Source organism: Anas acuta, chromosome 4 (assembly GCF_963932015.1).
Source record: "Anas acuta chromosome 4, bAnaAcu1.1, whole genome shotgun sequence".
NCBI classification, from domain to species: Eukaryota; Metazoa; Chordata; class Aves; order Anseriformes; family Anatidae; genus Anas; species Anas acuta.
The window spans coordinates 9,876,766-9,948,854 of NC_088982.1; the positions used below are offsets into that span (position 1 = coordinate 9,876,766).

Consider the following 72,089-nt stretch of genomic DNA (forward strand, 5'->3'; position numbering starts at 1 on the left):
CCAAAATTCTTCAAGAACTCTTCAGAAAGCATATTCGATTTCAGGTACACCCAAAGGTGAAACCCAGCTTTGTGCTATATGTTCTCGTGCAAAGTATACAGCTTCTCTGCCCTCCTTCAGTGCAGGCTGAGAGACTGATCATTGCTTTTCCCCTCATGCAACAGGTTTCCACCAGCAGGAGCCTCTGAACCCACTTCAGTAAAAGCTTTTTTTCCATTCACATACAACCCAGCTAGCATTTTATCACTTGATTCAAACACAAGCAGGTATTAACTCTGAATGTAGAACTTTTCAGATTTCGGTGCTTGCTTAGTTCCTTTCCTCTGTGGATGTACATAGTGCATATGTTCAAATTATACTATTATTAAGAACTAACTGACTCACTGCTACTATTAATACTAAGCCTGTGTTTCTAGTGATGGGCTATAGTTCTCTGGAACATAAGTAACATCTTACATTAAAACAAAAATGGTAAAGAAAAAAATTGCTTACTGATGCAACATAAGACATTCAGGATCTCAAAGTAGGACTGCTACCACTGTTTCAGTTCAGGTCACTTGCACATTATAGAATAATCTTTACATGCACAATCATCCTACATTTAACCCACCATGGACGCAGGACTTATCTAAGTAACACACACAGTGGCTGATTCTGGCTGACCCTCTTTTTGCTATTTCTCACAGAATAGGTATAGCAAGCAAGTCTTGAAGACAGTCTCCTCGTGTCATGCTACAGCTCCGCAATATGTGAGTGAATGAGCTTCTCAACCAAGTAGCTGTAATGATTTACCTACACAGGACCTTTGCCTTAGCCTTGTTGCTGGTGCAGCTACACGTGAAACATTCCTTAGAACAAAAGGGTCAGCATTAGTACTGCAGAAAATTTCAACCCAGGTGGCTAATCTTTACCAACAGAATTAAAGGCAAAGTGATAATAACCTTTACTGGAGATTTTACTGGAGTACGTACTCAAGAGACAAGCTGCTTTAGAAAGCCGTCCACCTATTCAGAATACAGAAACACATTCTTGTGGCGCAAAACTACTCTTCCTGTCTTAAAAACTAATATATGAGTGAACTTTAGTTCCAAGCAATACACATAGTTCTCAGAAAAAAGTCTGAATACTTGTCATTGAAGAGGAGGGAATTAAAAAACCACACCTCACAGGTATCCTGTTTTGATTTTTAATGACTAAATGTAACAAAACCAAGCAACAATGAATGACAATTGTACATAGACATTCAGTAACTTCTGATGTGTTAGTCTGTAAGTTGTGAACTAACCTCAGTACTTTTTTCCTCCTTATCCCTCCTCCCCATCTCACATGGAAGATTTATATACAGTGCAGCTCTGAACTACTGCTCAACTCAGTAGAAATATTTTAGTTACCTTCAGTAGGAAAGGCATTAAGTCAAACATGGAAATAAAAAACTTCTCTGACCTCTGTTTTAATGTCCCGTACCTCAGTGCTTGCTTTTATTTATCAGAATACCTTAACTAATTATAAGATTTGTGTTTTTTTCTACTACCCAGGAATGTTCTGGAAGTTCACACGTGTTTCCTTTTGAAATGGCTACTTATTTCAAAGGCTGTTACTTGATTCACGCGTATGATTTACGTGATCCAAGATGTGCAACTTAAATTTCTAATGCAATCATTTAATTTAATAGTGCAAATACAAAACTAAGTGGACCAAAAAAATAAGTTTTCTTACAGGACAACCTTCTTCAACCCTTAGTATTTCAGAAAGACAGCTTTGTGGATCCTGTTCAGAAAGAAAAACCACCGTTATTTGTTTTGTGTTCATAGATGGATCCCATGAAGGAGAACAGATGTTTATAATTCATTGTGTTGAAGACCTTGAGAGATTCTGCTGGATAAGTCTTGCAAGTGCTTCTTTACCTAGCAGGAAAACAAAACAAATAAATTTTAATAAGACAATGAATTATGATGAAAAAGTAAATAAATTAATATCATATATTCAGAGTTTGCTATCAGTACTTGTGACAAAAATCCTCAGCTTTTAGGAAGGGCTGAGACTAGGGAGTTTTCAGGCATTTTAGAATTAGGTTTATAAAAACAATTGTGTATCCTGTAATAAACATGGAGCACAGGTGTGCCTTAACCTCCCACTCTTAAAGTCATTCACATTGCATGAAAAATCAGCACTGGATAATTGGCATTCCCTCTGCTACTGAGTTAAATTTTCAACATGTATGCATGTTGGATTTATACATACCTTATATCCAAGCTCTTTTGTTTTTTCTTCCAGCATGGCATATTTCTCTCTATTTCTGTTCAGATGTTCCTTATCTCCAGTTCCCTCTACGTGTTTCAGTTTCTCGTGTGAAATCTCTAGTTGTTTCTGGTAGTGATGGTGTTTCTCAATTTTTGCTTCAAAGTGTTTCAGCTCCTCCTAAGACAATAAATACAAACAGCTTCAAAGTATTTTCTTTCCAAGGCTTCCTCTTTCCTCTCTTTTATTGCAAGACATCCCTAAAAACTGTTTTATTGAATTTGGCACTGTAAGTTTTTCAGTTCTTTGCTTCTAAAGAATGTCTGTACAATACATTATCACCACCACCCGGACACCCAGTTTTGAAGGAAGATGTTGAAAACAACTTGCTGCAGAGACCTCAGTTTGAGACTGCTGATGTCTCTGAGGTGCTAGGAGATGACAGCAGTGAATATCAAATAAAAGTTTATGTATTCTTACTGTTGGAATAGAGTTTTTCTTTTTGCCGGGGCAGGTATGAAGGCAAAATTTACCTCTTATGCTACTGTAAAATTCTGACAAAAACATCTTACTAAGGTTAGTAGAAGCCTTGCTGGAGACTTCAGCAGGCTTTCCTCTGACACTTGTAAAAGCAGGGCCACTGAATGTAGTGTAATTAAAACACAGTTGCTTCTTTTGTAGTGCAATGCCCAATGTAGGGCATTGGGCTACATGTGAGTAAGTAAGATGACACTTCCATTTTGCTGATTATAATGGAACCATACATATGACTAGTTTCGTATATTTCAAACATTCTGATCAAAGATTTTTATTTGGCATCTGAAGAGCAAGATAGAAGTGACTGCATTAAGAGTAACACAGAACATTTAAGTGGGAAAATAGCTTTCCATACGAGATTCTACTTACCCGAAAAGATTCAAGTTCTTTCTCAGTGAAATTGGCTGATTTCGCCATGTCCCACAAATCGATCACCCTTGGTTCTTCAAATTCTAAAGAAACACATATCACCGAATGAATCACCAGACATAATGCCTTTATGCCCACCTCCTATGCATGATGAGTGTCCCTTTGCACACACATACAAAAGGATACACTAAACACTGCATTACTAATATGTCTATATGGAGGAAAAGAGAGAAAAAATCCAAGTACTTAACTTAGAACTATAGCATTGTAGGAAGTATTTTTTAAAAAGCAAAAAAACCCCAAACCCTAGAAACTGAATAATGGTGTTGTTTGCCCTGCATGTTGTCTCATATATCTGTCTTCCTGTTACAGAAGGCATAATATCCCTTCCCATGTGGGCATGGAATACAGAACTGTGCTCTTTACAGGTTGTTGCTCTCCTTACATTAGGCTTTTAGTGTCAGCTTGTAAATAGAACAACCTGGCTCTATCTTTTCAGCTCTTAGTAGCAACACCATGTACTGTGACACTAAATAATCATTACTTTCCCATTGATTTTGTAAAAAATGAAATTGATACCAAATAAACATAAAAAATGCTGTATCGTACCACTGGTGGCATCATATCCCTGGTGACTGACTTTTCGCAAACGCTCAAATCCCTGATTGATGCTTCTTAGCTTGTCTTTGAGCTCTCTGTGTTTGTTGTGCAAGATTTCCTCTTTCACCAGGTTCTCTTCAGATGGGTTGATGACATTTTTGTGGATATCTGTTGAAATATAAAAGTGTTATTGATTCTGGGTCAAATCCTGATAGGTCTAAAGCCCCAGAAATCCCTCAAATCTGGAGAAAATAAAATATGATCAGTTCTCAGCATCTGAGCTGAGTATAATAAAGCATTGACACTAGACTCTGAGAAGCAATAACTCCATTTGTGGGTTAATACTATGATCAGTGCTCCTCGGTGCTCTGGAGGGTGCTATTACTGAAATGCCTTTTACCTCTTATGACCACCAGTCACAGTTTTAGTAAGGGAATGTTCTTATTTTCCTAGGCTAGCAATATCCCAAGAAAATGGGATAGATATGGCTGATACATCCCATGCCCTTCCCCCAGGCATTTCTTGAGCCAGTCAGGACATCCAATGAGAATGTCACGCTGCCTGTGAGCTTTAGAAAACTTTGGCTCTAACAAAATTTTTGCTAGGATTAGTACAGCAAACTGGATTCAGCTCCTCAGTGCTTTAACATGAAGCTCAGTGCCAAAGATACATATCCTCTTGGGCTCCCATTACTGAGATAAAACATGCATATTCTGTAGATTTAGGATCACATTTTGCAGCAGTGCTTACTGCTTAATTTCTAGTAAACTAGAACAGCCATCATTGGTAATCTGATGACGTCTTCCCTGCTTGTAACATAGGCAAGAATCAGAAAACTGAAATGGCAACGCTTTCATTAGCTTGCAAGACTTTTGGCAGCAAATGCAGAACTAAACCCGGCAAGTATCTGGGAATGTCAGCATCTGCAAAGCAGTTCTGGCAGAAATGTCAGACTTAAGGAGTTTCAAAGAAACTTGGAAACAATGGAGGCAGTGGACAGAGAAACAGTTGTACTGATCTCAAAGCATCAGACAAATGTTCAGACACCTTCTGTTCTGCTCACGGTCTCTAGCAGAATATTGTATTCACGAATCTTTTCTTTGTGGTGCTTAAACTCTCGCCAAAGCTTATCCAATTCCTCATCAGAGAACTTCCCAGAGGTCTTGGCCTGAAAGAAATATGAACTCATTATATTTCCCAGGCCAAATGCTCTAACATGCACTCATCTATCAAAACATCCCACTTCCCACGACATTTAGAAAACTATTAAGCCCATCTTTTCTTTAAGCTCTTTTGTTTTGAACCCCTTTGTATTAGTATGATGGCAGGATTTAGACGTGTGGGACATAGTGGCTTTAATCATATCCCAAAGAAGTTTGCTTCAGACCTTCAAAGCCAGACTTGCTATGGACTACCCAGTGAAAAGCCTCTGTCATTTCTATTCTGTGGAAAACAATTTGATCAATAAGTAAGGGCCGTGGAGACACATATGCAATCAACTGAATGAGGGCTGCAGTATGATATTAAGCACAGTCTTTACTCAAGAAATCTTGTTCTACTGGCAAGTGAAGATTTTATCACTACCATACTCTGCAGTGATTTGTTTCTCTCAGGACTACTTTTTAGCAACGAGGGAAGCACTAGTCAGACACCCGGCGCACCACACACAATTCTGTTGACATACTTCCTGCAATGTGTGACAAAAAGTGAACATTTTTGATACTTATGCAATCCCAACTCTTTTTTTTTGCTTAGGGAATATTTCTAAGTGATGCACTTTACTGTTCCCCAGAGCGCATGACATCATGTTCCTTGCCAGAGCTGCATGTAGTTACAGTAACATTTTAAAACCCAGCAAATCTCTTTCTCTGCTTTGCTACCATATTACCCAAGTCTAAGAATTCTTTGCTTTATCTACTTGTTTCTAAAAACTGCATTATCTCATTTTTGTAAATTAGTTTGCCAGTCTTAATTGCCCAAATAGACCACACACTTTCTATTTTTTATGCATGAATGCAAATCCTGGAAGGTTTCATTTGAGTACCGCGTTGGTTAAATCCTTATTTAACACCCCCCAAACACCTTTCTAAAAATTCCATCAATAAGTTAGACTTTAAATGTATAATTTTTAAAAAAGCCCAGAAAGGACAAGAAGAAAAACAGGAAAAAAAAAAACACAAACAAAACAAACAAAACAAAACAAAAAAGAGAAATCATGAATTTAGTGAAATTTGAGGAAGAATTGTGTTCATCTTTAATGGAGCCAGGGATGCAGAGGGACAGATGCAGATCTCTGCTCTCTGGGGACAGTGACAGGACCCAAGGGAACAGCATGGAGGTGAGACAGGAGAGGGTCAGGCTGGGTGTTAGGGAAAGGTTCTGCACTGAGAGGGTGGTCGGGCACTGGGACAGGCTCCTCAGGGCAGCGGTCATAACACTGAGCTGCTGGAGTTCAAGAAGTGTTTGGACAATGCTCTCAGACATGGTTGAATTTTTAGGTAGCCCTGTGTGGAGCCAGGAGTTGGACACGAGGATCCTAGTGGGTGCCTTTCAGCTCAGGATGATTCTATGATCTTATCCTCCATGACTGCTGTGGGTGTTTTTTTTGGCAAAGAGCACCTGCCACACCTAGTGACCTGGATGCAGGTGGGATGGCCTTAATGCACAATGATCTGAGCTACAGAGCACAGCAGCTTGGCCAGTACTTAAAAAACAAAGCAGTAAAGCTATTCAGTTCCAAATATGAGAGCACTCAGAAGAGAAGAAAACACAGATTTCCAACATGGCAATTCCTGGAAATTTTACCCACCTTGCTCCATAATTTTTCCAGTCTTGGGTCATCCAGTGTATCGCTTTCTGTACCATCTTTAATATAGTTGGTATCGACTAGTTGAGAGTCCTTCTTTCCATTCATTCCATACTTTGTCATAATGACTGCACGGGGAATAGAAGATACATTAAAACCAGCTATGGATGTATGGAAGATGATAGGCTGCATCCTTAACTTCCAGAGCTGGATTTTGCAGCTTACAGCAGCGAGGCTAACAGTTTAAGACGCAAAGGCCCCAGGTATAATGACTTCTGAAAACACCAGGAACAAAGGAAGCTCTTATCCACTTGCAGTTCCCTACTCACCTCCAAAGAACTGCTGCACACTCAGCATCTTGAAAGACAACCTAGTATTTAATGGTTCAAACACTTACACAGGTGTCTAACCATATATATATATTTGATGCAAAGCTTAAACCTCTTCTGCAAAGATGCACCTTACCATTCAAATTGCGTCTAAGCTTGGCTTCTTTTTCTCCGTCTTCATCTAGCCCTTCAGCCTTCAGTTTTTTCCAGCTTAGCTCATCCTTTTCTTGTATTTTTAGATCACTGTGCAGCTCTGCCAGTTTCACAGCAGAGAGATGAAGCTAAGGAGAACAGAGAATGGTTTGTTTTCAGTTACATGGTGTCATCTCTTGCTGCAAAGTTACCTTAGAAGCCAGTATAGCACAGCATTTGTTTCTTTTTACCCCTACATGGGTCTGAAGGTATGAGCCACAGCATTCATACATCTCGTCTGTGAACATGGCTATGCCCTCTGCATATTAATGTTAACAGACTGTGATAATGTAGCCTTCTCTCTCAGCTCTTTAGCTATGTTGACAACAGTGAAATTGTGGAGGGGTTAAAAAGTTGTATCTTTCTTGCAAGTTCCTTCAAGTAATATTTACACGGGATTTCCCCCCTCTTTTAATGGGACTGTCTTCTGAAAACAACCCATTCTAAACCCATCTAAAAATGCCCAGTACCAATGACAAGGGATATGAAAGAAAAAATAATTAACCTGTTGTTCCCCTTTCTTAGCTTTGTTTAGATTTAAATTTAAGTCAGAGAATTAAATCCATTCCTTTTCAATAATTCACAAAATGCAGTTATGACCAAACATCTCAAATAATGTGCCATTGCCCCTACACAACCTTTCTCGTGGACCACTTTCTAACCTCACAGTTCGATTGAGTTGGTGAATTTTTTCGGTACTGTTTTGCAGACTAGCAGGACATTGATGATGGCCTTACAGGTCACAGAACCACTTTATCTCATTTTTTACTAGAAACAAAGCACACAGTTTACCCAGATCACTTCTCAACATGGCTTATGCACATTATGCACATAGAAAACCTGGATATATTCCCTTCCAACATAACAGAAGAAAAAGGGAAGATACTGAAGGAAAAAAAAAGAAGATTTAAATGCATGATAGGTCAGCTTGAAATTTTGTGAAATACACAGAGAAAACAGGAACAAAGACTATGACTAACATGCAGTTGGCTAAGCGGTATTGCTGTAAGATGAGCCAAAATGTTCAAATTTGGCACTTCAGTTATTCACTTTAAAACAGAGAAATGACACAAATCACATTAAAGCTAAAGAACTTCTTGCACATGTGTTTATAACATGAAGGTGGGGTGAAGAAAAGCCTGGAGAAGAGCGGTAATCAAAAATGTGCTAGCAGCATGACTTCCAATGGCGTTCTGCCTGAGCTCTCCCAGTTGATCCACCTCAGGTCCCCAAGCAGCCAGTTCCTGGGAGGTTGGATCCAGCTCTGAACCAGCCAGGCTCATCTGTCCTAACATAAATGTATTTTCAGGATTTTTTTTCCCATTAAAATCAAATTAAAGAATACAAAAATTCTCATTTCCTCTGAGAATCCAGGATTTTTACTAAACACAGATTCAGAACTCGGTATTATTTTTCAACACCAGAAATGGATGTTTAAACTGATGCTACTGAAAAGACAGCCATTCATTTGGCTGTTAGCAGGTTATTTGAAAATAACTCGGAAAAATGTCATAAGTGTGTTACTGCACTACATTCCTTTTGACAGGAATTTAGGAACCTATGCACGTTACTGTTTGTTACTGTTTCTGGTTTCAGTTTAGTCTGTTCTGATTCATTCAGTGCCACAAGATTACTTAATTATTGCAATTTTTAAACCAAGTTTCTCTCTGTATCTTGCACTTAGCTTACTGAAATAACTTACCAAGATTTAGAATGGTTAGAATCACAGATAAATATAAAATTTATAGCACATATTAAAACTTCTGAACCCTTTACTACTAAATGTAAAGGATCTCTGTACTGTTATTTACTACTACTTTTGGAGAACTGTTTGATAAAAGTGAAGCACTTAGCAGAAACCAGTTTAGTTATTATTTTTATGTGCTGAAAACAAACAAGCAAACAACCCTAAACTTTAGTCAGGTACTCATTTGTTTTTCCGGAGCAGGCTGACCTGGACAGCCAGAGTGTCTGCTGCGGTGGTCACAAGTAACACTGCTTTGCTCAGCAGAATTGTGTCCTAATGTTCTGGGAGGAAAAGTGAGTAAAAAGTTTGCTATTAATTGTAAAGGAAATGACTAATCATCTCACTAGTTCTGTACTCTAGTGTCAGTAGTCAAATAGTGTGGACTTAATGTGTTCTGTTTTTTGACTAACCCTTATGAGACGCCAAACACAACCCAACGAGGAATACCCTGCCTCAAATCCAGTCACTTAGGCTAGGGAATGCCCATCCAGGCTTAATTCCTTTGCTTGAAAGAACTGAGCTCTTACCAGCCACTACCCTTTTCTGCATGGTCCAAAATACTCAGGGTAAGAATACGGGTATAACTAAATACTTTTTTTTCACCTTAGAGTGAAAGAAACTCTAGTACTAAACTGTCACAGTTAAGGCTCTCACCTGAGAACAATGACATCCATTTGCTGGCCCACCTGCATGTGATTTGGTGTAAACGAAATACAGGTGATATAACCACCTAGGTGAAAGGTTTCTACCCTGCAGTGAGCTTCTGTTGGGTATGAAGCAAGGACAAAAGCCACTGCCTTCCAACAGGGCAGGATGAACACAACGTGGCCATTAAAAGAGTTAATGCATTCAGGGTGCAGGTATAGGGGACAGTCTGAGATACTCCCTGGTACCTGACGGACTTCACTGTCTTCCACTTGTTGGCAAGACACTGGACATAATGACGGGCAGGCATACTTCTATAACACAGGTACACGCGACAGAAAAGAGAAACGAGCCACTGCGAGAAAACCGCAAGGTCCCCAGGGGACGGGGCGCTGCGGCTGCTGCTCCCAGGAGCCCACCAGAGGCAGCCAGGCCTAAAACCCGGGGACAAACCACAGCACCCCAAGGCCTGACCCCACGCCGAGGATCTAGCGAAGCACGGCCGGGATTTTATCCGGGAGTCCCCGGGTTTTCTCCTCCGGCCGCACCGCCCTGCTCCAGCCGCCGCGGCCGGCCCCGACCCCCGCTTCCCCCCCTCGTACCGCCGCGGACCCCACTCACCCGCTGCGCCTTCTCCCAAATCTGGTTCAGCCTCACCACACGGAACTCCCCGGTCTCCCGCCGCTTGGCCCCGGCGGCGGCCAGCCCCTCGTTGGCCTCCCGGGAGTATTTGCTGGCCCGGGAGCTAGCAGCGAGGAGGAAAGTGGCGACCAAAACTACCAGCGCCCGCGGAGCCGCCATGTCGCGCAGCGCGGAGAACTACAAGTCCCGAAATGCCGGGCGGCCTCCGCCGCTAGGGGAGGGGGCGGTTGCATCGGAAAAGGGGCTGGAAATTCTTTTTATTTATTTATTTCCCATGTAGTAGTTTCACAGAGCACTTTCTTTCGCCCAGTTCCTGACAGGGGCCACGTGTGTCTTTCCTTCAGCGAGGTGTCGTTATCAGCAGTGTGAGGCAAAGGGGACATTGGCAGGTCTATGCACTGCACATTTGCTTGAACAAAACTTTCTGCTATTAGCACAGTATTAGAGTGTGCAGAAAAAAGAATAGGCTGCTCAGGAAGGGTGGAAAGCAAGAACAGCGATAGCTCCTGAATATCCCAGTGAGGGGGAAAGACTTGGTCCTCCTCTGGAGGTGATAGCAGGGGACAGCCCTTTGGCTTTGTTGGTGTGGGGAGAAGGAGGATGGTACGTACATTGGGTTTTTAGCAAAGGGGATGAACTATGAGAACAGCCCCCTGGTCGCTGGTGCTTGCTGAGGGCAGCTCTGGGGCAGGAGTGCCCCTTGCTGCATGGCACTCGCTTTCCATCACAGCGCTTCTTATGCACAGCAAGCAAACAATAGGTATAGAAGGCCATTGAACATTTCAGGAGGGGATTAAGTCTGGTATAATATGTAATGCTGGGAAGATGTCCAATAATTAATCCAGGATGGGTATAAATCTTACCCTGGTTATTGAGAAATCCACTGAAATTGAAAATTGCTATGATGGAAGCCCAGGGGATGTGCACTGAGACACAGGGACATTTCATGTGGGTGTTTTTGAGGGGAAGGTGGTGAAGAAAGCTTTTCTTTCTCGTCTTTTTAATATATAAATCCTCTGTGCACTGCAAAGCTTCTGTATTATGGGGTCTTTGGTATAGCTGGACATTTCTGTATTGAGTTTTGTTTAGGATGGTGCCAGAGCCTGGCTGGTTTTGGAAGCAAAGGTTCACTTCATTAAGTGGACCTCGTTTGTGACCTTGAGCAAAGGAAAGCATAGTGCTGTAGTACTGTCAACACCAAGCCTTCATGCATTATAAATCAGTACTGTGAAAACAAATAGATTGTGTGAACTATAATGAGATTTCTGAGAACGATGCCCTGAGGAGGATTTTTACTGGACTTATTTTTGCCTCATAAGCAATATAAAGCATCTTTCTTCTCTTCCACATTTTCCTAAGTTAACACTGAGATTCTCAGTTATATGGGCTGAGAAGCTGTTGCTGTAAAACTGAATTGCAGAAGCAGGCAAAAGTATCACAGGCTTGCCTCATTTCTAAAATAAAGGGAGATATTGATGTTTTTTGAACATTGTAGTATGCTAGTGAAATGATGGTGGGAAAACATGCCCTTCAGATTTATGCAAATCTTCTGGACTGCTCCACATCAGTTTTAGGTTCTAGAGCTTGTTTTAGTCTCATTATTACAGTATATATGTGTATTGTTGAGTCATTTTGGAACAGATGGTTTCATATTGTCTGTCATTTGAAGTATTGATTGAATTTGCAGTCTCTCTGCAAATAAAGTAGACCTCAATACTATATAAACTATTACAGATTCCCACTCTTTTTCTTGTACTAAGCTTAGTTATGGGTAGCTTTGCGCATTTGTTTGCTTGAAGTTTTGAACTACAATGGGAAAAAATTCAGAAAGAAAGAGTAGAAATAAGGAATAAGGAGTGCAGGACTGTTATTTTGCTTATGATGGATTGTTGTAAGGGCACTGTACAATCAGATACATCTGTAAAGTGAGTATTCAGTACCACCACTTTGTTTTGTTGTGCATGTTTTGGACCAAGTGCTTCACTCCCACAAGTAAAAAGCCAAAATGATTCTACTGACTTCTGTTTAGAGACTTCAGATTTATGTTGGTATAGATGAGGCCAAACTCATCACAGAATGCACCTTAGGGTAAATAAAAAACACAGTGGGAGGTAATGGAAAATCAACTCTATAACAGTTTTCCTTTCTTGTGCACTTTGGGTTGAATTCTCCCTTAATTTTTCCCTTGCATAATAGACAAGCAGCTCAGCTGAATCCCTGGGACTGTGCCAAAACTGATAGAAGCAGTGGAAGTGTTAAGCCTATTGTCTAGGCGTCTATTGATTGCATTGTCCCAAAGGACCGTTTCTGAGTTGACAGACCATAGCTTTTTTTTTTTTTATTATTATTATTTGTTCTTTATTATCCTTAAAAACAAAACAAAACAAAAACCAACAACAACAAAAAAACAACCAATAACAAAACATGATGTAGACCACACTCAGAAGTCCTTCTTCTGCCCTCTGCTCACTTGAAAAACAAAATTAGAGAAATTTGGAATGAGGATGACATTGCAAAGCTGTAGAAAGATCAGAGAAAGTCTAGGTTAAAAGAAAGTCTTATGGCATTTATGGAACAGTGCAGAGCTCCTGGTAAAATAACAGAGAGGAGGGCTTTAAGTCATTCAGAGGCTTGAAGGTGATCTAAATTGCATAGTTCTGAGTACAGTGTTGGGAGATCTTTACCTTTAAGATTCAGTTTAAGAGCTGGATCTGTTGGTCCTGGTTTCAGTTTTACCAAAATCTGTTCACCATTGAATTTTCTCATTGACATGTTCTGTATACATCTGAAAATAGAAATAAATAAAAACTTCCTGCCATTTCAAATACTCTGCTGCTGAGCTCTGGGGGGAGAGGTGGGGGGGGGGGGAGGGGAGGGGAGGGGAAAGCAAGCAAACAAACAAAACAACAACAAAAAAACAAAATGTTGGAACCTTTTTTATCTCCATCTTCTATTCAGTCTGCTGGCTGCATGCTGAGCCTAGCAAGCCAAGATGCAGGGAAGGTAGGGTAAGTGTGGTGGGTTTGTAAAGGTGCTGGTTACTTTTTCTAAATATGCATTTCCTCAGCCTCCCAAGGACCCTGTTGAGGGTGTACTGAAGTGATATCTGGAAACATTTTGCAAACACTAACCTTAGCCAAAAGTCTGCCTCTGCTGGAAAGCAACATGCCTTTTTCCCTTTCCTGTGGAAGACCACAGATATTTCAGTGTAGTAACATGGGCCCTACAAAAAGTTTTAAGACTTCCTTTCCATTGTTCCTCTCCTACCCAAGCTAAATTTTAGCAAAAAAACAGTACTGTTGCATTTTTTTCCACCCACGTAAGACTGATGTGAAATATAAAAGCTTGTTTTATGACTCTCAGTCCTCTCTGTAATGAATGATTTTCTTATTCCTGAGGGTTAGTAAAATCTACCAAATGCATTGCCTCTTCCCAACCGCAACCCTCATGCATGGCAAAACAGTTCTTCTGGCAGTGGGCTAGCCTTTTCTACCTTTCATTTTTTCAGCCCTGGTTCTTTCTAGCTTTGCCAAAAGCAGCACTCTGTATGGTTCATTTTCCTGTAACAAATGCACTTTGACCCCTCAGTTCTCCTAAATCTAGCCCAAATTTTAACTTTGCCAGTATCCAGGACAATGGGACACTTACCTCTCCCAGAATCCTTCTACGTTGTTGTCCCACTGCATTTAATCTTTCAAAGCCCACTCTGATCAGTAATAAATCTAACTATTTGGAGAAAGTCCTCATTCTTCAAAACCTAACCTGTTTGTCCATCCTGCCAGAACATAAACCAAGACAGGTATGTCTATATTAAAACAACAACAAAAAACACATTTTGAACTACCTTCCTCATTTTAGTTGTCTGTGCAGTTGTCTGTGAGCCATTTTTTATGACTCTACTTCTAGAAATGTTAGCATAACCATAACAACAGTAGACACAAACAGACCAAAGTTATATTTTCCTACTTTTTAAAAGGTTAGTGTCTCTTCTAAGCCATATTTCTCACTCAGCTTCTCCAGACAACACAACTTAAGAGTTTCATGGTTGTAGTATACACTGAAGACCAGTTTGTAGCTGAAAACTCTGAAAAACAATATTTTTCACTATTCCATTACCATTCTAGGTTTCTGAGGTATGCAGCATCCATCAACTTAAATACATAAAGTTCTAATTTCCCAAACCCATTGTTCCTAGTCTAAGCTCGAATTATGATTTATTATTCTATTAGTTTTTTAAAGTAATTACCAACTTATATTATCACTCCCTCTCCTTCTTTGTTTCTGAGGGTTAGAAGGTCCAGGAATAAAGAGAGTTCTACTTTCAGAATTCTTTGTTCCTACTCCTGTCTTTAAACCTAACCCTCTTTATACACATGGACACAACCCTAAACTATGCGTATGTTATTCCTCCTTGATGATCTTTAGTTTTTCAGGCATGCATTATACACCAGTGAAATTAAATTACAGAAATTGATTTTCCCACGGTATAATATATACTGCAATGAAATTCCTGGCTTGCAAACCTCTACCTATTTGAAAAATTATTCCATCAGAATATTTTACTGTTGATGCTCCACTCTGTGCTATTGTGGTTTGAGTGACTTGAATTCTACTAACTTTCTGCTTACTTCTCTTTACTTAAAAACGTAGAACGTTCTTACACATATCTAACAGAGCTTTAAGCATAATCTCAGGATCTCTATAAATAATAAAAAATGAATATAGCTTTAGTGTCTGCAAACCCAGACTTTATCACCACTTTTGTGAGTGGGCAGTGTGTGACAATATATCCAACTATTAAATTCATGAACTCTTATTTCCCTAAATGCCTATACAGTCACTTGTACAAGCATAAACCTGAGCCAGGCTTAGTCTGTAACAGTCAGAAAATTGATTGAATTACTTTAATATCATATTCCATTATTGAGAAGACCCATCAGTGCACTGGACAAGTTATGCCCTTCTGCTCCTCTTTAACCTAACTCTTAATTGTAAACCACCACTATCCACCTCCTTTCTTGTCTCTGTCTTGGTAAAAAGAAAGGCATGTACACTTGTCTTCCACTTCTAATTTAAATGATCTTAGGAAATTTGTATCTAGGAAAGGCAAATAATTTTGTAATTGTATTATTAAGTGGTTGAGTCACTATCCCTGGAGGTTTTAAAAGATGTTTAGATGTAGAGCTTAGTGATATGGTTTAATGGAGGACTTGTTAGTGTTAGGTTGGACTAGGTGATCTTGGAGGTCTCTTCCAAGCTAGATGATTCTGTGATCTATTTTTTTTTTTTTTTTGTAGGCTGCTTTTGAGGCCATGCTCCTTCTTAGTACAAATAGAAGCTGCCTTTTGACAGACCTTTTATCTTTGAGCTAATATAATAAACAGATCCTTTGTGTTTATCTAAATTTGATGAGTGTGTCCAAACTGTAAAAGAAATGATAATTGGTTCTTGGCTATATGTGTATCTATATAGTTTTAGTCCCATTCGGTAAGATGCACTACAAAAGTCAATGAAGTATTTGAGGATGAATTTGTGAATCCTGCATTTCTTGACTAAGTTTAGTTAAGGCCTTTATTATATCTGTGCTATAAATGCTCTTTTCCTCATTTGCAAGAAGGCTAATCCAGAAATCCAACAATGTTTACTGGTTTAGTAAATTAAACACATTATAACAGATGTCTTGGACAGATGCTCAACTAACTTTTAGGTCCTACCCATTTGGAAGAGAAACAATAGTGTTAACACATTTCTGGAGAATCTAGTACTAACCTAGAAAAATAAATTTTTCTCTTGTTTTTGTGTGTTAATTAATAGAGTTTAGCCAAGGCGTGATATAACTAAAGATCCATCCAAATGTAAAAATCAGCTGTTATTCTGCAGGAGAGTGTACATGTTCTTTAAATGATGAGATTCAGTCCCAAAGCAGTGTAAGAAATGTGACAGAAGGGTAAAACTGGCTCAAAAGCATCTGTCTATCCTATACTAGTGATGGCTGCAAACTAAAGCTCCCTGTGGTACACATCACAGCGGTTAGCTACAGACTGATCTTGTGAAGAAAACCACAAGTGTACCTTAATACCACTGTAATCTTGCTGGCTCTGCTTGGCTCTGCAGGATTTTATTTGTATTTAGGATTAGGTCTTAGCAGTTTAAAAGCTTTTTGGCCATATAAAGATCGAAGTCTCTGCTGGTAAAACACATTCAAGTTAATATTGAGTATTAATAGCACAGGAACCTTTCAAATCAAGATGGCTTTGGAGTTTCCCGATTGTCTTTGTTCAGAGACCCAAAACAACATCTATGTCTGGTGTCTGCTTCTCAGTATAGACCTGTAAGCACAGAGGGATCCTATTTCTTCTTTTACTTTCTTTTAGTAACAGAAGAGAGAGCATATTTCTGGATCTTACACATGCTTTTTCATAGAGATGTATAGTTTCTTATATACTCATTTGCTTTACATTAAAGAGCACTTATTCAGGTTTGCTTTAGGTTTTCCAGCCCTGGACTTAATCATATCTGGGCTACCTGGGCTGAAATATCTCGTGAAGGTACAATCCTGTTTGTCAAGGGATTAAGCCTATTCCTTCACTGGGTTCTGTTCTGTAAGTCTCTGATTTATGGATGATTCTGTAAGAACATATATTCTGTTAAGGTTCAGCTTCTAGACATAAATTTTGACTACTTCAGCCAGGCTACCAGTAGCTGGATTCTTCTGATGTTCCCTTCAGGAGTCTGCAACAGCTCACAGTGATAGGACATCACAGCTGTCTGAAAACGCTATGCATTCATTCCACAGAAGGCCTGAAGGCTTACAGCTGTACCTGTAAGAGCTTTGTAACCTTCCTTCTCTCTGCAAACTCCATTTGACGAGCAGCCCTCGTCACAGCATCTGTCTCTGATTCTCTGCATGGGTGACTCTCAACTCCCTGTCTAAGCAAACCCTTTTCCAGTCTGACGTTTTAGGTCTGCTTCATTCCAAGTCTGAATCATAGGAAAACTACTCTATTGTAGTGTGGATAATGCCTTTTTTTTTTTTTTTTCCCCCCCACTCGATCCATTTAAGTTAAATTAAACTATGCTACTGTTTTTTTTTTTTTTTTTTTTTTTTTTTTCTGAAACAACTTCTTTATTTTCCTTGGATTTAATTCTGTGCATTCAAGCGGGAAGTTAAACAATGTCAACCTGAAGAAAATGAATCATATAACACGCAGAAAAAATAGACAGTGGAAATGGTTGTTATTACATTAACATCTTACCTATGTCTTTAATGGAATTACTGGAACATCAAGGAGAATTAACCAGCTTGAAATTTATTTTTAAATGTGCTTTCTCATAAAGTGCATCCTTTCTCCCATGCATTTAATTTTAGTGATAGAAGAAAACAAGTGTTGGGATAATGTTACTGTAAAACATCTCTCTGGAGTAGCTAATTCTTATGTGTTAACAGTTTTCTATCTCTATTATATTGTTGAAATTGCTTCCTTAGCTAACCTGTTTAGGGCTGTTGCTAAAGATAAACGCATCAAAACCAGGTTATGAATTCTGCCCTTCTAGAAGAGATTGTTGTGTCTGAATCAGGTGAACCTTGAGTTGTTTTGGGAAGAAATCTGCTTCTTATTGGCATTCTTAGCTGTTTGTGTTAGTCCTCTTTGCTACAGCTCTAGATAACTGCAGGCTGCTGTGGTGGATCCAACTTTCCTTTTTATCCAATTCCCAATGAATGCTTTTAATGGCTCTTTCTTCATGACTGCTGAGGTGATAACATGGATCTTGTAGGTGGAATCTTGAATTGTTTCAATGAGTTTAGGGACTGAATAAACTTGAGCTCTAGATTGAGAGACATTTTCTCAAGCACTCATATCAGAATCCTGGCAACCCTCATTGTTTTGTGATCCTTTTGGTACCACCATGGACTTTACTATTCTGTTGTGTGACTGCTTCAATTTTTAATATGAAGTATATAGGTAAGTTTTTAAATAGAGTTTGTGCTGTAAATAATTAGTATAAAATAAACAATGAGTGCACAAAAACCCACCCCACAATCAAACTAATTGCTAACAGGTGTCTCACCTGCCAGTGAAATGCAGCTGCTCTCTGAGATGGAGCCTGTCAGTGCAACTCGTGTTTTGGTGTAGTTCAATAGAAAATGCAAGAACAGTTTAATGAAACAGAACATGGAATAACAGAAAGGATTCTGAAAAATGTCAAGTGTCATGTCCTTGAATACCAAGTGCTGCGTTATTTTCTCATAAAACTATAACAAATAATTGACTGGAACTCTGTTCCTCCTGAATGATCCTTTGGGGAATTCAGCAGTGCAGAGTAGAAACAAACCTGACAGATGTGCTCCTTTACTTCAGGTTTCTGTCAGAGCAACTGTGTCTTTTGTTATCAGGAACTTAGTCAAGGGCTCCTTAAAGGTATTTTTGCCGTTTAACTTGATCCTTCTTTTTCCTGCAGAAATGTAGGACAGGAATCGTGATGGCTTGTATAATGCTGACTGTCACTATGACGTGTGACAACAGGAGGTCTTCAGTATTGAGCAAACGTATGTGTTTTTATTTGGCTATGTTGCCACCTTGAATAGTTTCTCCCTCTTGCTTTGTTTGCTTTTTCTTCCTCTTCCCATCTAACTTTGGCTATGTCATCCCTTGTTTAGGTATGTTCATGAGCTTCCTTCAAATTCTGTTATTGTCACAACACAACTTTTCAAGTATAGCTGTGTAATGCATGCCTTCATCCCTTTATTTTCCTCCCATTCTCCCTTCATTACCTATATACTTTTCAAATTTTAGCAAGTAATAGCTATACCTTTCAAAACTTGTTTGAACTGCCACACTCTTCCGAGATGCAGAAGGAAGAGTTGTATGTCACAGTTCTGCATTATTTAGATGTAGCTCGGCATTGGTATCTATTGAACCATACAATAAACATTTTATTTTCTGGGTATTTGTTGTCAGACCTCCCAAAGTGGAGCAGCAGTAATTTTCAAGTTACTGTTACGTGGGGGTTGAATTTTTGGTGAGCAGCCTTCAAAGCTGGCTTGCCATTTCAGAGTGTTACGAGCTCTGGCATGAGCACTCAAGAGCGTAAAAGGAGTAGTTTTCATTCTAATTACTGTTTCTGAAGTTTCAGCTGTTTAGGTGGAAGAAGGGTCATGGGAGCTGTAGAAAACTGAGCCAACTAAACAGATGGGATATTCCAGTCCAGCTGAAAGAAATACTCTTCCTCCAGAGAAGACAAAGAAGGTTTAAGAGCTAAAAAAAATTTCTACATCACCTGCTATGTTTGAGATCTTAGTGCTTCACAATAAGCATCAGAGTAATTCCGCAAGGAAGGAAAAAAGACAGTTCAGTTAGAAGGATTTCATGAGCCAAACACCAATTTCAGGGTGTCTTGTTATCCATATTGGCTATGAAGCATTCAAATGAATAATATCCAGGTAGCAGTGGCTGGACATTTACCTGGGCGGAATGAAACAAGAGGACAATAATTGTAGAGGGAGTTGAGATTACACCAGTCCCAAGAATGAGAACACTTCTAATCTTTTTTTAGTTTGTAGTGTTATGACAGCCTGAAAATAACGTATGAGCCAGAGAAAAAGACTTGTTTCTGGCCTGATATATATGCAGTCCAAGTAGAGACGTGCTATAGAGGAGTGCAGGTAGGGTTGCACTACAGAGCAAGAAGTACTGAAGAAATACACGATAACTGATCAGTGTGAGCTATGAAAGGGATGACAAAGTGACTTTCTTTGCTATAGTCTGAGTCAAAAAGCAGGAAGGAAGACAGACAAACCTGCACAAGCTGGAGGCATCTTGCTGTTGTACCCTGTTGTTTCAGTTGGATTCTCCTGCTTCTGCAAGATAGACTACAACAAAGAAATCGGTGTAATTGTCAAGAAAATTATTTTTGGTGGAAAAGTGGTTAAATGAAAAGAATAGTTCTGCATAGTGTTAAATGTAGCATAACTAATATTAAACACTACAGATGACATATTTACCAGCCAAAAACATAAATAAATGGAAATCTAAATGTGAGCCACTTAATCATTTCTATTTTTTTCTTTTTTTTCCTAGACAACATCCAAAATAAAAATAAAAGCTGATCAGGAAAGACAGAAAAGTAAAGTGAACAATCCAAATGTGCTGTCCTTGGGAGTGAGAAGGAAAATCTCACTTGGGAGTGAGAAGGAAAATGTGCCTGTTCACTGCTACAAGGTTAGGAAGAAGGTACACAAAAGGAAATGGAAGAAGACTTCAGGGTTCTCAGAATGAAATCTGAATGTCTATCTATTTCCATCTGTGGTAGAGGATGTTGCTGGAAGATGTGGCCACTAATCGTCTTTGCTGTAACACAGCAGTGGAGCCTGAGCTGGAAAAATGCTGTTGTTTTTATACCTCCATTCAGAAGACATTGGTTATCTGCCCAATTAAGCCAAATGCTAATAAAACTAATTTATCTAGTGTTGTCTTAAGTGGCACATATCTATAAGCATTTATTGCACTGAATTAAGTGTAATAAGTGGCCAATGTTCACTGTGACCTCAGTAAAACCTTTTCAAACATTCTGCTTCCAGCCTGCCGTTCTGCATGCTTGGTCTGCACAAAATGTTTTTGGAAGGAAAGCATATGTAAAGGCCATTTAATATACTTCCAAGAGACTAAGAGTTATTCATTATCCTGCCCTCTCTCTAAATATACCCAGCTGGGTATATAATCCTTATTTTCCCATCATGTACTATAGACTCTTCTGGAATATAATGCTAGCAGATAGCATTTCTCTTGAGATTAACATTAAAGTTCATTTATCAGAAATAAATATAGAGCAGCTAGGAAAATTTGCAGTCAATACTTATCCCAAAAGAAAGTAGATTTTATTTTAATTGGAACAAAATTGTGTTATAGATTGTGCATTGTTAAATACCTTGCAGTAGATAGATGATTTACAGCCAAGGCAGAGTAATTAGGTCATGGCCCAGGGTTCCTATTTGTCCTCTGTTTTGGGTAGTATGTTTTCCAGAAACATACTTTTATTTTATTTTTTTTGAGGAATTTTGAATTCAGATGTATTTATGGGCTTTCCTTGGTTGTATGGATTATTTGCAAGTGAGTCTCCAACTTCAGTGGAGAACACAAGGATCATGGAGCAGGAAATACTGAAATACATGTATAAATTGAAGACAGACTTGACTGACTCCTTGTCTTCTTGGAGTTGATTTTCCCCTATTAAAGTTCATAGGGACTTCCTCCCTATCACCATATCACCAAATCAGTTTCAGAATATAGGTCTTTGCCACATACTTTTAAAAATTAGAATTAGTGATAAGATTTGATTCATATTTTGCTGTATCGGAGCATTTGATCACATGGGATTATTTCTGTACCATGCCACAGAAGAGGTATGAGGGTCAGACATGAATAGTCATGGTTTAAAATAAAATAGCCATATATACTTTTAATAATCTCTTTACATTTGTTGCAGCACTGACAATGTCAGTGAGGAGACTGTCAGAAAAATACCATCTGTGAGAAAGAAAAGGTAAGTAATTTTTATACCTCATAGCTGGCAATCATAAAAGAAAGGTAGAAATCCTTATCCTTCTTTTCTCCAGCCCTGACAGCTGGACAGAAAAGCTGAGTCATATTAACTGACTATTGGCAGGTAAAATAGATCAGGTCAAGCACATTCCACGGACTACATCAAAAGCAATTAATCTTCACATAAACTGTAACTCGATTTTCAAGAGCATTTGGACTTAACAGTGAAAATTTTAGACTGCTTTAATCTACATCCATCCTGTCATTTATATATATAGGTCCTTTGTTGCAACAATTTTCTCTCCAGCTATATGGCTGATCCAATACTTAAGAAGTTCAATTCCTATGTTTTTTACCTGTGAAAATGCTAGTTCTGTTTGTTAAATTGTACTGGTTGCCTAAATTATGGGGATTTAAGAATGCTGTTTGTATTCATGGGTGGGATGTTCTCTTCTGCTCTGCACACTGATTCTGTAGCCTGGTTTTCCTTCTTTTTGCTGTAGGGAGCCTTGTGTCACTCCTTGACTTGTGTGCGTCTACACTGTGTTCTAGTCTCTGTCGTCAGGCTTTGCGTGTAGGTGTGACTCTAGGGACCTAATCCAAAGGCATTAAAGTCAGAGGGAATCTGCTTGCTTAGATGGATTTGGGGTAAAGTCTGGAAGGCCAATGTTTACTCCCAGGGAAGGGTTAAAGGGCTGCTTCTTAGTCTGAAAGTGAGCAGGATATACTTCTACTTTGGGTTAATAAAAAAGCAAATGAATCTAATGTAGAAGAGGACTGAATAATTGATGGTGCACAGAAAGGCATGTTGCTATTAAACATGACCACCAAAGATGAGAGAGAATCATAACTTTTTATATGAATAACATCATCAGGATAAATGTAAAGAGACAGAGGGACTGGCATCATATCTACTTCTTACTCTTTTTGTTCAGCTGCTCTGCCATAACATGCCAAACGCAGCTCTGGATCTAAATTTTGGAGTGGTTCAGAGGTGAGTCTCCCAGTTCTGAGTTCTTTTCAAAAAGATTGCCCAGTGTTTCTGGGGTGATGTGCAAGAAGCAAGCAAATAAATAAAGAAGTGAATCTCTTAAGATTCATTTCTTCAGAATAGTCTGTGGCCACAGGAGGGCAATACTGTTCTGTAATAAATTTGACATACTTTACTCACTGAAAATCTAATTTGCAAACAGGTACCTGAGGGGAGAATAGGATTGATCGTGTTTAACAGTCATTGAAGTCATATTGATCAAAAAGTGGATTTATGCCTTAAGCTATGTTTATAAGTGTTGACCAGCTAGTGCTCCCAACGCTGCTGTGAATTTCATCTTCTTTTTCAGAAGAGCAAATTGCAGCACAGAAACTGAGAGCTGCAATAAAAAAAAAAAAAAAAAAACTGGAAAAAAAAAATAAAAAAACTGAGAGCAATAAGATTTAAGGAACTGCTGCTTCCCTTTCCTTGGTTTATATTGTGACTGGTTTATGCCCTCCTTCCTACCACGCTCAGACCAAGAGGTGGCACAGGCAATGCAATAGTGAGTATGGCAACCCTTCATGGTGCTGGTGAAGGGTTCTTTACCCTTTGTCCTGCAGCTGTTTTAAAATGCCCTAAAGAGACTTCAACTGAACACAGTAAGTGTGTGACTCCTGCTAATACTGGTAGAAGTATTTAGCTGAGAAGCATGGGTCTCAGTTTTCTTTCCTTGCTTAAGAAAGTTTGAAATTTCTTTGTTTTGCCCAGAGGCCGAGGGCATGTTCTTCTGTATTGGGACCCAGACAGGACTCTAACTTTTTAGGTTCATGCACTCTCATAGCTGGCCAGATAAATATTTCCTGTAAAACCCTCTAGGCTTATTAGTTAGAAGATTCTCAAGAGTAGCAAGTGCTGCAGGTTTTAAGTCCTTGAGCCAGGTGAGAGAGATGAACATGCCTTCTGTGAATAGGAGGTATAACTGTTGGGTCTTATGAGAGAAAATGGAAACTGCCACTTTGTTTTCAACGAAGATTAGTCTGTTAGGTGTGCTCTGAGACTAGTGGATTTAACCTTTAAAGGGGGAGGATTACTTGGTTTACACTGTCTGAGAGTTTAGTGTGGGGATGATGTTTGTCACAGAAATGAGATATTTCTGTGAGTACCTTTGGGCACTTCATAATTTACTGAAGTACCATGCATTACTTCAAATACTTAAACATTAACATGAACATAATTTGTAGAGTTTGTCTGTGTTTCTCCCGAGTTTGGAGACAGTCAAACTCCCAAACTAATAGAAAAGAACAAGAAGGCTTCTCAGGGCAAAATCTCTCATCTATGTTATTAGTATGTCAGGAAAGGTCTTCAAGAAAAGCTGAAATCATATTAAAAGTTAGAAAAGCATATTTATGAAGAATAGATTGCCAGCTTCCAAGCTAACCTTTTAGGTCAACTGGAAATGAAAATGTTTCACGGAATGAATGATCTGCTACCCTTTTAGCTTCTGTTTCTGAATAAAGGCTCAACGAGGTCCCGTTTGGAAGGACAGTTCTTTTGAGTGATGTTTTTCAGTTTGCACAGTATGCCTGACATACCTGCAAAAGTGGAGACCCTTGTCCTTACCTTCTCTTTAAAAGTTGCTATGTTTCCTCTGAATGTTTTAAGGAAAGAAGGAACAGTTTTGTAAGGTACATCATAAATGCAAATTTATTTTTTGTGATATTTTTAATTTAAGAGTGTTTTTTGTTTCATAATCTGGAGCATTGTCTTTTGTTTTGCTAGAATAAATTTTATTGCTTTTATTTTTTAATCTTGTCTAACAGGAACTGAAGCAAAACTGACATTTTTGATACATTTGCATTGGCAAATGGGTAAGGAACCCAATAAAAATTGTAAGTTCTTTGCAACGCTTGTAACCCAATTTGGCAATTATCATCTTCCAAACTGTTGAAATCATTTTGGAAGCTGGTATTGTCAAGTGCTGAGAAAAAGAGTGGAAAGAAAAAGAGTGGAATTCCTTCTGGAGAACAACGACCACTCTCCTTCTGACAAAAGGCAGGCAGTGATGAAGCAGGCCATGAGGTGATGAAATTAAGTTTTACCTGTTGAGTAAGAGGTGTTTTTTTTTTTTTTTTTTTTTTTTTTTTTGTTTGTTTTTTTTGGAGGGGTGGGCGTGGGGGGGCTTAGGTGGGGAGAATCTACATTTTGCAGTTGAGACACATAGATATGACTCCTTTTATTCTTTTAACATGTCACTTATTTTGTATATATGGTGAATATAAAACAGCTGGAGATAGTCAACCAAGTCAGTGGTGGCATTTTTGTACGTACTTGGGTAAATCCCTTTCTCAGTTACCTTCATAGTCCCTTTATCTACTTGAATCACTGTATTCAAAGTCCCCTACATGACTTTAAAAACTTATCCTTAAATATTGAAGATGAATTAGATTAGCGCTTCTTTGAGTCATTGAGTGTCAGTTTTCTAACACTCAAACTGTGTGAAAATGGTCTTGTACAAGATGGTTTTTGTTTTTCTGAGATTTTGTCTACTCTCTGCTATGCATACATTGTATTCCTAGACAGATCTACACATATTGACTCTTGGAGGAGTCAAGTATCAGCTGAATGTCAGAGAAATTGCCTTTATAACAAAATCTGTTAAGGTGTGGGATAACCTCATGAAGAAAGCAAGATACTTTGTGAACTTTAGTATGAATCAATCAAAACGACGAAAACCACGGATAATATTGACCTCCATGGGGATGAAGAAAGTGGCTAAGCATTGGTAGTACTTTTCTTCTTAATTAGTGTTATCATTTTCTTCTGCTTTTTAAATAATTCACGATTAATATTACTTCAAAGACTGATTTCTATCCCACTTCTGAATGTTAATAGGCAAAACCAACTTCTTTCATTCTTTTTACTCTTTTGCTTTAATATTATCAACTTATTTTTCTGGCTCATCATGGAAATATTTACTGATTTAGAGGCTAAAAGAGATCATTAAGATGGGCTCATCTGACCTCTTGTACAAACCAGACCAAAGAACTGAACTCCGTAATCTGAGCATCAATATTTCTTGAGATGAAGAATGTGTCTTTAGAAAGACACTACATTTTGCTTCAAGACTCAGTGACAACAAACTCACTATATTATCTGGTAAGTCTTTGGAATGCCTAATTAGCTTCACTTCAAAATTGTGTCTTCTGTCTAGCCTGGATGTAATTAGTGTCAGCTAGCTGCTATGGGATCTAGATGTGTCTGGTTGGTTGCTCAGGAGAGAGAGCACCTGAGAACAACAAAGAATAGTTTGTCTCGTTGCTCCTAGATCCTGATGCCTTTAGCAGTCTAGTTGAACTATCCACAAACATTTTTGGTGTAAGCTTGGAAAAACCTCACCTAACTTTATACTCTGGTGTTTGGGGGTCTATGTTATGAAGTAGGACATATATGTAGGACAGAAGTGTGAGAGGTGGCAGAATTCACAGAGCCTAACTTTAGCCAAGACAGTCCAAGTCTCTCTCTGTCGTCAGTGAAAATAGAATGGTACTTCCTTCCAAGCATCCAAGTTAGAATATTTAAAGAACCTGGAGGAGCCTCTATAAATATTCTTATATTTATATTATATATTCTTATATATATATATATATATTCTTATATATATATTCTTATATTATATTCTTATACTGTCCATATTGTACATTTCTTTTCTGAGAAGTTTAATTTCTCACCTCCCTTTTTTTTTTGAGACCTTTGGCTATATGGGGGGGGGGGAAGGGACACACGACTGCTTGAAGAAAATGTACTTCCGAAGAGAATGCATTGACTTTCAGTGAAGAATCTGCCAATAAAGAAAAAAATGATTCAAACATGAGTTAAGAGTAGCTTTCTTGTCTTTGCCAGATGAATTCCTAGGTGGGAGTGTGTAGGTTCTTGTTTACAGTTGTACATTAGAGGATAGTTGTGTTGATGTAGGTCAAGGACATTGAAAGTGTATAATAATCAATTACATGAACTAAAATTTCCTCTGACCTCAATCTGGAGGGATGCTGTGTACCCTTTAGTACTGCTATTGTTCTTAGTGAATATATATATATATTTTTCAGTTTTATTGTTGTGTTTGTTTTTGTATTATGCTTTCATGTCATTTGATGATGGAAAAGCACAGTATGTGTGGGACTGTTCCCGAGCTTTAGAAAGCACAGTCACATTTCACTCACACAAACCATTGTGACATTCAATATGAAGAAAAATATTATTCCTAAACCCTGGGGCACATGAATTACAGATTGTTAATGTTACAGAGAAGAGTGTGCTCTAATCAGTTAGCTGTTCAACACAACCCAACAGCTTAAGAGAGCAGAGAGGTTTCCAACAACACTGCCATTGCATACTGGAGGGATGCGATTTTTCTTTTGCTTCCAGCTTTCCCAGAACTGCTGATATTTAACAGTAAAAACTTCTCAAGTTTTCTATTCATTATTTAACAGGATCCTTTTTAAATCTTATGTAGTCGCTAAAAGTTCCAGAGTGGTGATGCCTTTGGCTACCTAATGTATAGCTCTTAGTTTGGTTCTTGTTTTGGATCACACATGGAACTGTACAGGCTGACAACTGCTGTCACCCCAGATAGATCACAGAATCATAGATGAAAAGAACCCCTAAAATCTGAAGTGGAGGAAAGTTATCACAGAATCATAGAATATCTGAGTTGGAAGGGACCCATGAGGATCATCAAGTCCAACTCCTGGGTCCCCAAAGCACCACCTGAAAAATCAGAGCATGTGTCTCTCCAAATGCTTTTGGAACTCCAGCAGGCTCAGTGCTGTGACCACTGCCCTGAGGAGCCTGTCCCAGTGCCTGACCACCCTCTGGGTGCAGAACCTTTCCCTAACACCCAGCCTGACCCTCCCCTGTCCCAGCTCCATGCCGTTCCCTCGGGTCCTGTTGCTGTCCCCAGAGAGCAGAGCTCAGCGCCTGCCCCTCTGCTCCCCTGTGAGGGAGCTGCAGGCTGCCATGAGGCCTCCCCTCGGACTGCTCTGCTCGGGGCTGAACAAGGCAGCTCTGGGCTGCCTCAGAGCCTTGCAGGGATATCACAAGAATCTTGGAATAATGGATGCTTCAATATGAGACACAATTAAAGAGAAAGAAATTAATTTGACCATTTGAATTGGCATCATAGAAAGGATGCATGTTCTGTTGCCAGCTCTGTGACAGACCTGCTATATACCTTTATCAATGCCTTTCCAAAGTTTTTCTCTTACCCACAGTTGTCTGTTTAAAGGATGAAACTTCTGGGATTGGAGCCCTCTGACGTGATTTGGTCAGGCCTGCTCTTTGTAGCTTCTAGGTCCATCTATAAAATAAATACTAACAGGTTGCTCTGAGGCTTTAGAGAGACACAACTCTGTATACTCTTATGCAATTGATTTTTTTTCCAGGTGTTATTATCATCACAAAATGATGCAGCTAATCCACTGCTGTGTGAAAGGCTGCTCCGTGTTGATATACTGCAATAAGGGGTGCTTATTTCTATTTGTTAGTTATACCAGGAAAGCCAAAAAAAAAAAAAAAAAAGAAAAAAAAGGAGGAAAAGCAGCTTAAGTTTTTAAACCTATTATGCAGTATTCCAAAAGGTCAAGTTGCTTTTCTTTTAAAATGCAATTTAATTGAAAATGGACAGTAGCCTGGATCTTCTTCAGGCGTAATGAAGCAGGCTATTGATATGCACCATGTGTCCCTGATTAAAATCAGAAGGCTAGGAATGTTCAGCCAATTAGGCAATTTGTGAGACATTGGCCCAATTAGTTTGGGACCATGGAGAAGCAGGTACACGGTAAGATACTTTGTGTATTCCCTGTAAACAAACAAAAAAACCCTACAAGGTGCTGAATGATGTCCAGACTAATAAAGCCAATTAATTGGCTGAACTCTCTTACTGCTCTTTATTTTGCCTCCAGAAAGATTTCTCTGCAATAGAAATTTACCAAGTAAGTAAACATAACATTAGGGAAATACAAAGTGTTTTTTGTTTGTTTTATTTTTTATTTTTTCCCTCATAAAAGGAACTAATTCTTCAACTGTTTTATATACTAGGATTTTGCAAAGAACTGTTTCAGAACATGCATGAAAAATTAAAATCCAAAAACGCTGGTGAAATTCCTTGAATGAGGTAATCAGTAGAACTTACTATACCTTTTCTATGAATTACAGGAATTTTGTATTGTGAATATAATACATGTGAATATGAATAAAATTTCTCTCTAATTTTGTATTGTGAATATAGCAGTTTCTGAACACCTCCTTTTACAAATTCCTGGTTAAAAAATGTCTTTCTTAAAGGAGTACAGAAAAGGATGGACTTTTGGATCATCTTAAGCAGGAAATATTCATTGTAGAATATGATTACAATTACATACAAATAACTCTTCATGCATTTCAGGTTCCAGTTTTGTCATGTACAGATCCTTGTGAAGTACAAAGACACATCGAGTGATGTATTATTTGGCAAGAATATGCCTTATCATGGATCTACCCAAAGTACAGAAAAATTTATCATTAAGTTTGCAATGCTGGAACTATTTATTTAGTTAGTTATATTTAAATAGATGTATTTTATTAGGGATGAAGGAAATGATCAATTAGCTCTCAGCTAGGAGACATGCACAGGGTATTCATCAGATTTGCCAAATTGGTCACAGCTGCAATTGTTTCTAAACTGAAGAAAATATTGTTTGATACTGGCAAGTAAAGATAGAAAAGTTTCTTTAACTTTGTTAGCAATTCAGTCTCCCCTAAGGAAAAAAAGTACATTGCAGAGGCTTTAACCAAAAATGAAAGCTTCGCATAGTTTGGTTGGCTGCTGTTACAAAACACGTGCTTCACAGCTCCTGAGTGTTTGAAAAACAGGTTGATTTAATCATTGACTCAGGGGCTTTATTCACATGAAAAAGGGAATTAAAGTTTAGCTACTTTGTTGTGGAGTAAATATTAATCCCAAGGTGACTGGTACTGAGGTGCCTAAGAGATAGCACTCAATTACTGAAGGTGTTGAAGGTTTTTTGGCAGCTTGGTGCCTATTCACTGCACTTGTGCTGAACAAGGAAGCAACTGGAACAAAAAATAACAACCACAAATCCTTCAGGGAATGTATCAAATCAGAATTAAGTTTACTTCTTTTGCCAGCCAAAAATTTCTGGTGGAAAGTGTGATTTCCATAAGTAATGCAGCTGCACAGCGAAGTCTGACATTACCTATGAGGTGTTTAGGTTGCTAGCAGTGGCAGGAAATTAAGGAACATTTACCTATGGCCCAGTCAACTGGAGCCATTGGCAGTCTGTACAGAGAATAGTGTGGCTTTGCTGCAGCTAGCTTTGTGCTGGAAAGTTTCCGTTCAGCTGTAGCCCATTAGAAATTGCAGTTTGCAAGGAGAACAGAAATGTTTGCTTTGCAGAGGTGTCCCAGCCTGAATATAGGGCACAGCTCTCAATTCCTCCTGTTGCACTTCCACTGTATTTAAAATAATGAAATGCTTTCTAGACCATGGCAAATAAGTGTGAGAATGATTTTATAGCCTCCAAGCAATGGTATTTCCCTGAGAAAGGTCAGTGCTAGACTCAGTCATTGAATACCTAATTGAAAATACTGAGAGCATGTGTTGAGGTAAGGGCTCCTTTTTCTAAATTTTCAATTATTCCTTCAAAAGCCTAGGTTTAGTAAGAAGACCCAAGGAAGCCCTTCTTTTTTGAAATAAATTGTAAATGAGCAGTGCCGTAGGGTATCTTCCTGCAGAATTAGGAAGGGAAGACAGATTACTTAGAGCTTAGGTGAGTACTGACAGAGCAGTGAGCAAACAGGATGAGAGAGTGCACCCTTCTCTGGCTCAGCTTTGTGATTTGACTGGTTTTATTTGGGAGTCTCGGCCGTACTGCAAGTGGGGCAGGGGGCTATGCTGCCTTGTGAGCTTAGTAGGGCTAAGACCTGGGGTGGGTATGTGGATGGAGTCCTGGCCATTTTAGGCACCCTCAGGGTTGAGTGGAAGCTGAATGTGAGTTTTGAGGGGCCAAATTTAGGAAGGAGGCATCTCAGGCTTTTCATTGATGCAGTCCCAGAGGAGATACAGGGAGTCCGTCACAGATTGCTGATTGTGGAGCAATTCACCCAATAATTACTAGAGTATTAAAAAGTTTTTTCTTCTATCACATATATATGTATATATATAAACCAACTAGTTTCAAACTTATTATTCTCTTTTTATATTGTCTGCAGCTCAGAAAATTTTGGAAACTTTTGTCATTGTTCAGAAAATCAGAATCTCTCTCTATTTTTAGAATTAAATTTGTATTTTGACCAATTTTTATTGCTTATTTCCTAAAGGTCATGCTGTTCTCACATGATGTACCGATTCTCTTCAGTATAGTGTCCAAACTTCATTAGGAAACTTCATTGCCATATTTTTCTTTTGGTTGATATAAATTATGAAAACATTGTTTGACATCAGTCCCAGGACTGATTCTTTAAAAATTCCAAAAAGTAGAGAGCTGCCTTCACTGTCAGCACTTGGCGTTCTCCAATTCCTTACTTAGAATTTTTGCCTGAATCCCTAACTCTTGATTTTAAGTCTGTATTACTTGTTTTACACCATATACAGTGTTTTACTGAAAGATTACATCTATTCCATACCTTATTTTGTAATTTTTGGGTCTTAAATTTCAAGCCCATATAATCTTTTTTTCTTCAAAAGACACCTGACACTTACCAAGTACTTTATACTTTACCTTGATTGTAGTCATAAGCTGCAAAAGAATGCCTGTGATTATTTATCGAAGCTAAAGTGTTCTTCAAAGCAGAAACTGCATCTTTTTTCATGTAGAAACTGTGACTTCAATCAACCAGATAATCATGTGTTTAGGGTTATGATAACAGATGCATAGTGTCTATGAGTCACCCATATTTATTTATTTATTTTGCCAGATCCAAAATTATAGCTCACTTTTGATAATTTGTACTCCAGAGTCATGCCTCCAGATGAAAAAGGTGAAGGAACAGCATCTGAAAATGAAATACCATGTGGAGAACATGACAATTCGCTTTTCCTGTCTTGGAATTAGAGTTTAATTACAATCAAAGAACTCTTCAACATAAATTGCAGTTGCAGATTTTATAGCCACATGTGATGGTTCATGTCTTGCAAGTAGTTTCATGGAATGATTCGCATCAGTATATACTCAATTTGGTAATAGTGCCTGTCTAAGAAGGGGCTCTGACTGCGATGATGGGCAACGTTTTTGAAATCTCCAGGGCTATGCTAGTTCTGAATTTGTTTTTCCTCCAGTTTTCAGATGTGTTATTGTCCCACAGCTGCGCAAGTCTGGGAACAAATGTCGGTTTTTCACACTTCTCAATCAACCTCAGTGGAAAAATCAGAAAGTGTAGCTTCAATGGATTGTCATGGCAAACAGTGCAGTTTATTTAGTCAAGTAGTTCACAAAAATATGTACAGTGTCCATAAGGAATCTCCATGCTTCTTTGGACAAAATGATATTGGGTTATACAGATAATTGTGTTACATTGATACTAGTCTTGTCCTATTTCAATATCACATAGTTTTACATTTCTGTGATAAGAGGATACACTATTTAGTTTCAACTACTTGGCCAGCTGGAAATGTTCCAGCTGTGGATTTAGGGTCTTAACTATGCCAGATGATGGGTACATCTGAAAATGTCCTCTTTTCAAAAGCCAAGCTCCTTTCAGTAAAGTAAAAAAAAATAATCTAAGCCAGAGAAGGCTAAGGAACAAAAGGAAAAGCATAAGCAGATGAAGATAAAATTAAAAATAAAATGCAAGTATAGTAACCCTGATGGATTGGTTATGTGTAGCAATAAAAATATAAATCAATACTTTTTTTTTTTTTTTTTTTTTTTTCAGTCTCAGATACGAAAGAAAAGTAAATTTTCATTTGCATATTTTACAAAATGAATTGTAACTAATTTCATCTGGCTAATTTGAGGATCCTTCCCTGCCCCCCCTGCACCCCACCTCTCCAATTATGGGACAGAAATCCAGGACTAAATGTTTTGTTTCCACTTTGATTTCATCTGAATCTGTGCTTGCATAATACAATTGATAAAGAACTATCCTATATATATGAAAGGTATTGTCTTCCTATTAATTTCATTATACACCTGTATTGGTGAAATATATATATAAAGCCTAATGTTTGTCTTTTCCTCATCTTTAAAAATGGGCTAATACTTAATTCTTTTTGTAATGTTTGGTGAATAATAACTCAGGGGTACTCACTTGTGGATCCTCAACAAAAAAGCATAAAAGATGGTTAGCCCCTGTGCTGCATTTAAATTTCGTCTGTTGTTTAAAAATCTCAAAGCTTTTTATAAACGTTGTCAGTTGAATGTTCTGAACGTGGGGAATTGTAGCCTGTTTGCCTGAAGGCTGTTTCAAGGGAGAGCTCATGCCCAGAATCTTGTCTCATTCCCTCCAAGCTGGGAAAATACCCAGATACCCCAAATCCTATATCTGTGCTGCCTATCATATGTGTTTTCTTCATGTGCCTTCAGAACAGGTGTACTCAGTGGTCCATCTGGTCAGTTTTAAAGTTAAATAATTTTGCTTGGTTTCTCCTTTCAATGGACATCTCCAAAAGGACTAGTATCATCAAGATTGCCCTAAATAACTCCAAACTGATAAGCACAAACATAATGTGATTTGGAAGCTCCAATTTCAAGATTGCTTTAATAACTTCAAGCTGTTTACAGCCTTTTGCAACTACTTGTATGTTAGTATACAACAAATATAAGTGCTTCCCTGTTTCTTCTCCCACCTGTTTTATGTGAATACCTCTTTACAGCAACTATCTCTTATACAAAAGTAACACATTTCAATGCCCTTACTTCAGCATCAATGTTGCTAGAGAAAACATGCCAGTATGAACACTTACATTATTACAGGAGATGCTGGAATAAGGAATTTGATTTAAACCTATCAAACAAATCTTATTTTAAAAAAATTATTATTTTTTTAGTTCCTTGCAGAGTTTGTGCTCACTTCGGTTTACTTCAGAGAAGGTTGTTTAGTAGTAAGTGACATCATGTCGGAGAGGTCCTCATACCAACATACATGATTGTTCTCTGTGTGCCACAGGATTTTGGTATTTATATATCAAAATACCCGTGAAAGGTTTGAAGGGCATCATCAGCATTTTTAAGAGAAGGGTGTTTTTTAATCACGCGTAGCAAATCCAACTAGAAGCTCTCTTCTTTCTAGGTAAGTGACCAGCCTCAAATTGGAGGGGAGGACCAGAAGATGTACTGATATCATGAAACAACAGGGTTTCTTCAGGAAGGTGAAAATGCTACACAGACAGCTTTTAAAACACTATATTGACTTTTTAAAGAGGATTCAACAGTGTTGAAAATGAGATATGTGAATGGATTGCTTTTCCAGTGATGCTTCAAAACCACAATTTTCAGCCCCTTGACTGGAACAAACCTGCAATCATTTTGCTTCCTTGTTGGGTCTATGACTGTCAGATGTTCTTTAAAAAGACTGTTTGGCAGATTTATGAAACAACACATATAAAAAAAAATCCTAAAGGTTTCAGTATAGCGTCAGATAGCTATGTAAGCTACTGATCAATTGGGCTATTGCAAGCATTTCATGGCACATTGTGCTGTCTTCTGTTGTATCTTTCTGTGTCTAAAACTAGACCCCTGGGGAAAGATTCAAGTATGTGTGTTAATATTCCTTGCTCGTACAACAGAAGTTTCAGCAGTCAGGCTGAACTTGCTTCCATAGCAGGTTTCAGAGCCTGTGTCCAGTGTGGCAAAAATAGGTTGCTGACACTTTGTATGCAGTAAGAGATGTTGACTTTACAGAAATATTAAGTGAATCCATTAATCTGTTATGAGCAATTGCCCTCCTGGTAAGTCATACATTTTCCCATTTATTGTATTGTGTCCTAGCCAAACTGTTGCCCTTTCAGAACAATGTGCCAAAAACCAGCTCAGGCAGAAGTTTACAACTCACAGAAATGGGGCCTATTAAATTCATAAGGGCTTTGGAAACCAACCTATACAATTCTAAGTACATCAGAATTCCAGAAAGGGAACAATCATTATAATTTATATTATTACTATTCAACCAACCAATAAATGAGGCCTCAGATATATTGTAACTCTTCATAAGGTTTTAGACTGTATTCTCTTTTAGATAACAGGTTTTACTGAAGATCAACACAAAAACAAATGTGCCAATTTACACCAAATAATTTGACCTCTGGGAATATTTAGAGATTTCAGAAGAGAAAAGTCACAGCAATAGCACATTAGATCAAAAATGCTGTTCTGTGTGTAATGAAAGGTTTTATTATCATTTAAGTGCTAAATGTAATTCACAGAAATGAACCTTAATGCTTAAAATACATACATTGTTATAGTTGCTTTTAACCAATTCAAAAAGAAAAATGAGGAATGCCTCTGTCCATTAATAACTATCCCAATATGATTGTTTATAAAGATGTAATTTATTTCTACTGACTTGATATGACAAAGGTAAAAAAATATATATATATACATATATTTGAGTTTTAAATAAATAGCCCTTTTGTTGTCCTTAGGTAGAATTCAATTGTCAAATGCATAAGGTTCAAAGCAACAGAGACAGATATTTCGTGAGGTCATGCTGTCTAGTAATGTAATTTTTGTCAATTCTACTAGGCAGAGTTAACAAATTAGAAAATCTCTGTGCAATATAAAATTCTCCACTCCTGTCAGTAGTTATTAATGTAATTCTGTTTACTCTTTCTCTTAGGCTTTTGAACCTCTAGCGGGTGTATACTCTTTTTGCCATCTTGAGATTCACTCAATAAATTCCCAGTGAACATCGTTATACTGTTAATGCATTTAATTATCAGTTATTTGTTATTTCTTTATCTAAAAGGATAGATTATGACAGTATACTTCTTTTTTGAGATGAGTATAAAGATTTTGGATTTTAGTGGATTACACAGTACTTTTAGAGTAAGTATTCATGTAGTTTAGAGTGGTTAAGAAGCTTACGCTGTTTTTGCTGCATGCTACTCTATTAAGAGTAGACATATTTTGACTAATATACTCAATCCTTTAGTTCTTCTGCCTATAAAAAACAAAACAAAACAAAGAAAAGAGTAAGCCTACGTGTATACCAAAGCCACTTCTTACCATGAGAGACCTCTGCACTCCCTGGCAATGTGTGCTGAGTTCTGGCATCAGGAGAAGGCAAAGAAGGGGATGTTTTCTCTAATGTGACTCCATCCTCTCAAGAAGAAATGTGCTATAGCTGCACAGCGCACAATTCACCCACTACCATTTTATTTTGTTTTGTAGAAGGCAGCAAGAGAGGAAAGGACTCCTATTCTGTGAGTCACAGTGGCTGCTATGCACTATTGTACTTCTATCATGTCTACTCAAACACTGTTGACTGTAGCCAGGACTCTTCTGTCAAGCAGGCAAATAACACTGACAGGCCTGAAGCCTGGATGTTTGAGCCTACTTCCAATCACAAGTAAAGAATGGAGATTTTCTGAAGGGCTCTGCTTTAGGCATGATTACATCGAGGTAAGTTTGATTGTCTACCTTATGCAGAAAGTTAGAAATGGATTTCACAAAGGTCCTTTATGGTCTCTCAGAGTAGGAGCACTTTTTTATTTTTTATTTTTTATTTTTAATCATTAAAAGCAAAACCATCTCTGCAACCATCTCTGCATCTAATGAAATGATTGTTTATAATGTTAATTGCTTTGGCTTGGTGTCTAATAAACTCTGCCATTTTCAAACTTAGTACTGATTTTCCATTTGTAACAATTTGCAATGTGTAACAACATTGTCCAGGACTCCATTTTTTTGGCTTTCTCCTGTAAGCATCCTTATGTGCTGGTGACTCCATTAACCATAATTTGAATGTTTTCAATCTGTCTGATAAAGACAACATTAATTTTTAGGTAGTGCTAAATTTTTTAAATCAAGCTGTTATATGGCATAAAATGAAATGCTTTTAGCAATCTGAACATATCATGTCAACACAATTACAAGATTGAAATCTTGTCAGGGATCCTGCCTTCTATCAGATTTAGAGTTTCTAGCTTTAGTGAAGAGAAAAAAAAATCTAGATAGCATTTCAGTTTAATGCTTGAAGTCAACTAAAGGATTATCCATTCTTTCCAAAGGGTAGACTTTCATTTGCATACCTATATCCATGCAATGTTCATTTTCAGCAAGAGTTTTGACCTTTCCTACTCTACCGACAGATGAACTGGGAATTAGGTTTCATTCCTCATACTTTAGTTGTATCACAGAGATAGGACCATCCAGTTTCCTAGCCGGTGCAGAGGAATGTTGCAGACTGTCATACATACCTGTCAGAAGTTTTAATTTTATAGTGCTTCCTTTGAGTGAAGACAGATTTAGCAAAAAAAAGTCCTGATTCAGAAACATCCTGCTTGATTCTTAAGAGTTGTAGGGCATGAAGTCTTCCCAAAGTGCTAGTAGTGTGTCTCTTTCAGAGCTAATATCTTTTCTGACTCTGTGAACAATTTCTGCATTGATAATGGAGACAGCACAATACAAAAGGTTTGTGTTCTGAGAATATTCTAGACCAGCATCTCTGCTTTTGCAGGTTGTCAGAGCTTAAATGATTCCAGCGGCACTGTTCCAGCTTCAACAGCCTGGAGCTTTGGCTTTGCTTCTGATTACGCTTCATTTATTTATTTATTTATTTTTTCTCTCATCTAAACCCCTCATCTAAAAGATTTTGCCCCTTCCCAGAAACTGCAGGTGTTCAAATGCAGCTATTACAAACATTCAGCCATTTACTTCTTTACACTGAATCCTAATCTCTGAGTGGAATTCACTGCGTCTTGTGGTACCCTGTGTGCAGTGCAGAGATACTCTGCTGCATTTTGTTTATGGCAATGTCTAAAATTTACAGGTATTTTTTTACTCTTCATTATCACATAAACATACAGATATCCCGGTGAGTGTCTGCATTTATCTGGGATATTCAGAGCAGAAGTAATTCTATTTTTCTGCCTTTGTACTGACAAGTGTTTTGGAGGCATAGAGATTTTCAATCCATGTTTAGTTAGCATTCAGCACAATCAGCATGTTTTCCATTTAGCATTATTTATGTAATACACCCACAAAGGCAGATATATCCTTGCTATCTGCTTCCCCACACCACAGACAGTAGTGATTAATAAAAAAGAAAGCTACCTTCTCTTCTTAAGGGACTTTATATTCTACATTTCAGACAGGATAAAAAAGTAACAAACACATCTCTCCAAAACAAAGGAAGAGACACAAAGACTCACTACAACCCCATTCTGTCTTGGGAACAAAACTTTGGAAAATACTCTTTTTTTAGCCAACCCAAAACACCACATTAGCCAAAGGCTAAAATTCTCCTGTGTCTGTCTCACAGGTAATGTGAGTTGCCTGTTTCATAGAATCACAGAATAACCTGAGTTGGAAGGGACCCACAAAGATCATTGAGTCTGACTCCTGGCTCTGACTGTGTAGAGAAAAATGATTTCTGTGTAGCTGATGGTAGAATCAGGTTTAGGTAGACCTGGAGTCAGTGGAGCAAGTCTGGGGTGCCAAAGACTGGGAACACCTACATGTTGTCTATTAGCTAGTGAAATTTGAAGGAGCTCAGCAGCTCCAAAAAACAAATAATGTTTACTAAGGGCCTAAGTCCTCCTGTTAAGCAAGGAAATTTGAACACTTCTGCCATATTTCATCACTAGGAAGCCTGCTTGTTTAACCCTGTTCCATCTGAGACCCTAAGCTGATGTGAAAAATACAGCTCTGCTTTTTCCTAGCAGATACTTGTCTAAGTTTTTTGAAAAACCTCCAGTGAAGTAAAGTCCACGGTTTTCCAGGCAGCCTCTTCCAGTGTTAATTATCCTGAATGATAAAGCATTTTCTCCTCTGCAGCAATTTAAGCTCATTACTCCCTGTCCTATCCTCAATGGACTTGAACAACAGTTTGCTGTCTTCTTCTTTGTTGCAGTCTTTAACATGCTATAAGACCATTAAGTTTTCTCACTCTTGTCTTCTCTATACACAACCACCCCAGTCCTTTCAGGTTTTCTTTTTTTATACCTTATATGTAATTCTCCTCTTTATAAGATATACCATTTACATAATGTCATGTTTGCCTACATGGTGGTGACAGGCAAATAAAGTAAAATGCATGGAATTACTAGGAGAAATCTTGCAATTTGCCTTGTGATGTACGTTAAAACTGAGAGCCAACCCAAGCTGTGTCCTTTATGCATGCCCAACATTATGCTACCTGGGTCTCTTATTCTCATCACCTGGAAAAGGGCATGAACAACATGGGCACCAAGACTGGAGAGGTATTTGTGAGAGTTCATACTGAAGTGCTAGCTAATTGTGAGGAAAGGCAGAAAGAAAAAAGAAGTCATTCAGTCACAGAATGTCAGATAGAAGAATTAGGTGCAGATAAATTGATGAACATAGAAAAAAGCTTTATGAACTTCACATAATGGGCTCCAAACTGGCATTAACACTCAGTGGGAAGATCAGAGTTTGTCCTGATGGAATTCAGAGAAGGCAAATAAGAATCAAAGCTGTGAAATGACTCCTGTGCAAGGAACAGTGATGTAAACTGGGAATCTTCTGACTAGAATAGAGAAGGTAGGGGTGAAAGCCACAAAATTGCAGCAGGCTTGGAGAAATAAGATGGGGACTCTTCTCTGTCTCTTTATATAGGAAGTAGGAAGCCTGAATGAAAATTATGAGAACGATGTTCTAATCAGAGAGGAGGAAGAAGGAAGTGACTCTTCACATGTCTGGTTGAAGACCTTTGAACATCATTGTTCAGGATGTTGTGACTCCTTTAGCATGAATTCAAAGGGCTTGAATTTATCATAGGCACAGAGGGAGACTGGACAATTTCACAGAAGCTTTACTGACACTACGTATACACACAGAAAAATGTATAGCCTAGGAATCCCCTGAACTGGAGATAATTGGAATCTGGAAAATGAGCAAAAAGCATCCCTGTACTGAATTTTGTATCTGTCTGCTGTGAAAACAGAATACAAGGCTACATGAACCTTTGATTTCATCCAATACTACCTTTCATATTAGTTGTGCTTTTTTTTTTCTTTTTTTTTTCTTTTCTTTTTTTTTTTTTTTTCTTTCAGCTGCAACCAATATTTCTTCTTCAGAGGAGATGAATATGAAATTCTAGTCTTGATGAAGACTATGGCAACTTTCTCACTGATGTAAATAGATGGTCGTTTCATTCCAGGATTTTCAGCCACAACAGATTATCCTGGCAGTAAACACTGTAGCAGAGAAACCTGCCACAATGTTGAAATTTCTGAGAACATAATGCAAACATCAAGATACAGAACAATACATATAGTCCCAAATGCACAGAGCAAACATACAGAATGACAGTCACAGAGAAGGACTTAACTAGAGTAATATTTTTATTTATCAGGCTTGAAGTTGGAGGTTTTACACTTTCTCCCAAAAGTCTAGAAACAATATTCTGGAAATAACAGTTCTCAGAAAATAAAATTACTGTGACTGTACCATGGTAATATTGTCTTATTCCTGGTATGAATTAGACCACTTGAAATAGTCTCACAAGACTCAAGTCAAAAGTGAAAGGTTTAAGACAGAGAATGACAAATGAATCTGGAAATGATTTGCAGAGCTGTCACTGCTGACCTGTTAATGGTTTTACTGTGGAAGGCAGATATAGCATTACATATGGAGAAACTCAATTAGAAGTTTAACTTTATTGTGCTCTAAAAGCTTTTTTCCTGTTCCTGAGGTGTGACAGCCTCATATGTTTGTTCTGATTCTGACATTGATCACTGCATCTATGATCTCCTGCAGAGCTATAACCAAGTTTCCCTCTAAGGAAGATTCAACATTCATGTATAACCGTATGGCACAAAAACACTGCCTCTCCCATCCTGTGGGTATATCGCTGGGGAGCAAATATTGTACAGAATTACTTGAATTGTCACAAATGGTACTAAATACAAGAAAATGCTGACTCACAGCTGCTGTTTGGGTACTTTGTAAAAATCTAAAGTTTTATGAAATCATAATGAGATCGCATCAGTTCCCAAATAGGGCTCTGGCACTACAAGAAAATATATGAGTATTTGAGTGCTTAGACTGGGACTTTAATTTTCCAGTTAATCCTCTGCACAACACCATAAAACCGTGATTTATATAGTTAAGTGTATAAAGTGAAAACACATGCAGAGATATGGAAAGTAAGCTGCTGGTGTTATTTATTGCTTGTTCTATAGCAATGTTTAGTAGTACAGTCAAGGGATGGGGCCTGGTTTGTGAGATGCACTGTATTCACAAGTAACAGGAAGCTTGCCTGCTTGGCAAACAGTAAATATTTTCCAATAAATATTTCAGAATTAATTGTTCTCTATCTGTATCTGGAAATTTAGTCACCCTTTTAAAACAAGACAGAAACATCAATTAAAAAAAAAACACTCAACTATTCCTAGTTGAAAAGTTTAGAAGGGAATGGAAATATTGGTCAAAGAAAAGCCTTCTTTAAATAACTTAGCAATATTTTTGTTAGGAAGCTTAGGAATTCTACTTTTCAGTATAGACAGCCATCTGCATTCTTTTACATTTGGTTTGGTTTTCAGTTCCTCAGAGATTCACATTCGTTTTTTTTTTTTTTTTTTTGGGGGGGGGGAGGCAGGTAATGTTGGCTTGTGCTAATATGAATTCAAGAAAATTTGACTCCAGGTGAAAGTGCACAAAAACTAATACTTTTATGAGATCTGTCAAATCTAAAAGACTGTGTTGACTTTAGTGGGAGATGAATCAGGGTCTTATATGGCATACTAACGTGTTGTTCATACAGATGTGTTTTATATGTAAACTTGAAGAAGCAGCATAATACATGGTTCTGTGATTGCTAAGAAACCAAGGTGGAGCTCCTTTCTTATGATGTATTTTGTATGCAGGTATGATGCAAACTGACATTCCTTGGGCATTTTGTCCAATACTGCTAATACTTCTGTACACCAGTATGCTTGACATCTCTGTTAGTATTTTATCACACATTTCTCAAAAGCAAGAAATTATTTGCTATCGTGGTGTGACAGCAGTTTATGAAGAAACCAGAGGGGGGCCCATCAGCCTATGTTTGGAGATTGGTTACAGCCAAAGCAAGCTTTCCTGGGAGTAGAGCAGAAGAGAGCTATGCAGATATGGCTACATCAGTGAACTGGGACTGAGTATTTTACACCAACACAGGACTAATGATGAAAGAAGCAGCTCCTGTTTCCTTAGAAAACATTAACCTCTGATCTTCAGAAATCACCTTTCACCTATCTTCTTTTCCAACTTCACCTTATCCATCCACAATATATTGATTCACAAGAGAAACAGACTGTGAAAAGATGCAAAAGTTCATCTATTCAGTTTATCCAGAAGAAGGTTAAAGTCAATATGTACCTATGTGAGAGAAACTGTCTGATTGTAGGTGACTGTAATCCAGCAGAGAAAGGCATAACAAGATCCAAGGTTTGAAAGGATGAAACTAGAGAATTTCAAGGCAGAAATAAAGTTTTATTTATTTATTTATTTGAACCAGTGAACAAAATAGCTCCAAAAACATTTTTTATAAGAAGCATTTATTTTAACCTTAAAATTACTAGCTTTGATACTTAAGTCAGGTAGCTACACAGAATAAGTCACTCCTGTGTCTCCTTGGATTTCATTGTAGATTGTTCTTCGTATTACATTTAAAGCATATTATAGCAAAACTTAAAGTCTGTCACAATGTCCTATCAGTTCTAATTTCTTTCTATTTAATCTTGCCAGGACAATGACCTGTCTCAGCTATTTGCTTTTTGATATTAATTTTGAAAATGTACACACAGTTGCCAAGTAGAAATACTGGTAAGCACTCTCTAGTATGGATAAATAAGATAGATGCATTAGAACACAGTTTTTTGAGGAGTAAATAACTACTTCAGAGGGTGAAGTGGCTTTAAGTAGAAAAATAGGATCAGAGGGCACTGGCAGAGATGTAATAGAGCTTTACATAAGTCAAGAGGATGAAGCAATGGGAGAAATGGCCACAATGCATTGGTGTCTGGTAGTGCTCTATGTGGTTTAAGTGTCTTGACATCATGTAGTGAATGTGTAGAAATGTAGTGCAGAAGAGCTAGAACAGAGGCTCACCCTATGGCCATGGCTACCAAAACAATGCGAGTTGTTCAAATAGTTCTGAACACTTCCATTCACCTTTTCCTGCAGCCCAGGACACCACTGCTGTTCCGTCAGTCAAAGCCTTATGGTTCTCTCTACATATCATGGCCTCTGACAGATTCTTGCTCGTGTTGGCTACCTTCATGGAAATCTTAAGGCTTAGCACTGTACTGGCTGGCTGCTAATTAGAATAATCAGTCTTCCTTCACTCCCCCTTATTTTCCTTATGCAAAATTTAGCTTCTTTTGGAGTCTGTAATGGAATATCCCACAGAAGGAGGTTATACAAATGTTTTGGAGGAGATAAACCATTGGGGTTGGCTAGCTAGTTGCTTCAGATAGATATCCATCTGCTGCCTGTATTTCAGTGTATCACTTTATATCTAGATATCTAAGTATAACAGTATAAATTTATCATTCATATATATCAACTAGGTCTAACATTATGGTAGAGCATCTAGGTAAATCACACTGTAGATATAGTTTAATCAGAAGACTCTGAAACTATTTAATTTGAAGACTCTGAGACTAGTTCTTTCCAGAGCAGTGATGCTGCAAGAGATTGATTAATGGTCTGGCAGTTCCTAAATTATTTTTCTTTTTTATGTTTTTCTGAATTTTTTTGCAATAAATGTTTTCTACCAGACCAAGGTGCATTCATCACTGTTATTTTTTGTCCTATTAAAATGCACATTCAAGTGTCTCATTACGTAATAAGTTTGCTAATCTTCCAAGAAAATCATATTTGAATGCAATATGTATTTTTTATTTTATTGCTGTGAAGAGGAGTTCATCCTTCATTCTGTTGTAGCATAGCAGCGTCTTGCAGTCTGCCACCCCCAGAAATAAGTGATGAGACTCACAAGGTTCTCACTCCTTCAAAGTCATTTATCTAAGTTAACATGTACTGTTTAAAAGAAATGTTATAGCTGGTAGGGTTAAAATTGTTTGTCTTTCATGTTTTTCACTTTTCATAAGAGGCACCAAGCTCTTTGTTATGCAAATCAATGTCTATGCCAGTGATGCACTGCATATCTCTCTGTACCACTCTTCCTTCTTACCTTTATTCCTACCTTCATATAAGCTGTTTTATGTGGGAATAGACATTTCCAGGTGGGATCTCTGAGTGGTAAGCTAGCTTCAATTGCTACAAGCAATTGAAGATATACTGAATGTATAAAATGGTGCCTGACAAATTTAGGGCCACATTTATCCTTACCTCGAGGCAGCTAGCAGGAAATAGTAGCACCTATATGGCACCTATATTTTATCCAGTGCTTTTTGAGGGCAATGCACTTTACAAAGGTGGTTAGCAAAGCTGTAATGAAAACTGAAGCTGTTTTTTTTTTTGCCTCAGTAACTTGTCCACCCAGGAAGCTACTCCTGCACTTAATCTTATCCCTTGAGGTCTCTCCCTCCCTGTAGGGAACTTCCTTCATTTCACCTGGAAGAAAACTCTAGGAGGGAGAAAACAGTAAGACATGAAAGATGACAGAACTGAAGAGGCTCACCTAGATCTTTAACGTAGCCTGGCTGAAGTGTACCACTTACATGATGGTTTGAGAAAGCACCAAACCTGGATCTCATGGTCAAATTATACAGGTGATCAGAAAGATGGTATTCTTCCATGGAAAGTGGGCACATGACTGAGGTACTGTAGAAGGAGGTGCTTTTTCCAGAGCACAGTATGTGTTGGCATTATATATTTACTAAGTGTCTAGTCACTTAGGAAAATCAAATGTGGCTGGGGACCCAGAGCAGAGTTGGTACCCAGTCTACCATAACTTCCTGGGATGAGGAAATACTGGCTTTGCCAAAGCCTCCACTTCTGCCTGGACTACTCAGGAAATCTAATTTATTATTCTGACCTTTGATTTTCCTGAAAAATAATAACAGGCATGGGATTAACATCCCAATTGAAATCACTGCAGCCCAAAGGCAGGCAAGATTTTGCTAATGAATAATGCATAGATAAATGTAATATGCATTTCCAAACCAGTGAAATTTTTCCTTTTTTTTTTTTTTTTTTTTTTTTTTTTTCTTCAAATGTCACGTTTCAACTCTCAACACTGCAGGCACTTAAAATAGGAATACTCCATGCTGTAGACTCTTTTCACCAGGAGAAAGCTTTCAGACCAAAGTGAAAGAGAAGCTGTATCAGGAATCATTTTTGTTCTGGTTGGCTTTTTAAAATATTACTATATATATATATATATATTATCTTGTTTGTCCTCCCCACTGTTTTTCTTCTAGATTAAGAAAAAAAAAGATTAAAATATATTTGCATACACACTCTGTACATATCCTTTTATTCCTGTTTGAGTTGACATTTCTTCCTGCATGTTTTGCAGCATCATTCATTGCTTCCAGCAGCCTCTGAGGTGGTACACAGTCTAAATCTGCATGTCTTTTTTTAAGAGCTCCAGTGATAATAAAATTTCATTAAAGGTGACGATTCTATTTTCTTAAGAGAATTTGTTTCCAAATGTATAATTCCCTTCTTCTTTCCTGTTTTCATTACTTCAAGGTGGGCGTGAACATGGGTAATCTTCACCTGGTGTTCAATGGGATGCTGTTGGCAGTGTCTGTACAGTAGGCTGAGGAGGAAGGGTGCATGCACAGTGCTCAGCATCCTTCCCTGTTGTCTGGAAAATCCTCTTTCAATACACATTTCACTGTGGGGCTTGTGGAAGAGAGTCTGCTCTCCACGGTCCCCGTGACAATTTTCTTTGGAAGTACCTTCACTGTTGCATGAAGCTTTCCACAAAAGCAACAGTTTATTTTATGAAAATGACCAAAGGGAGCAAAGGGAGGGGAAAGCTCTTTCTAGGACTTTATTCCTCCTTTGCAGAATAGGAAGGTGCTGCTGTGAGTGCTTACGTCAAAGCAGCATTGATCCCTTCCTGGATCCTTAGTTGTGGTGTTTTAGCCATGCAGACTAATCTAGGCGTGTTTCAATGACCCAAGCATTTTAAATATGTGAGGAATGCCCAATTCTTCAGTGAGTACTTCCTGTAGTGGTTACTGTTTTCCCAACTACAAGCATGCTATTCTGCAGTTAGTAAGAAGATAAAGAGTCTCAATCATGGTCAAAGGAGACCTTTGCACAGCAGAGATTTTGGAAAGTGCTGAGCAGAGTTTGCTGGCTTGTAAAATGTGTTCTTCCCAATGCACTCATGGCAACAGTATTTCCAGGACTGTAGTGGATGATGTATTATTCCCATAATAGCAAAAATAATACCTAATTGAGTGAATCATGATGATGCAATTAAGGTATTAAAATACACTACAATAACAAAGTGGATGGAGAATGATGCTGAAGCAGTTGCCAGGTATTTAAGATAGGCTATTTCTATATGTACAGCTGTTCCCCTATCTATTAGCCATTGGACTTGCATAGTGATGTGTATATGCCTTTTGCCATAGGGAAAAAATGCATTAAATCTTCATCCCTCTACCAGACAGCAAGACTAGAATAGAAATGTTAGCATGCTTTTTCCTATCAGCTGAGAAAACAGCTGTTCACATTTCTTAACATATTTCTTGCAGGGATGAAAAATATTATTCTTCTGGAAGGCAGAGATGCATCTATTGACTGCATGTTAACACAGGAGCTTGTGAAGCCCTACAGCCAGTGACACTAAAAATGACCTTCTACCACCCCAAGTATTGGTAAGAGAAAATCTATTAAATATCAGATTCCATAGCCTCCTCATTTTTTATCATTAAATGTATATTTTCTTTAATCTCCACTTTTCACATAGGATATTGTGGAATATCTATCTGTCTGTCTATCTATCTATCTATCTATCTATCTATCTATCTATCAACCATCTATCCATCTTTTTCTTTTTTTTTTTTTAATGTTCATAATCGTATGGTGGGGTAAATTCTTCATTTTTCAGCTGCAGTAATACCTTCAGCAAGAAAGTCTTAAAATGGATATGTGTGATTTGGAGAGCCAGAAGTGTCAAGAGCAACATTTGTACTTGCTCTAACCATAGAAATATAATGTGACTCATACTGGACAAACTAAAATGCTAAGGACGGGTCAAATAATTATGTAAAGAAGGAAAATAGGTCAGAGTAAGCAGCAACTTATTTTCTGTTTGTGGATTTTGGATGAACATATCATTGGTCTGAATATAAATACTAAATGGTATGCTGAATATTGTCTCTACCCAGAGGCAACTAATAAATGTTTTCTGATTTCTTAATGCAATTTTTTGTTATCAGAGATATCTCAAAGTTTTTCTGCACATTCTCTAATTAAAAGGAATACAATTTTAGTACAAAAATTGAGTACCTGTGGAGCATATATTACAGATTTACAATTTGCTTTCTTTGAATATTTTCTTACCCCATTTTTCAGTCATGGAATAACTAGGATATTTGTAGCAGATAAACACAAGAACAGGCACACAGAACAAATTCATTTAGTGCCTCATGGCAAGGCTACTAAAGGAAATGGCAGTCTTTCATATCCACCTTGATGGGCTTTGATTAGGCCATTCAGGAACTTATTTCTGTAGGTTTCATTCAGCTCTGCAATTTCTCTTTCAGATTAATAAACAGATCCAGAGGGACAGCATTCACACATCACCCACAAAACATCTCATTCAGCTGTTTCTGGAAGCTGCTGCATAGCTTTTTCTTTCAGATTTGTTGTTGAAATCTTTTAAAATGTCATTACCTTCTGTGGCACTAAGAATTCTGCAGTAAGCAAAATGTCATGGAGTAGGTATGCTAATTCCCTCACATTCCTGCTTTCATGCCACTGGTGTAGGCGAGTTCACCCTTTCCGTGTCGACCATAGTTTTTCTTTCAATTAGCAAGACAGTTAACTATCAGAGCATATAATCCCCAAATGTATTTTTTTTTTCCATGTGGCTCATTGCCTCTCTGTTATCTGCTAATTAGAAAGGTTAAGCAAGGGTTTTGTTGATGAAATGCAGCCACTGCATTTCCTTCTGCCATTTCAGAGAAGTGTCTCCCAAATTCAATTTATGTTTTGTAGTCATTTACATTAGCCAAGCCTGCAAACTCATTTCTCACCAATGAAACAAACCTTATGATCCTTGGGAGCTTGGGAAACTATCTGTGGTGAACAGTTCTGTGGTGACAGCTTGCTTTAATCCATCCTTCCTCCTGTGCAGGTTTTAATACTAAGCTACTCACAGCTGTTTTTGCTGGACGTTTTTTTTTTTTTTTTTTTTTTTCCACAAAGGCTTTCCTTACCCATGTCATCATTTTTGCAAATGATTGCTATGTCTGGTATTTTCCTTTGCTCTGTTTGTAACACAGTGTTCAGAATTCAGTGTTTATGCTGAGCTACTTGTGAGTTAAGTAGTATAAACCACCCCTAGCTATGTGATGCCCAGGGACCTTTCATGAACACATCTCAGCTGTTTATTACTGAATCCCATTGAGGGTTGGACCACTGACAGGTGGAAGCTGCTATCTCATTTGCTGACTGTACTGTTTTATTGTTTTTAACTGTCTGCACCAGGCATGTTTTTATCTTTCATCCCTGATGTAACACAATGGTTCTAAATTCCTGGAGCAGTGACCATCATTTTTTTTTACTTTTTTCTTTTCTTTTTAAGTGGAAGTCCTAGAAAAGAGGAGACCCAACACGTCACCAAGACTATTACGTGCAAGATGATAGATTCATAAAATCATAGAATGGTTTCAATTGTAAGGGAACTTAAAGACCACCCAGTTCCAACCCCCCTGCCATGGGCAGGGACACCTCCCACCAGCCCAGGATGCCCAAAGCCCCATTCAGCCTGGCCCTGAGCACTTCCAGGGATGGGGCATCCACAGCTTCTCTGGGCAGCCTGTTCCAGTGCCTCACCACCCTCTGAGTGAAGAATTTCCTCCTAACATCTAGTCTAAATCTCCCCTCTTTAGTTTAAAGCCATTTTACCCTTGTCTTATCAGTGCAGACCCTGACAAAGAGTCCTTCCCCAGCTTTCCTCTAGCCCCCTTAAGGCACTGGAAGGCTGCTGTATGGTTTCCCTGGAGCCTGCTCTTCTCTGGCCTGAACACCCCCAGCTCCCTCAGCCTGTTTTCATAGGAGAGGTGCTCCAGCCCTTTGATTGTCCTTGTGGCCCTCTTCTGGACACTCTAATATATCCATGTTCCTTGAGCTGAACCCCTGAGCCCCCAGCACAAGAAAGACATGGATGTATTAGAGTTCGCAGTGCTCCAGGTAGGGTCTGACAAGAGCAGAGCAGAGGTGGACAATCCCCTCCCTTGCCCTGCTGGCCACGCTGCTTTTGATGCAGCCCAGGACTCATCTGGCTTTCTGGGCTGCAAGCGCACATTACATAGAATTGAAGTATTTCAATTAAAACCTCTCTTGCTCAAACAGTGTTATTGACAGAAGCAGACCTGGGAAATTCAAATGGAATGTTTCAGCAAAGCAAGATCAGTGGGATGCTGGGGTTGTTCTTGCTCTCATTCATGTCTTCAGTAGGAGCTAGGCATGGTCTAATAATTGCTGAGAGGTTTGCGCTTGTCAACTTGCCAGACCCATGATTCCCCTCAAAGTGCATTTTTTCAAATGTTTTTTAAAATTTATTTATTTATTTAAGCAGGATTCCAGCTTCTGCTTCACTGCTCTCCTCTCTTTAGGAGGACCTGGAGAAGCCCAGTCCTGTATCAGGCAAGGGGCAGCTGCACACCACCTCAGTGGCCTTGAGGTTGGGACCTACCTGCTCCATCCATGGGGTACTGTGGCTGTGTGAGCTGCAAGGCAATTCCCAGCAGAGTGGAGGGGTGTCACGTTTGCAAGGAAACAGTCCTGGTCTTCCTTCTGTTCTACACAAATAAGTGTTGGCTATCAACCTGCATAGCCCTGCTTGTCATGTGGCCAGGAAGTCTACTTGCCTCTTCCACTGAAGCTGACATAACATTTGTAGTCAGGGTTTTAGAGCTACTCTGTATGTGTTCAGCATACAGTACAAAGACACTGGAGAACTGTCTGACAGCACATCATAAAAATAACATAATAAGTCACCTATTAGGTCTTAATTTGTGGTATATTTTATCATATATTCTTGTCATACACAGTTCCTTTTTACTTGAATAAATTGATTTTTGTTGTAAATACTTCTATATTAGAAAGGAGGGTATGTTAGATAAACTTAATTTTTTTTCCTCTGTGGTATTTTACTTTAAAAGTTCTTGGCATGAAACCAAAAGAGAAAGCAAAACTCATAGGCAATATAATCCCAATGAGAAAGATAAAACTCTCTCCTTAGGAAATCTCTATTAAGGAGCTGCTTTGGCCATATGGAGAAATTGTTATTACTCCCTCAGCACAGAAATAACAAGGTGTAATAGCTAACTAAAATGACAAATTATTTCTATTAGTAGAGAGATATTCTGCATTGATAGTATCTCCCTTACTGTCCCATTAAAATTGAGCAGAGAATAAAAAAATAAAAAAAAAATAAAAAAAAAGATACAAAACACCCAAAATTAGAGAGATAAAGAACAGTAATTCTCATAGGAAAGAGACCCTAATGCTTTGTAGAGAGGAGTCGCTCCACTTGACTTCAGAGAAGGCTGCATTGTACTAGATGATGGAAAGATGCCAGAGCACTGTGTTATAAAGTTTATAAAGAAGACTGTGACCTTTTTAAATCACTACAAAACTGCAGAAGATTAACAAAATGCCTTAGCACTTAGAAGGGAAAAATGTTTTTAATATTTTATGTGCCCTGACTTACAGCACAAAATAAATCATTATCTTGTGTTGTAATAAAAAGTAGCTTTGTTTTCTAGAAGCAACCTACATCAAAGAAACTATCTTTAATGGTGATATTGAGCAAAAATTAGAGAATGTTATTAAAGATTTGTGTGAATGGCCAAACAGGAATTCTTGACTTCCTTTCTATTTGTTATCCTGGGAGGATGATATTGTAGCAATAACAGATATAAAGCAATAATGGAAAAAAGCCAAGCAGAAATATTCAGAGAACAAAGGAACTCATAAATCTAACAATATTGAGGAAATTATGAGTCTGATTCTGATTTTTTTCTTATATTTGTGAGCAAAAATCAGAAGTGTCTTCTTAGCTACCAGTGGAGTCACCTGGGAATAAGTGATAGAAAAAGCAGGCATTTATCTTGTAGGGAAAATAGAGGACTAAAATATCTCACGTGTTAGTTCAAATGTGAACAGAATAATGAATTATACTGCAAAATGAAGAAGATTGTTAACCAAAATGAACACATTTTATAAGAGAGGGTGAAGCCACATTTGAAGTACTGCTGGGGGGCTGCACAACGTAGGGAGGGTTTACCAGGGTAATCTATTTCTTGTTTCCCATTTCTGTAGTTGTCACTGTGAAGGGAAGAGAACTTGTTCTTAGAAATTACATTTCACAAATGTTCTTCCTTTGACTGAACTAAAAAACTCATTTGTAAAATAGAAGAGATCTTTAGGACAGATGCAGACAGATCAGATATTTTCTGAATAGATATTATCCATCATGAGTACTGCATACACCTGACAGATTAGGAGAGGGAGAATAGACCCATTTTCTGGCCTCTTGGTCATGCTGAATCTTTTAAAATATCACAGCCTGTCAGCAGCCAAAGATTATCTTTGTTGCTTTGTTATTCTAATAAACAGCTTTAGTGGTTGGTTAAATTACTCGAGCCATTTCAATCAAATCACAGCTGCTGTTTAATTTACAGAGCTGTTAGGATCATCCTCTAAACCCGTGGGCTTTTGAGCAAAATAAGCAAGTGTGAACAGTTCCCCTCTTCCAGGTATCATTCAGTAAATATTGCTGCATGATAGCCTTCAGACGAAGTTAGTAAGACACATTTAAGTAAGTCAGTTTACAGGGTTACATATAGAGGAATATGTATCTGACCTTCACAAGGCCCTTTTTCTCTCAAGATGTTAAGACTAAAATGGGTGCAGTGCAGCTTTGCAGTTGCACCATGTTCTGACAAGGCAATGACATTTGCGATTACCTGCTTTTTGTTATTACTTCGATACATCCATTCACAGACAGCGCTGTAGGATGTAAGAGAGGCCAGCTGATACTGGTTTTAAATCTTCAAATGATGGACTGATGGATAAAGATCTTATTTATTTCTTTCAAATACTACTGCTCTAGGACTGTACTGTCCACAGACATAATCCCTGCTGATACACTGCACCAGAGAACTGAACAAGTGCAGCTCTTAAAGCTCTTAAACAGACTTTTTCACCCAAATGTTTGTCCTGTTGTTTGACTGTCAGCTGGGGAAGTGCAAGAAATCATAGAATCATTAAGGTTGGAAAAGACCTCCAAGACCATCTGGTCCAACCGTCTCTCTACCACCAATATTACCCAATAAACCATGTCCCTAAACACCACATCCAACCTTTCGTTAAATACCCCCAGGGATGGTGACTCCACCACCTCCCTGGGTAACCTGTTCCAATGCCTAACCAAATGTCTGGATGGAGCCCAGGGAGGTAGCAGTTCTTGGGATCTGACCTTGCGTTGGACACTAAAGTGTTGCTATGCTGATTCCACTCCTTTTGGCTGTATATTTGAGATGAGCATGTGAGGGCTGTATTTCCAAATTGTCAGGGCACCTGCAACATAAGAGAACTGAGGGGGTGACATGGGATCTGAGCATTGCATAGAAGCAGGTCTTGGTGTCTCCTGTAGTGCAGAGGTGAGTTTCAAAATCACAGAATCACAGGATCACAGAATGGTTGAGGTTGGAAGGGACCTCTGGAGATCATCTAGTCCAACCTCCCTTCTCAGGCAGGGTCCCTTAGAGCACATTTCTCAAGATTGTGTCCAGACAGCTTTTGAACATCTCCACGGAGGGAGACTCCACAACCTCTCTGGACAACCTGTTCCAGTGCTCTGTCATCCTCACAGTAAAGAAGTTTTTCCTTGTGTTCAGACAGAAGCCTACACTTCCTGACCTTACCTTTGAGGATATCATGGAAGACAGCATCAAAAACCTTGCTGAAGTCCAGGTAAACATCCACTGCTCTCCCCTCTACTGTCCAACCAGCTGTCCTATCATAGAGGGCAATCAGGTTGGTTAAGCATGATTTCTCTTTGGTGAATCCATGCTGACTACTCCTGATCACCTTCTTCTCCTCTACATGTTTAGAGATGGTCTCCAGAATGAGCTGTTCCATCATCTTTCCAGAGACTAAGGTGATGTTGACTGGCCCTGTGTGCTCCTTCTTACCCATTTTGAATACTGGGATGACATTTGCTTTCTTCCATTTCTTGGGCACTTCTCCTGATAAGCCATGACTGTTCAAAGATGATTGAGAGTGCCCTAGCAATGATGTCGACCAGCTCCCTCAGCACTTGTGGGTGCATCCCATCAGTACCCATTGGATGTTAAGTTTGCCTAAATGATTTCTAACCTGATCCTGCTCTATCAAGAAAAAAATATTCCTTTCTCCAGGTTTTGTCCCTGGTCTCCTTGGTCAGGGATTCCTGAGGGCTGGCTTTGGCAGGAAGACTACAGAAAGAAGGCATCTTACTTTTAGTATCTGTTAGTCTATATATTTATATATAGACTATATAGTCTATATATTTATTATAATATATATTTATATTATTTATTTATTTATTTAGAATTAATTACCAGAACAACTGTTTTGAGATCCAGCCATTGCTTCTTATGAGGGTATGAGTGATTAATTTGCTAATACTGTATTTGTGAAGTCAGAAAGGACTGAAAACCAGAATTATTTTCACATATAGGGATTGTAAAAGATTATACAATAGCAGTCTCCTCTGTGGCAAGGAGATCTTCCTCCTGAAGAGGAACAGAATACTAGTTCCATAACACTGGCATTCACCTTACACACGCTGTAGAGAGTGAACCATGAATAAGTGACAATATCATATATTCAACATTGATTTTCAGTGATAAATCCCTTCAGTAACTCTGAAGTGCAAGTATTACATAATCCACTGTGTTTTCCCATGAGAAATTTGTTCAGCAAGTGTTTCAGTATCTTTATTATGGAGCTCATGTCCAGTAATATTAAGCCATAGTTTTCACAGAATTGGACAATAGCATTCTATCACAGGAAGATCATTCCAGCTGGTCAGGTGTGACATATGAAGAAAAAGAGTGCTGTAGGCATGTGAGATGTACAGTGTTGCTGATTATCTGATTTACAATAAGGTAAAGTTGCCATCTACAAGGCATCCCTCTCTTCTCCTGTAACTTTTGTAGCAGATTCAGATATGCTTGTCTAAATGTATGCTTTTTTTTTTTTTTTTTTTTTTTTAAGTTAAAATGGATGTTACTGATTTCATACCTGAAAAGCAACTTAAAAACTAAAAGGCAATTACATTTGGTTACGTGATGTCTTTACATTCTTGTGTCAATGGAGACAAAACATTTTAATATTTTTTTCTAGACCTTTAGGTCAAATATATTCTGAGAATAGCTATATTTACTCCTTCAGAAAGAATTTTGCTCTTAATACTCAGTTAAACATGAGCATCCTGCCAAGCTTCATGAACCTGTGTGAAGATGGAAGTGGAAATGACATCTTTCAAGATGACATTTCATCTATGTTGCTGTAAGTCTTAGAAGCTATACACCTTCTATTGTCAATGCCCATTCAGCAGTCTTGCAGTCTGGTCATGTTTTTACATTTAATAATTTCAGTTGACCATATCATGACTAATATAAAAGAAGATTGATTTTATTTCCTATATACTTGTTAAAATCCCTGCATTTTAAAATAATTTTAAACCCATAAAATATGAAATACTCTCCAATTTCACTTCATATATATTGTTCCACTCAGTTCAGAGAGACCACAGATCTCCCAGAACTCCACAAATTAGGATGTCAGTGCCTTCACTGGCAGGTTTTGAAGACCTTTGTAATCACCTTATTTTTTCTTAAGTGAGTGATACCGAAACACTGAGGGGTGCCCTACGTATGGAGGTCACTCAGAAAATAATATTAATTTTTTGATGGATACCTATAAATGAAAGTATTATTTTTATTTAAAACAACAACAACAAAACAACAACAACAAAACCAAAACATTAAAAGAGGCTGAAGATGGCCAAGAGAAGCACTAAAACCTAGGACATTCCAGAGTTAAAGCCACTCATAAAAGGTTTATTTCACTAATGAAATAAATGGTAATATTGTGATACCACTTCAATTACCATAGTTATGTTTTTCCCCACAAGACATCTCCAGTTTCAACATCTATTTGGCATGTTCTTTCATCTTCATCCTACCTTGAGAAATTCCAGTTTGTGTGCTTATTGGATGTGTTAGCCAAGGGTTTTATGGTTGGATTTTTGGGTGGTTCTGGACAGGGGGTTGGAAGATTCAGAACAAGACTGTAACAGATGTAGAAATCATCTGGGTCTTCCAACCCAGACCAGAATCTTGCTTCCCAGAACTGTGGGATGTCTGTCTTTTTGCAGAGACTCTGCTTGGACTGGAACATCTAATTCTGGAAAGGTTGGGTACTTTTCTTTCTTGCTTGCTTGCTTGCTTTCATCTCCCCTCTGTCCCCAGATTTCCTTTTAATTATGGTTGTACCAAGATTTATACTGCATTGGGTCCCATAGTGTAAGATCAGCTCTACTGTCAGATAAGCTCTACTGTCTAAAATGAGTAACCAGTGGGATGCTACCTGAAGGTGCAGTGTTGTCTCTGCTACAGTAGAGAGCTAAATGGATGGATAGTTTGATGCATTCAATACCTTCCAGTGGGGAGGAAAGAATGGTGGCTTCCCTCAAACAAGCTTATGCTTGTCTTTTGCTCAATAAACAGTTTTTACAGTGCTTTATTTGTTTATATCCATGCTAACCGAGCATTCAATTCTGAAGTGACAAAAGCTTATCTGATGATTTCAAGCAACATATTCTGGAGGTCAGCACACTGTCACAGCTGTATACCTCTAGTGACCTCTCAATGCTCATTTTCTCTTGATATTAATATCAAGACATTTTAGATCCTCTGTGGCATTTTAAATGGGTCTTGGTTTGGGAAGTCAGATTATAAATGTAAGATAACTATCATGATCAAACAACCCTACAAAGTTCACATTCTGCTTGGAGCAATTTAAAATCTTTCCCAGTATATTCAGGTATGTTGGCCTTAGAGAATCTTTTGAACTCATTTATAATTCCTTTATATTTAAACTGATTAATTCAGCTTCAACCCCATTCAAAATGAGGAACTTAGCCGTGAGATGCTTCATCAAATGGTCATTAATACAGCATTGGGACTGCAGAGTGGCAATTTGTTCATAGCCCATTTCAGTGTTTTCACTTGTGTAGCTTTCTGTTTATTATTATCATTATTATTTTCTCTTTATAGATGCTACAGAGCCAGACTATCTGGATTTCAACCTGAAATCCTCTAGTCCAGTGCTGACAAACAGGAAAGAATACAGCCTGCAGTAAGACACCATACTATGGCATACCAGGCTGGCAAGTCAGGAGACAAGGTCACATTTCTCAGCCACTGACCTGCCATGTCTCCTAGTCTCTTAGAGCAATTTCTCCTTCCACTGTGTCTCATCTATTGTGTAAACTCTTGAAGCAAGACATAAACTTGTTTAGCATTTACTCAGGCTGTAGAAAAAGACAGGCCTCAAGATAAAATATTCCCTTTCCAAACTGCTTGGAATGGAAATAAATATGATCAAAAAATGATGACAACAAAAGGGCAAGTACAGATAATAACTTTACTCCCAACTACTTGAGAAGGATGGGCCATTATAGTGTTCTGATTTCACAAGACTTGGCCATTTGATGCCATATCCCTGGAGAATAATAGCTTATGCCTTCCATAGTAAAATGTAGTATGGTTGTATAACTGATGAAAATGAACACAATGAATTATAAGTGATTTATTTATGCTCCCAACAGAGGCAGAATCACAGAATTTCAGAATCACAGAATCACAGAATCACAGAAACACAGAATGGTTGTGATTGGAAGGGACCTTTGTAGGTCCATCCTGCTCCAACCATCCTGCTCAAAAAATGAGTGTTATTCAATATCAAGAATGATATTGTTTTATAGAGTAATATATTCAAATAAAAACTGGGCTATAGGGAGAGAAATAAGCTGCTTTTCCAGTTCAGATTCTATCTGATAAATATTTTTGGCCACAAAAAGTGAAGGAAAATATTAGAATATCTGAACATGACATCTCAGTGAATTTGAATTCAACTTTGGCTTTTTTTCAAGATGGCATTTTATAATTTAAAAAAATAACCCAAATTAAATGTACAGATCTAACACCATATCCTTGTTATCTTTGGACCAAACAAAACAATCGAAGCTTCCCACCTACTTTGATGCAGTTGGACAGAAAAACATAATTATTTTTCAAGAGGGAAGACGCTTTTGCCCACATTAATGAGACCAATATTCATTCATTTTTCAATCAGCCTAAGTGGCCATACTCATTAAATCTCCATAGTTTGTTTACTTCTAAAACATGTCCATATCTCTTTTCATTAAAGTGAAATATGTCCACTGTAGCAGTCCAGTGTATTCCCATTTCAGATTTATTATTAAGGAAATTAAACAATTATCTTCAAGACATCTATAAATTAGAAAATGCATGTCAAAAACTGTTCTAAGTAAATGGCTTCATAATTGCAGCTATACTGAGATGTTTGACAATCTCATACTGACAAAACCCCAAGTCTCTGCAGAATTACTACAGGGTGAAAAGAAACCTGACACAGAGGTGATGAAGCACTGGCACTTTTATAGCTGCCCCCAGTATGTGAACTGGTGACCCTTCTGGGACTGAAAGGTGAATATGGAATGAATTTATGCACTGTGATCTTGATCTGAATATAATTACATTCAAGATGCAAATGAACCAAGGCATGAATGACAGTGAGAGACTGAGGGATTGGGATAAGCATGAGGAACAAAGCTCCATCAGCTCTCTCATTTTTTATTTTATTTCTCACTTTGGCAGAATATCTGATTGGAATTAGTATGAATGCCTTCCTCACTTCCACATTGTCAAACATAATTTGGCATATGCTTCAATGGCTAGGCTTTTGAGACTGACTTCAAGTTTGAGGTACAGACACCACCCACTGGACACAAGAGGTGTTTATCCTCCTGCAGCTGATAAATTGTGCTCTCAGACCACAGTGATGGGTGGGCTGTTTCTGGGACAAAGCAGAACACCAGACATCTGTCTGTAGCTGGTGGGCCAGAGCCAAGTGAACATTGGAATGGAAGTCAAAACCCCAAATCTGACATTCCTGAAGAATAAGCAATGACCTGTTACCTGTCCTGAGGAGGATATTCCTGGCTGCATAACACAGGGAGAGATCCAGAAAATGTCCACACAGATAATGATTCAAGAATTTTATCTTGCAAAGTCTGATGGTTATTTCACGAAATGAGAGTACTGGGCTGTACACTCACCAGAGACTTGTGAGTTATTATTCTGAAAGAGCAAAGAATGATGGTATTATAGAAACTATTCTAGGAATAGTTTTGAAGCAAGGAACATGAGATAATCCTATTTATTTTGATGGAGTCAGGGCTGAAGACTGTTGTATTCCATCTCTGAGTATATATATTTCGCTTTGTTTTGTAAGACGGAAAGTACATGAGAGAGTTCACCATCCTGTTCTGGGAAAACACTTCCTCATAGGCTTTCTTTCTACGTTTTCAGAGGGGACTTACTCAACATTAACTATTAGGGGCTGAATCCATTAGATTGAACAATGAATCAGTAACTGTTTTGCTACTTTCTTCTAGGAACTGAACAGAACTAATAATATGTTCAAGTATAGCAAGTAAATTATCCATTTGGTAGTTGTATGGTGTTCATATTTTCATTTACTGGCTTCTAGAGAGAGGCATGTAGAGTGGAAATCAAATTGTGAACAGGTGTCTGCAGATTTTCTTTTTCACAGTACCTTCTCCATCCTTCTTGCCATATTTGTTAATCTTTGTCCCACACTTCGGGAGTGCACCTTATTTATGTCTATGGTGCTGAACCCCCCCCTTCTTACAGAGATGAGCTGCTAACAGCAAATGTTGCATTCTCTACTCAAAGATTCTGTCTCCTATACCTTTAAAGGACATAACATTTCAGGCAACTTACTTGTCAAAGCTAAGCCAAGTCCTGCTTCCAGTCCAAACATTTTATAAGACCCTTTGTCTGTCTTGTACTTTCCAAGTCAGAGAAGTGGCTTTAAACTTTAACACTTTAAAACTATTTCACTCTAGCTACAGACTGTACAGCTTCACAGAAGTACATGGGTCTCTGTGGCAGTCAAAGCAGATCAGTTGTTTGATGTACCATAGTTATTAAAACATTCCTTAGTTATAGAGACCCTGTATAGACTACAGGGGCAGATTTCAGAAGAAAAGCAAAACACATTCTTGCAAAAATTAGGTCATCTGGTATTAATTAGTCCTTTTTTTTTTAAAAAAAAAAAAAGAAAAAGTGAAAAAAAGCACCTTTTCTTAGCAAGGTACTTCCCTGATAAAAAATCTCTCATTAATTTTGAGCACTTTAGCCTGTATAAACTATAATAGTCTAATAATGACCCTTTTATAAGGAATGCCACTCATCACATACTCAACAAACACATATTTATTAACCCAGTGAGCACGTTGATTATTTATATTTCCTGCCTGCTTAGACTACAGAACATGTAGGTGTCCAGTGTGCAGATTGTTCTTCTCAGTATTATGCAGCATTTCTGATTTTTTCTTTTTTTTCCTCTTCCTCTTCCTCTTCCTCTTCCTCTTCCTCTTCCTCTTCCTCTTCCTCTTCCTCTTCCTCTTCCTCTTCCTCTTCCTCTTCCTCTTCCTCTTCCTCTTCCTCTCCCTTTCCCTTTCCCTCTCCCTTTCCCTTTCCCTCTCCCTTTCATTTTCCCTTTTCATTTCCCTTTCCCTTTCCCTTTTTTTCCCCAGCCTCTTGTATTTGTTGAATTTGGGTAGCCATTTGGGCAAAACCAAAATTTTGGTATATGGTTTCCCATAATGAGGAAAAGAAGCAAGAAATACAAAGTAATTAACCTGAAAGCTTGCCTTAAAGAAGCTGGAAAAATAAAATGAAGAGGAAAGGGAGTATAAAAGGAAGGACAAAAGGAAAGCAAGCACGAATGAATATTCATTCTACCGATTTTCATTTCACAGCTTTTACTGAGGATTTTGTCTTCAGAAGAGCTCTAAATAGCCAAGGTTAAGAAAATGCTGTCATATTTTTCATATGCTAGTATGTGTTCATATTTCTTGCTATTAGTGGTGATAGGAAGAAATGTGATCCTAAACTTTCAGTGAAATGTGAAAACCATTGAAAAAAGTTCTCTGGCTGACACTAGGCACAATTCTAGGCAGTTCTAGAGAACTTTTTTTTTTTTTTTTTTTTTTTTAACCAAATAAAGATCTGTAATAAAACCTCATTATCAGCCTACTGCAGTTTTTTATGCTAGTGAAGAGTCTGACAGTTCATGCAAACTAACTACAGAGACAGAAGCTTTTACAAATGAATAAAACTTCAACTCTACTTAATTTCAGCTCTTATATTCAATTAATATCATTACAGAGCCTAGACTCCTCAGCCCAGCTTCTTCTCCTTCTCACACACTTCCTTCTAACCTCATTCCACCTTCACTCCTCTTGCGGAGTCAGAATCAGATGCCTTCTTTCTGTTTCCAAGTTGGATGAACTGCCTTCATTGGTCCATCAGTGAGCACTTCGTTCTCGTATTTCATACTAGTAATGTTAAATGCTGGCTGTAGTCACAGGTGATTTGGACTCTAATACTTGTTTATGATAAGGTTATTAGTGTAGCTTTTTTTTTTTTTTTTTTGGTGTTCAGTGACTTTTTAAACTTGTATACAATGTGATATTTCCAGTAGCTTCCCTTCTGCTGTTTGCATGAATATCACTCTTTGTGCCCTATTTATTGATATTGACTTTGCCATGCTTAGGGCACTCTTGGTTAACTTTCTGAAAACAATTGCCTGATAAATGTTGCAGTGTCAAGAGTTTTCCAGTCTTAGCTTTACTCTCCTTTTAGGTGAATAATCAAGAATACATATCCAGGAAGATGTGTAAGAAACACACTTTTCCCATCATGGGTTTGAACCATTTGACTCTTATTTGATGATATTCCCTGAGAGTCAGCTAGAATAATCAAAATTTGTGACTTGATGCAAAGGAAATACATACTCAGTTCTGCTGCTAATAAAAAATAAAATGAAAAGTAACAAAATTCTTTAAGTAATTTTGATAGAACATGTTAGCTATGCTTTCCAAATAATAAAAAGGCCAGCTCCTTTAAAACAATCCAGGTGGATTGGTTTCAAATGGGAGTCACCTGTGCAAGCAATTGTGCATTTCACCCTCTGAGCACATCTTGTGATGTGATGTATTTTGGACTCTGAAGATCTTCCTGGGAACAGTGTCATGTCATTGGTACCTTGGCACAGAAACATCTCATTTAGCACTGTGTTGCAATTACAACCTTTTTTCCTTTTCCTTTCCTTTTCCACAAAGAATCTCTTCACCACTCCCCATTTATTTTTTTTTCTTTAGTTAGACTTTTACTGGAACTGGTCCATCTAGAGGTACAGAGACTCTTGAACAACCTGTCCTTATGAGAATGTCCTCATTCCATTAGTTCCTAATTCTTTTTAATTCATTTCTACTGGAACCATCTCATAAACATCTTCAAGGTTCCCACAAATTCTGCCCTTTTAATGTTAAGGACAGACTGCTTCAGCACTTTAACTTCATTTCTTAAAAATAATTTTTGAAGTTTTTTTTTTTTGTTTGTTTGTTTCTCAAGGTATAATATGAGGCTGAAAGTGCTGTAGGACTGTCCCTTAGAATCAGTGCAAATATTGCACTGGTCACACTGCTCAGAAAAAAAATAAAATAAAATTTAATGTATCAGATTCCTGAGGCCAAAAAATGCAAATAGTCTATTGCATTAAGTTGGTGCTTCTGTGCTTCTGGAGGCTGATCCAAAATCTGTCTAGGTCAAAGTCCCCAGACATTTTTTGTTTGTTTTTACCAGCTGTGAAAGACAGTGTCCTCTCCTCCAGCTTAGGTTGTTTTCAAGCTGGGCAGTATTTAAGTTTTACCTTACAAGCTTTTACCTTCTGTTCCTCCTGCTCTGGGAAACCTTTAAAATCCCAGCCTCTTCAACAGCTGACCATTGCCTGCATGTATTTATTTCAACCAGAGAAGCCAATTTATGGAAGTATTTAATGTACTGGGATGACCTGGAAAAGTGATACTGCAAAATATTCCCTGTACTCCAAGAAAAGGGAAATGTGAAACTGTCCTTATAATGTGAATTTAGGGACTTAAGGAAGGATACCTGACAGTGGGGAGAGCTAGCGTTCTCCTTCTTCAAGTGAAATTATGCACACCTGGTAAAAATGTTGCACATTCTGGTGAGTCTTTGACATCTCTTAAAAAAAAAGAGTAAATTAAAAGCTATTGTGATGCTTTGTGGCTTGAGTCTCCTAGCAACAGAACTTCCTCTGAAGATGACCCTCCTCATTTCAGTGTCTGAACCTGTAAATTTTAAATATCCTTGTATGGCTATAATCAACATAAAATAAGCTTTTTTTTTTTTTTTTTTTTTTAATGATAAAAGAAAGCTTCATTAAACAGATTTTATTTCCATATCTCATGATAGCTTAATGATAAAGTATAACAGTTGTGCTTATTGTAAGTGGAATCACAAAGGAGGTAAGTGTTTTCTTTTTCATGAGTGCACCTGAATTAATGTTTAATAAGCCAGCTGTTTCAAAAAGAAACAAATGTGTCATCTCTGAGATTGAGAAAAACAGATGTTATTTACTTAATGAAGGGTTTAGGGCTTTGCAACCAATACCTATTATTAATGGTATACCTGTGATCATACTGTGTAAATGACTAGCAAGTAATTTTATGTCTTTCAGTTTTCTAATCTTCAGATTTTATTCAAGATTCTTTCTCCACCCCAAGTTTTGTAAAACATGTTTTCTCCCCCCACCCCCCATCTTTTCTTTCTTTCAGGAATAGATATTATTGAAACTTGAAAATTTAAAATGAATTTCCCTAGAGTTATTTGCAAGAAACAATAACATGAATTCCTATTCAATTTCTTCTATTTAAAACATACACTATTTTTTCATCTGTATGCCACAAACACCAAACTGATTGCTGTCCTACTGTTTCCTCTATGGAAACTGGGGAAAACAAAAACAAACACACAAGTTGTGCATTTCTAAGATAAAAAATTATAATGAAAAGACCTTTAAGTGTTACAAAAATGGCTGAATATGTCAAAGAACTTTGTAGATAAAAACTGTGCACTGGACAGTGCATGGCTGTGCCTTGGGGGACCTTCAGAGACCTGACCTGGCTGTGATGCTGTTGGGTATGTTTACTATGGACTGAGTGAGGGTATGGAGGTTATACCTAACTCATTTTGCAGGATTCTCTGGAGGTCTTGGCTAGAATTTAGGCTGAACTTAGCACACTGAAGAGCAGAATGCAATCTGATGAAGATGACGCCCTGTATTTGTTCAGGAATAGTCCTTTACAGTGCTAGAATAGCTAGCAAAATTGTCCTTAGGAAAAGGATCCATCACAGAGAATGGTCCACACAGCAGGCATGAATCAATAAAGCCAGTTTGTTGGGAAATAAGGAAACATGTTACTTGATAAAGTATCATGTGGTACAAATTCGCATAAGCGAAACCTGGTGGGATGAGTCCTGTGACTGGGGTGTTGCGATAGATGGTTACAGGCTCTTCAGGAGGGACAGGCAGGGTAGGCGAGGTGGTGGGGTGGCGATGTATGTGAAGCAGGGGCTGGACTGTGTGGAACTTCAGGTCGGCGATGGCAAAGTTGAGAGCCTCTGGGTAAGGATCAAGGGAAGAACGAATAAAGGGGATGTCGTTGTGGGAGTCTATTACAGACCGCCTGGCCAGGACGATAGCGCCGATAACTTATTCTTTACAGAACTAAGAGAGGCCTCGAGATTAACTCCCCTTGTCCTTATGGGGGACTTCAACTTGCCAGACGTTAACTGGGAGTGCCACACGGCTGACACGAGCAAGTCCAGGAGGTTCATGAAGCACCTAGATGATAACTTCTTGGTGCAGGTGCTAACGGAGCCAACTAGGAAAGGTGCCCTCCTAGACCTGTTGCTAGAAAACAGAGAGGGTCTGGTGGGAGATGTGGTGATTGGTGGCCGCCTCGGTCATAGCGACCATGAAGTGGTTGAGTTCAAAATTTACGGTGACAGAAGGAAAAGTGCCACCAAAACCTCATCCCTAGATATGGGGAAGGCGGACTTCAGGCTGCTCGGGGAACTAGTCAGCAAGGTCCCCTGGGAAGCTGCTCTTGAAGGCCTTGATGTCCACCAGTGCTGGTCACTCTTTAAGCGATGCCTCCTAGAAGCACAAGATCAGGCAATTCCTAAATATCGCAAGTCAGGCAGGCGGGGCAGGAGGCCGTCGTGGCTGACCAGGAACATTCTTATGGAGATTAGGCGGAAACAGAGAGTGTTTCGCTACTGGAAGGAGGGCCAGGTGACATGGAAAGAATACAGGGATGCTGCTCGTGTCTGTAGGAAGAAAATTCGTGTGGCTAAAGCACACCTAGAGTTGAAGCTGGCTGTGTCTGTGAGAGAAAATAAAAAGGGTTTTTTTAGATATGTGAATGGAAAAAGGAGAACTAAAGAATACATAGGGCCGCTCCTTGATAGGGAAGGTCTTCTCACAGACGATGACATAGGCAAAGCAGAGACGCTTAACGCCTTCTTTGCCTCTGTCTTCAATGCCGATGATGGGCTTCGGGACCCAGGGTGCCCCGAGCTGGAGGACCGGGACGGTGGGGATGACAAACTCCCAACCGACCCTGAACGTGTGCGGGATCTGCTACTCCACCTGGATCCCTACAAGTCCATGGGTCCGGATGGGATTCATCCCCGGGTGCTGAAGGAGCTGGCGGACGTCATCGCGGAACCTCTCTCAATTATTTTTCAACGATCCTGGGAGTCTGGAGAGGTCCCGGTAGACTGGAAGCTGGCAAATGTTGTGCCGATTTTCAAGAAGGGTCAGAAAGAAGACCCTAGCAATTACAGGCCTGTCAGTCTCACATCAGTGCCTGGTAAAATCATGGAGAAGATGGTTCTCGAACGTATTGAGGCGCACCTGGGGGACAAAGCAGTCATTGGTCCCAGCCAGCATGGGTTTGTGAAGGGTAGGTCCTGCCTAACTAACCTGATTTCCTTTTATGATAAGATCACCCGTATGGTAGACCAAGGGAAACCAGCTGATGTGATTTTTTTGGACTTCAGCAAGGCTTTTGACACGGTTTCCCATAGGATCCTACTGGACAAAATGTCCAGCATACAGCTAAATAAAAACATCATACGATGGGTGAGCAATTGGCTAACGGGCAGGGCCCAAAGGGTTATGGTGAATGGGGCTGCGTCAGGCTGGCGGGCGGTCACCAGTGGGGTCCCTCAAGGCTCCATTTTAGGGCCGGTACTTTTCAATATTTTTATAAACGATCTGGATGTAGGAATAGAAGGCATTTTGAGCAAGTTTGCTGATGACACCAAACTTGGAGGAGTTGTGGACTCGAATGAGGGTGGAAAGGCCTTGCAGAGGGATCTGGATAGGTTGGAGAGCTGGGCGATCGCCAACCGCATGAAGTTCAATAAGAGCAAGTGCCGGGTCTTGCACCTGGGACGGGGAAACCCTGGCTGCACGTACAGACTGGGCGACGAGACGCTGGAGAGCAGCCTAGAAGAGAGGGATCTGGGGGTCGTGGTAGACAACAAGTTGAATATGAGCCGGCAGTGTGCCCTGGCAGCCAGGAGGGCCAACCGTGTCCTGGGGTGCATCAAGCACGGCATCGCTAGTAGGTCGAGGGAGGTGATTGTCCCGCTCTACTCTGCGCTGGTGCGGCCTCACCTCGAGTACTGTGTGCAGTTCTGGGCACCACAGTATAAAAAGGACATGAAACTGTTGGAGAGTGTCCAGAGGAGGGCTACGAAGATGGTGAAAGGCCTGGAGGGGAAGACGTACGAGGAACGGCTGAGGGCACTGGGCCTGTTCAGCCTGGAGAAGAGGAGGCTAAGGGGAGACCTCATCGCAGTCTACAACTTCCTCGTAAGGGGGTGTCGAGAGGCAGGAGACCTTTTCTCCATTAACACCAGCGACAGGACCCGCGGGAATGGAGTTAAGCTGAGGCAGGGGAAGTTTAGGCTGGACATCAGGAAGGGGTTCTTCACAGAGAGAGTGGTTGCACACTGGAACAGGCTCCCCAGGGAAGTGGTCACTGCACCGAGCCTGACTGAATTTAAGAAGAGATTGGACTGTGCACTTAGTCACATGGTCTGAACTTGGGTAGACCTGTGCGGTGTCAAGAGTTGGACTTGATGATCCTTAAGGGTCCCTTCCAACTCAGGATATTCTATGATTCTATGAAATAAAGAAATGCTTGTGCTTTACTGAGCCCTAGTGAGAGTGCTGTATTTAGTTTAAAGCAGCACAGCTTGGGAAGGATAAGATTAAGAGCAGTGACAAAGATTGTGAAGCTAGAAAACACAGTCTCTGAAGAAAACTGGAAACAAATAGGATTTGCTTACCTTCAGGAAGTCTGAGAAGTGACAGAGTGACAATCCACTAATATGTAAGTGGAATGCCATTGAAAGTGGCAGTTTGAAGTTGCTCTCCCTCTCTGAGAGCCTCTCTCTCTTTTCTATGAAACCAAGAACAAGGCAAGTCACTAGAGGAGGAGAAACTGAGGTTCTGTTTTGAATCTTCCATGCTAGGTACAGATTTAGAATATTCTTTCCTTAACACATTAAGAAATAAGATGTAATTTTAGAGAACAACATTAAGGAAAAAAAAACACAACATCACATACAGATAAACTTGTTACAGCTCTTTGTCATTCAGATTTCAGATGCCTAGATTAGAGATAGAAGCATACATGTATATTCAGTGTTTAACAAAATAGCTTTCCTTCCTTCCTTCCTTCCTTCCTTCCTTCCTTCCTTCCTTCCTTCCTTCCTTCCTTCCTTCCTTCCTTCCTTCCTTCCTTCCTTCCTTCCTTCCTTCCTTCCTTCCTTCCTTCCTTCCTTCCTTCCTTCCTTCCTTCCTTCCTTCCTTCCTTCCTTCCTTTCTTCCTTCCTTCCTTCCTTCCTTCCTTTCCTTTTTTCCCCCCTACATAAACAATTAGAGATGGAGCTAGATCTAGTGACTGGTAACGTGGATAATGAATCTAGAGTGCTTCTTTATTGTGTTTGCTGTCTGCACTGGAATTATTGATTGGATTTATTGGCTGTATATATTACTAGAAAATATACATAGGAATCCTCTTTCACCTGCCATACTAATAAGTTCACATTATGTCCCTCAAGGTCTAGCAGTGTGCTGAACATGCCTCAAAGGAATTAGTAAACTGTTACATGTTATGAATTAAAGGAATGAAGATGAGTCAGAAAGGGGATAGGAGACGTTTGCGGATGTATAACATAATTTTATCATTGCATACACAAGAGCCCAACATTGTTACCTAGAAAAGAATAGTGATTGACTAGAAAAAGTCTTAAATTATACACATTTTCTCACTAGCTGTTGTCAAAGCATTTAAAGTATTTCAGTTTGGTCTGTTGGAGGGTTTTGCAAGAATCCTTTTGGGTAAATGTAGTTCTAGATAGGGTAAACTTGTATAGAAAAGAATGTCTGCATCTCAAGTGTATAAATACAAGAAGAAAAAGAAAAAAAACCTCTTTGTGACTCTATTAGAACAGCTATTATTTGTCTAGTGTTTGAGATTCCTGTGCCTGAGATACAAGGAATAGAATTTTCTTGCTTTAGCTGTAGGGGCAAATATAGTATTTGCCAGTTGTGCAGTTGATGTTTCCCTAACTACCATTACGGCCAATGGTGATCTGCAGGCCCTTCAGTGAAGACCCAATTCAGTGCCATGGTGCTTCTTTTGAAATTATCTGCATTCCCACAGGGAGGGTGGAAAAAGCCACAGATCTGAGCTGTAGAAAGCCTATTTAAGTGGAGTGGACATGGTGGTAGGAATAGTCTGCAGTGTTCTGATCCATGTGAACACATCTGAGATTAAACAGCAACACTGGGAGTAAAATACTGCTAGGTGAGAACTATATACTCATCTGCTTTGCTTTTTGTTAAAACAAAGCATGGTCACATGGCACATTTCCCCTGTTCTGGTAAAATTCCCCCCATACATTGAGTTGGTTTCTCTGTATTTTTATCAGAGTTATTTGCATGCGTCAGTGGCAATGGCAGAGCACACAGTAGCAAATTACTAGAAACATTTTCATTCACTGCTAGTAAATATAGACATTGATCAGTTGCCATTCATTATAATTAAATAGCCATTGTAACATGGAGATTTGTCTCACCAAGTGAAAAATCACAGACTTGATGGGGAAATACTATTTTGAAACATCTCAGAATGTAATAAACTGTTAAAGGAACAACATTCTTTGGAAGGTACAAAAGGCATAAAAAGATGCTTAGGTGCAACAGGATAAATCCATTTGAAACAGGAAGACAAGATATAAAAACACCTTATATCATGTACATGTTACTCGAGGCAAAACAAATAAATCATAGAATCTTAGAATGGCTTGGGTTGGAAGGGACCTTCAAGATCATCTAACACCAATTCCCCTGGCATCCCTTAAAGAAGTTAAACATGATAGGTCCCAGGATAGATCCCTGTGGTACTGATTATTGACCTCCAGGCACTGTACATCCCATTAACTGCTATTCTCTGAGCAACTATCCAACCAGTTTTTCGCCCATGTAGACTTCTATTCATCCTGTGAAATCCTAAAGCCCATCTTCTGATACTTCTACTTGTTTTCCTGAAGCTGGTTTATTCAGATTACCTGTTCTTGTACTTGGTAGAAATTATCCTGTCTGGAAAAAGGTTTTCAGAAATGAATGATACAAAACCTTCAACATGCTAAGTAGAAATGATTTTCATAATGCAGGAAGTGTCACTCTTTGGAAAACCCATTTTCCAAAAAAAATGAGTTATATAAATCTCAAGGGCATGGCTCCATCTCCTGTTTCCGATTCTTCACTTTCTGATTCTTTCACTTCACTTCAGGTAGTATTTTCACAGATATCGCTGGACTTCAGCTTAGGATGCTTTATTTTTCATTCATATTAGTTTAGCAGCTAATATATGTCTGGCAATTAGAGTTAAACTATAAAAGAACAGGACAGTTTCATAATGAAATTATCTAGGCCATCTGTAATGGGAGCAAAGTAACTAAGTAAATTACTAAGTAATAAGTAGTATTTAAAATATTCATGTGGTCATATAGCATTTCATCACTTCATAGTTTTTGTGTTGTAACCTTTTATATATCAATGAGCCTTTAAGTCTGATTTTCTTTGCCTCCCTTTTCTAGGTAGTTCAATAAGTCCAATAGTTTAAGCATAAAAGAAAAAAATGAGCCTGTGGCTGTCATGTAGAAAATGAAGAAAGAACCAGATGCCCAGCCTATCCCCGAGCAGCGAGTACCCCTCCCATCCCCCAGCCAGTCACTGGTCATTAATTTTCCATCATGTCCAATCATATTTCATCATGTCCATCATGTCCAATCATATTCCATACCAAATGGTATGGAATACCCCTTTGGCCAGCTGAGGTCAGCTATCCTGTTTCTGTCCCCTCCCAGCTCCTGCTGCACACCCTGCCTGCCCGCTGGGAGGGCAGTGTGAGAAGCTGAAAAGTCCTTAAGCACTGCTCTGCAACAATTGAAACAAGTAGGAGACATTTCTTCTCAGAAAGGCAGTCAGGCATTGGAATGGGTTGCCCATGGAAGTGCTGGCATCACCATCCCTGGGTGTATTCAAGGAAATAATGGTGCTTAGGGACATGCTTTAGTGGGTGACATTGGTGGTAGGGTGGTGGTTGGACAAGATGGTCTTGAAAGCCTTTTCCAACCTTAATCATTCTGTAATGATTCTGATCTAGAGCCTGAGCTGGAAAAAGTCATTCCATAGTTATCATTCAAAAGGCTATATGTGAATTTTAGTACATTAGTGTCACAGGAATCACAGAATCACCTAGGTTGGAAGAGATGTCCAAGATCACCGTGTCCAACCTTTGACTTTAACAAATCCTCCACTAAGCCTCCACTAAGCTCTACATCTAAATGTCTTTTAAAGACCTCCAGGGATGGTGACTCAACCACTTCCCTGCACAGCCCATTCCAATGTCTAACAACCCTTTCAGTAAATAAGTTTTTCCTAATATCCAACCTAAACCTCCCCTGGTGCAACTTTAGCCCATTCTCCCTCATCCTGTCACTAGACATGTGGGAGAATAGACCAACCCCCACCTCACTATAATGAATAAAGGAGAGAGACATTGCTGGACTAGTCTATGAAATCTTGATGGTGTAATTATAGCTGCCTTTATTTAAAGATAAATGCTTCTTTCTTCCAAAGTCCAAATTTTGAATCAACAACAAATTTGACATTTGCAGTAGAAAGTAAGTGTAGGTGTTTGTGGAGAACACAAGTAAAAGTTTCCAAATCTGGAATCACTATTAGCAATTATTTTTTTTTTTTTACTGCCTGGAGGTATTTATTGTATGTGTGTGTTTTGAAGGCATAATCTCTGTTTAATAAGAGTCCATGTATGCAAAAAAGTCTGACAGAACAGAACTGAGAAAAGTTATCAGTCCTTATTATTAAAGTATTACTAATGCAGTGAAACTTGGTGACACTACATTTCTAGCCTGACTGTTGTACAACTTTTCCAGTATTACATGGTCTTGGGAGAATCTGTTCTCAGTACAAAGGTGGGTGGCAGTGGCCCAGTGCCTTTTGCTTCTTATCCTCTGCTGCCCTTCCTGCCTCAATTGCATGGCTGGTCACAACAGACATCTTATTTTCTGCCTTGGAAATATCCACGTTAAAGTCTTTCAGGCTTGAAGAGACTGAGAGTGTGGATATCCAAAGTCCACTCACTGACTACAATCCCTATTTGAGATCTGTATTATATACATGTAGTTTTCCTCTACCCTTTGCTGTTTTCACATTGTTTTTCACTTCAAATACCCCTAGAAGAAATCTCTGTTTTAAGTTTCTTTTGTTTTGTTGAGAGATTTTTCACAGTGGTTTATATAGTATCTTTATTTCTACACTAGTAAGGTTGTGGTCTAATCCCAGATGTGTCCATGGTTAATCTTCAAATTGAGCTATGCACAGGTAGAATAGCTCAGGACATTATGCATCTCATAATAGATTAATATACAGAATTCCTGCCAAATTAGGGTGGCTCAAAAGCTACAGCCCCAATGAAAGAAGTAAATAAGTTAGGAAGGTAATTACTGCTTTGCACGATATGTATTCAGAAGTTTCTGTGCATAACCAAAGAAGTTCAGGGAATTGCAGTAATTTCCTTTGCCACTTTATTTGATTGAGCAGCAATGGAGAAGGAATGAGGTAACTTCATTTGCATTAAGATTATTATGATTTCTGTTTTGCAGAACAAAAATAATCACTGAGATCAGGAAAAAGTATAAAGCATCCTATTTAGGTGTTTTATTTTCAGTGTTATTTTTTTTCATCAATGATAAATGCCAGCTAGATCACATTTCATCAATGGAATATAAAAATGCCATGTAATAAGCAGATTTTAAACACTCTTAAAGCTACCGTATAGGCCAGTTTTACAGTGTAGTTAGCCAACAGTTGTAAGATCAGAAAAAAAAATAGGAAAAGGAGCACTGGGTCTGGATCCCTGCTAAAAGTCTATATGGGAAGAGAGGTATTTACAGCCCTATGTTTACAAAAAGTCAGAGGCCAAATATGGTACAAGAACAGATTATAACTAATGGGATTTTAAAGCAGATCATCTCTGTGATTTTTGTATTTGTTTTTCTGGCGTGGAAGCCTTTAGGATCTTCATTTTCCACTTATCTTCCTAAATCACAAGAATCTGGAAACTTATGTTTTGTTCCCCAAGTGAAAGCTGAGACTATTATGTTTGGACTCCAGAAAGAACACCACATATTTTGCAAAGCAACTACTAAGAGTTTAAAACACAGCTTGCTTCTTGTACTGCTTTTTTCTTAAACTTCCACATAATCAAAATACAGGCTTAA

At 38.6% G+C, this 72,089-nt stretch overlaps 1 protein-coding gene and 2 long non-coding RNA genes across 4 annotated transcripts; 2 read left to right on the forward strand and 1 right to left on the reverse strand.

The window, feature by feature from the left end:
• Positions 1–1,172: 1,172 nt before the first annotated feature.
• On the reverse strand, positions 1,173–10,316 carry LRPAP1 (LDL receptor related protein associated protein 1). The gene is made up of 8 exons (XM_068679783.1): positions 10,085–10,316; positions 7,016–7,160; positions 6,554–6,678; positions 4,792–4,912; positions 3,754–3,912; positions 3,145–3,227; positions 2,242–2,418; positions 1,173–1,904 (listed from the first exon to the last, which is right to left on the reverse strand). Exons 1-8 carry the CDS (start codon positions 10,262–10,264, stop codon positions 1,839–1,841), a joined length of 1,056 nt encoding a protein of 351 aa, XP_068535884.1. The 5' UTR covers positions 10,265–10,316; the 3' UTR covers positions 1,173–1,838.
• A 7,897-nt stretch (positions 10,317–18,213) lies between these two features.
• Positions 18,214–21,646, forward strand: LOC137855192 (uncharacterized). 2 transcript variants are annotated; one of them, XR_011095579.1, is made up of 4 exons: positions 18,214–18,465; positions 18,566–18,653; positions 20,185–20,325; positions 21,590–21,646. It is a non-coding gene; the product is annotated as an uncharacterized lncRNA (long non-coding RNA). The 2 variants fall into 2 exon arrangements; XR_011095578.1 differs by lacking the exon at positions 21,590–21,646 and having other exon boundaries at positions 20,185–20,739.
• A 6,811-nt stretch (positions 21,647–28,457) lies between these two features.
• LOC137855193 (uncharacterized) lies at positions 28,458–35,126 on the forward strand. Its single transcript, XR_011095580.1, has 3 exons — positions 28,458–28,605; positions 28,712–28,787; positions 33,902–35,126. It is a non-coding gene; the product is annotated as an uncharacterized lncRNA (long non-coding RNA).
• The last annotated feature ends 36,963 nt before the right edge of the window (positions 35,127–72,089 follow it).

Excerpts from the sequence above, each read along its gene's own strand:
- LRPAP1 (XM_068679783.1), bottom strand. The coding sequence starts at position 10,264 with ATGGCGGCTCCGCGGGCGCTGGTAGTTTTGGTCGCCACTTTCCTCCTC. Across the intron at positions 4,913-6,553 it reads TGGAAAAATTATGGAGCAAG|GCCAAGACCTCTGGGAAGTT; the intron begins GTGGGTAAAATT and ends TATTTCTTTCAG. Across the intron at positions 2,419-3,144 it reads AAGAACTTGAATCTTTTCGG|GAGGAGCTGAAACACTTTGA; the intron begins GTAAGTAGAATC and ends TTATTGTCTTAG.